The sequence below is a fragment of the Belonocnema kinseyi genome, chromosome 2 (genome assembly GCF_010883055.1).
Source record: "Belonocnema kinseyi isolate 2016_QV_RU_SX_M_011 chromosome 2, B_treatae_v1, whole genome shotgun sequence".
Taxonomy (NCBI): Eukaryota; Metazoa; Arthropoda; class Insecta; order Hymenoptera; family Cynipidae; genus Belonocnema; species Belonocnema kinseyi.
In genome coordinates this window covers 118172096-118244184 of record NC_046658.1, presented here as the reverse complement: position 1 = coordinate 118244184, position 72089 = coordinate 118172096, and the positions used below count along the sequence as shown (strand labels likewise).

At 29.2% G+C, this 72089-nt stretch overlaps 1 protein-coding gene across 5 annotated transcripts; it reads right to left on the bottom strand.

Moving 5' to 3' along the window:
* Positions 1-37135: 37135 nt before the first annotated feature.
* Positions 37136-45942, bottom strand: LOC117168411. Of its 5 annotated transcripts, none has more exons than XM_033354043.1 (5): positions 45885-45942; positions 45706-45795; positions 45474-45625; positions 38721-39750; positions 37136-38473 (listed from the first exon to the last, which is right to left on the bottom strand). In XM_033354043.1, the coding sequence occupies exons 3-5, from the start codon at positions 45500-45502 to the stop codon at positions 38441-38443; spliced, it is 1092 nt and encodes a 363-aa protein (XP_033209934.1). In that variant the 5' UTR covers positions 45503-45625; positions 45706-45795; positions 45885-45942; the 3' UTR covers positions 37136-38440. The 5 variants fall into 5 exon arrangements, with proteins under 5 accessions (XP_033209934.1, XP_033209936.1, XP_033209933.1 ...); XM_033354045.1 differs by having other exon boundaries at positions 45474-45622; XM_033354042.1 differs by having other exon boundaries at positions 45706-45936.
* Between the last annotated feature and the right edge of the window lie 26147 nt (positions 45943-72089).

Here is a 72089-nt window from a genome sequence, read left to right as displayed (position 1 = left end):
GTATATTTTATCTCGTACTTATTCCATATATTTTTCTTTGGGATTTTTTTAACGGTTAGGGTTGATATTTGGAAATAATTTGTGAGTTTTTTTGAAAGTCCAAACATAGTAACAATATCCACATATACTCACATTTAGACTGGGTCCGTAAGTTATTACAGGGGTAATTTTTCAGAAACAGGGGTTGTTATTTGAAAATTAATTCTGGCAGTTTTTGAGAGACTAAACAAGCCCAAAATTCTAAGGCTGTTGATTTTTTTAATTTTTCAAATTTTTTGTAGTTGTCTGTAGTTTTTTTTGTTGAGAAAAATAAAAGAGCCCAAAAATCGGTATTGTTGAACAAGAAGAGCCCAAAAAAGCCCAAAATTCTTATATGCTTTCATTTAGTTTGAGTGCATATTTTATTTTAAGGGTAGTTTTCAAGCGATACCGGTTGTTTTTTCAAAATATATTTTGCAGTTTTTGATAGCTCAAAAAGTGCCCAAAATTCTGACGCGGTTGACTTTTTTAATTCTTCAAATTTCGGTAGTAGAAATAGTGGCGGCCAGCACCTCTATCCGAAAGTCGGTTGTTCAGAAAACTAAAAGAGCCCAAAAATCGGCATCCGTGCCCAAAAAAGCCCAAAATTATGGCATAAAGAAAATTTTAAAGTTCCGTTGTGGATGTGTTAGCGGAACGCACTATCGGCTCGGTGCTGTCCGAGCGTTATTGAATACAGTGCATCCATGAATGGTTACTGACCTGCTGCAAACTCTTCCAAGATCCCATTAGAAATAGAACACTATAAACTTTGTTTCGCTTAGGATTCGTCGTCCTTGCCACCACTGCGACACGATTTTATAGATTTCCATTATTCACGCTAGAAAGTTTAGTAATTCATGCTTTGTATTCTTTTTTGAGAAAACAAAGTTTTAATGAAAGAACTTATAGTTTCATTTTTGCAAAGGATGATGTACTTAAATTGAAGATGATAACGTATGAAGCATGAACGCTTACTTGAAAGTATCAGAATTGAAGTCTGTATGCAGGAGAGATGAAAATTTGTAATGGTTAGTGTGCACTTTTCACATTCCTTGCTGAGTCTTCTGCATCTATTCCTGAAATTCTGCAATGATTAAACAATTCGTGAACTAAATATTCAACTTCTCAATTTCATTTCAGTAAATTTTACAAAAATGTCTGTAGGTAAATCTATACCTAGCATTACTAAAAACTTGGCAGCTTCTACGGAAAAATATATGTCCCCATTTTAAATTGTAGGATCCCTATAAAATTAGTTTGCAAATTTTTTCTCCATATACAATGTGTGTATGAAAAATTATTTAAAAATTATTGTCTTTTACAGAAACCAAAGTGAAACTCCTGCGTATTTAATCAGACATTAAATAAGGGTTATTAGGCTAGGAACAAGGACAAATATAATCCTGGAATGTTTTTTTTTCCTGAAATTAGGTCAATATGAAGGACAGTTTTACTTTTAATATGAACATTTTCCAACCTTTCTGTTAATATACAAAGGAGAGACAATTAATCCTGGAAGTCTAACTATTCGATTCAATTTAACCCTAGAAGACGACGTTATATTACGCACATGTTGCTTGCCTAATGAGAATCATAACGTTATGAGCTGGTCTAAGGTAGAATTTCTAAGGTATGTCACCTATCTACCTATATTGCATCTTAATTGCTGCGAAGTTGCGCTGTTGTTGCGATGGCTGATATAGTCAGACCAAGTCAGACAATTGTTTTACGCACAATTGAGATTATATCTGACATTATCCAACAGGTAACCTTGATCATAAAGATATAATGTATACGTGTGAAAGTAAAAAAATCAATTGGCACATGTTACTTTTGCCTTATAAAATTAATCACCCGAATTTATCAATATTATTTGTCTAGTGACGTGTATTAATTACGTGAGCATGATTTTTTGAATTGAAACTGCCTCCCTTCACAGAAAAAAACTAAGACTAAAATTTGATGCAGGAAATTTCTAAGAGCGATAAAGTTTTGTTTAACCAACTTCGCGTCTTTCAAAAAACTTGTGTTTGTCATGGAAAAACAAAAGAAAGTTTAACCGATATTTGTGTAAAGTTGATTTTTGTTGCAGAGAATCTTTCGTCGGAAATCGATGTAAAGTTTATCTTCTGGTTTTCTGTGCTTTATTGCAAAGATTCCTAAGAGTTTTGCGAGCCCTCCCTCCCTTGCCTTAACTTACGTAAGATTTTAAATTTTGTAATTAATATATCAACAATATATCAACAATATATCAATTATTTACGCTCTAAATACGACTGCTAAGATTTCAAGGGATTTAAAATATTTCCAGTGATTTAAAAGGAATTCATCAGATTTCAAGGGATTTTAAGGTCTTTCAAAGGACTACAAAGTATTTTAAAGAATTAAAAATTTTTTACGAAACTGACGAGATTTCCAAAGCTCTTCAGGCATTTCATGAGTTTTTAAAAGATTTTTAACAAATTTAAAGAATTACAAAAGCTTGAGGGTATTTTAAATGATTCCATAAGAATTTCGAGAAGTTTCACACATTTCAAATGATACAAAAAGATTTCAAGAGTAGAATTTATACGAGTTTTTAGTGATATAAATGTATTAAGAACGATTTCTGCATATTACAAAGAATTTTAAGAGATTTGATGTTATTTATTTCAAAGGATTTAAAATGAAATTCACGGGTTTTAAGAGATTGAAAGTAGTTTCGATGAGTTTACGGAAGTTTAAAGGTTTTTTAGGAGATTTTGAAAGATTTTAAAATAGATCCACGAATTTTAGAAGATTTCGTTAGATTTAAAAAATTTTTAAGGAATTTCAATATATTTCCGCATATCATAAATAATTTAAAGGAATTTCGAGGAATTTGAAAAGCATCTAAAGAACTTTGATGGATTTTAAAATATTTTAAAGGATTTCAAGAGATTTGGAAAGATTCCCACGTATTGTGAAGATTTCTAGAGTTTTTAAAGTATTTCAATGGATTGTTAATGATTATAAGGAATTTTTATAGTTTTTTGATCATTTGAAGCAATTCAAGGAATTTGAAAATATTTTAAGGAATTTCAAAGAATTTAAAGGAATTTCTACAGTTTTATATATTTATAATATATAATTTTTAAAATAATTTATACGATTTTAAAATCCATTGAAATAAATTTTTCGAAAATAGATACAGTTTTAGCGGAAGTCACATAATTTGACTCTTCCATAACTTTACATATTTACGGAAATAGAAATCGTCGAAGAACTTGAATAGAAAAAGAGGTCAAAATGTTTTGAGAATGATGTATTATCCATAAACCATATAGGCCGCACAAAAAATAATAAATTATTTTACGTTGAACTTCCACAAATCATTATTATATGTAGCATTAAATATGGGCCCTACAACTTTAAAAAAGATTGGGTTCATAATAAAAATTAAAAAGATAAGAGAAAAAGGAACTCGTTCGTCAAATTTGTATTTTTTGCCGATATTTTTCAATAAAAACAGATTTCAATATTATTGGTAATTTCGGTAAAAAATTCGATCATCTCCTGGAATTGAATGATAATAATTAAGCCACCGGGTGCAGGAAACACCCCGACGCCCCAACACAGAAGTATTGTTTGCGTGTGTCAAAAAAAGAAAATTTTCAAAATCGAAGAATCAATTTTTTGAAAATGTAGAACTGTATAGAATAAGAAAATAAAACTTTTTCCTATTAGAATTTTTTTTCCAACGTTTATTTTTAACAATAAAAGCGAAATATCAAATAAAAGTTTCTCTCTGATTTAATTAAGTTTTAAAACTTAAATCGTTCTAACTCTGCTAAATATCATCGATATGAGTTCATTTTTATAGGAATTATTCAAAATACTATAGCTGTGCCTAAGATTTCCTGGAAAAGATAAAAATAGCTTATTGTTTAATAATATTTAATTGCAAAACGAGGTAAGTCGATAATTTTTTTTTCTTGGTTTCACCGGTAAAACCGCTATTAGCTAATGCGTCGCGAGGACTGCTCCGTCAAGCAGCTTTCTCGCACGGGCCGCTGTCGAGTACTTTTTCAAAATATGAATATCTCAGTCAATTTCTAACGAATCGATATGAGATTTTCCAAAAAACTTCATTCAAAATTTTTGAACAAATCACTCACTGGACGTTGTTTGAAACTTAAAGTTACCTAGATACTTTTTACCGGCGAAACCAAGAAAACACAATTATCGACTTACCTCATTTTGCAATTAAATATTATTAAACAATAAGCGATTTTTCCACTTTTTCATGAATTCTTAGGCATATCTATAATATTTTGAATTCGTTCTATAAATATGAACTCATTTCAATCATATTTAGCCGAATTAAAACGATTTAAGTTTTAAAACTTAATTAAATCAGAGAAACTTTTATTTAATATGTAGCTTTCATTATTAAAAATAAACGTTTGACAAAATAATTCAAATAGAAAAAAATTTGATTTCCTTATTCTCTACAATTCTAAATTTTCAAAAAATAGATTTTTCGATTTTGCCAATTTTCTTTTCAGACTGGTTCTAGCACCCAAATATTAAACCATAACATATATTATGGGCTTAAAAAATTAACGTTGAATGCAAAACGTGACAAAATTTTTTTTTATAAGCTTTGAAGCTCCTATCTTCTCCTATGTTTCCGCCCACTTTTAATGGAGTAATAACAATAATAATACTAAGAGTTTTTATTTATCCACCTTTCAAATACAAAATTTTTAAATTTTAAACCATTAGAATTGAAAATTTAAAAATCGTAAGTCTTCGAAATGTGCAATCTTTAAATTGTAATCTTCAAAATCGAACAGTTACTCGAAAAGTAATTTTTATGATATGAATGATAAATTTCTTCAATTTGGAAGATTTAAAATTGAAAACTTGACTTTTGATATTAAAAGCATCCAAATTTAGGAGTTATTATTTTTAAATGTTTGAAAATGAACATTGAATTGTACATTTCTAAAATAAAAGAGTCTTTAATTTTTACAATTTACAATGTAATATTTTTGAAAGTTTTAAGTTTTACAATTAAAAATTCTTCAAATTTTATATTAAAAATGTCTTTAATTTGAAGGTTAAGAATTAAAAATTCGACTATTTATTTCCAAAATCATTAAAATTTTAGAATTATTATTTGTACCACTTTTAAATGATAGAGTTTTTAATTGTAAATCTTCAAAATTGATTTATTCCAAACAAGACATTACAAATTACATACCTTTAAAACTGAAATCGTAAAAATTTAATAATTGGTATTTGTATATTTAAAAATTCATGAATTTTCAATTGTAACTTTTCAAAATTTTAAATCTTTAAAATCGAAGAGGTTTTAATTTTGATAACTTACAATTAAAAATTTCTGTAATTGTTATGATTTACATTCGAATATATTCAGTATCGATTATTTAGATTGAAAATTTGATTTTTGATCTTCAAAGATGTATCAATTTAAAAACTTTCATTTATACATTTTTTCAATTAAAGAGTTTTTAATTATAAAAATTTACAATTTAAAATTATGAAAATTTGAAAATTTCCAATAGAACAAGGTCTAGATTTGAAAACTTGACTTTTGATGTTCACAATTATCAGTATTTATTATTTAGGCATTTTTATTGATACATTTTTTAAATTGAACAGTTTTTATTTGAAGGATCTTTAATTGTAAATCTTCAAGCTAGGCCTATTTCATAAAGTTGTTCAAAATTTTATGATTTTAAACAGTAGACATTCGTAACTAAACAAGTTGGCAAGTTAGCAGTAGCAAACATATTTTAAATGGATCAGTGACGAAAATGGAAGACATAAGTGAGACTTAGAAGTCCGGAATGTCTTTTAAGAATATCCTATTGCACGATATAAAATATCACATTAATTTAATCATTTTCTCCATGATTCTAATTCCTGCTGGGATAAAATCTTATTATTTGAATGAAAGTTACAGATTACTAAAAGCCGATGTAGCTATTTTAATATTTATTTAAATTAATGATTATTAATTATGTTTTATAGTACTTCAAATTGAAGCATATTTATTATAGTATTTAAACAATTTGTGAAACTTTTTACTATTCTTCTTAATTTAACAACTAAAAATATGTTATTCTTTTTCTTATTTTAATTTAAAGTTAGATCTTAAATCAGCGCCGGCAGAAAAAAATTCTGCTAAGGTTACAGGATTTTCAGTTAAAATAAGGACAGCATAGATTTTCTGTAAAGATTACCGAATTTTCTGCTGAGTTTACAAAATTTTCAGTTATTTGATAAATTTTTGATTAATTTATAAAATAACTGAAAATCTTGTAAACTCTACAGAAAATTCGGTAATCTTTACAGAAAATCTCTACTGTCCCGATTTTAACATAAAAGCTTAGCAGATTTTTTTTCTGCGTGAAGCTAAATTAAGCAAACATACGCCTTGAGCGAAAAAAATTCCCCTCTATTTCATCAGAACATAATGACATTTTCCAAATAAACTTTCCTGTTTCAATTCATTACGTCCATAGATAAAAATAAATCTTCCGCTTTTTCCTACATTCAAAATTGGATTTTTAATCATCGTTCAAAGCATTTAAAAAACTTGCGCCTCAAGAGGAAAGAACTTCACCTTCATTTTCTCAGAACCTAAAAATATTTTTCAATTTAAGTTTTCATACCTCAATTTATCACTGACGTATCTCGGGAGAAAGTTTTTTTTTTCTCAATTGAAAGTTCGACGCTTAGGAACGTTTTTTGCTTTCTGAACAACCGTCAAAATTGCGCTTGTACCCTTTCGTTACGCCATGCTGTGAATAAATATGACAAAAAGTCATTATGTTCTTAATAATTGACAAAAAACTATGATAGTAGAAAGTTTTTAAATGCAGTAGAATTGATAATAAGTTTAAAAACATGTTGTGTAGGTAGGGGAAACCACCATACAGCCTTCAAAAGCATTTAACTGCACCAGTCTCCTGAAATAAATAAAGATTTTATATTCAAATAAACCTCACATGTTAATTTTAATATTCTAATAAAAAAATATCACGAAATCAGTCCATTAGCTGAATTAGACTTTTTTATTTGGCCCGATCAAGGGTGCGATTTTAATATCTCTATCCATAATAGAAAATATGCCCGCTGCGCGGGCACATTCTCTTTACACGTTGCGCGCGAGCGCTTCGTGCCAAATTTGAGTGCGCTTAAGGCGTGTGGGTACGCTTTCCCGCTCGTTTCCGTACGTTTAGTGCGTACAGTTTATCTAGATTTTTTCAAAAAACATAAAAATTATAACTTAAATCGAAAACTGTGGTTTAAACTTCTGAGGAATTACAGCCATAAATTGTAACTCAATTTTGTTTTGATTTGTTTTCAAAGAAGGTTCTCAAAGCACCTACGGCTTTGACGATTACATTTTTATTACGAAACTCGCGCTATGCGTTAGATACTCTGTGTCTACTTGAACAACTTCATCAAGGTAATTTGTAAATCTTGTTCAAATCAACTAAAAACAACGCTTTAAACTTACAGACCTCTTATAAACTACAATTTCATATTTTTGAAAATGATCCAACTTTGTGAACTTTTGTCTAATTAAGAAATTTAATTAAAATTGTTTCGAAATACATATATTTTATATCTAGTAGAAATTTGGATTGATATTTCTTAACTAGAAATTATAACTTGGTTCTTAAGAGGCCCTCTGTCTAGATTTCCTATTTTCTATCGAGGCCCTAAAGTGGCAATCTATCGAGGGCGCAAACGAAAGCGTCACGCTCAGCTAGCGAGGTCATCAGTAGGCAACCCAATGAGGGCCTATTAATAGGGTCTTTATAGAATCTAGATAGTTCCTCACACACTATTATTCAAAAGCATATGCTATTGTGTTTTATTTTGTTCATTAAAATAAAATATTATTAAAATATTAACAAATTGATAATGCTTTAAATTCTGAAGTGTGATGCTATGGTTGCAGTAGTATTAAAGTTTAACCAGCACATTGCCATAATCTATTACCAGAAATTTTTTATTCAAAGAAGGAAAATGTAAATCCAATTGTAAAATACATTTTTCTTTATAAAAGTTTGATCTAAAGAGATTTTACACCTTTCTGTAGCATCTGACAAACACTCCTCGGGTTTCTCGTATTTTTATTGACATTCGATTATTAACTATACTCCGCACGTTATTGTAAAACTAAACATATTGTTAAATTTGACTAGAGAAGACTTCTTACAAGTAACTAACGACAAACGCAGTTTATTAAAATATTCGCAAGCGCCGAGAATCGAACGCACGTACCGCAGGCTTATAATAAGTCGAGCGCCTAATCCCCATAGCTACGATGCCATGCTGAGCGCGATATCATAAATGCTTGACGGCATTCATCCGATACTTTAGAAATGGGGAAAAAAAGGTTTTTGAAGCTCGATTTATTATATATGATTTTTAAACGTACTTATGTGATTTTAAATTAAATCGATCTGTAAGACAAACTCTTTTCCAATTTTTAAGAAACCAAATGTTTTTAATTTTTTCAGAAAAAAAGAATTAAATTTTTCAAAGTTTGCATCTCGGTAATTTTTTTAATGTGTTCTTTTTTAAATTAAAGTATCATTAAGCATAAGAACATTAATGTACGTTTTTGCACTCACAGCTGTATTACCCGTTTTATCTGTCGAGGGCTTTAAAAGGTACCCTCAAGAAAATAATTAATTGATAGAAATTATTTTTTAAATATATCTTTATGAATAAAATTTTTTATCTGGTTTAATAAAAAAAATATAGTTCTAAAAAGTGAGTATATAAATAATGTTAGAAAAGTAGCATACGACAATAATGTGTCGACGGCCAGCAGAGGGAAAAGCCTAGATTCTTCCAGCTAGGAAATCTGGCTGCGGCCTCGTGAGAGCCAATTTTTTTAGGCATTTAGTTTAGGCATAAAGCGGCAATTTCTACCCGGGACCTAATAAAAAAAAATGATTCCTTGTTTTTAAATCTTCAAATGATCGAAAAGCATAGCCTTTGCAAGCCTTTTTTCCGTGTACCAGAAAATTTTTCAAAAATTTCTAAAGCTCATAAGATTTTTTTTTCAAATTTCGAAAAAGCTCTAGCTTTTAAAAATTTTGTCTAACCGAAAAACTAAAATTTCTTTCTTCAAATTTTGAAAATGTTCTAAAATTTTAAATTTTGGTTGGAAATATCTGCTTAACGAACTTAACCTTTATTTTAGAAACTTGATTGGAGTTGATTGATTGGATTGATTTTGGACTTGATTGGACAAATTCTTCAAAAGTTAGCGTTGCTACAAATTTTTTTGAAATTTTTCGATTATCTACTCTTGGAAAATGTAATGTTAAAAAAAAGACCTGAAATATTGGTGAATAACAAAGAAAGATCGATTTGCATCAATAAATATTATTCATTAAACTTCAAACTTTTATTTTAATGTACAAACATCATACAAAAATTTTTTATTTAGGTAAAAAGTATCAATGATAAAGAAGCGAATTTTTTCAGGTTTAATAGTATATTATTCAGCAAGGGAGAGAAATGGGATTTACGATATTTTTCATAACGATACGATATTTTTCATAACACAAGCGAACTCTAATTTTGGTAATTTTGGAAGTTTCCGCTAAATTTTGAAATTTTGGAACTTCTTGACATTTTTTGGAAAGAACCTCGTAACACGCCTATGGGAAAAAAGGTTTTCGTTAATTTGACTGAATTTTTTATATGTTACGCGTCTTGGCGTCCTGAACAAATGTCTCAATAGGCACCAAGCACAAAACTCAAAAGGTCCCAAGATAAGGCCCCCTGAAGTCAGTATATTGGGGGTATAGGCTCTAGAAGTTCACTCGGTCATTTTCGTTACTCGGAAGAGTGGTTTCGGTTGTTTGACTGAATTTGTTACATGTTACGCTTCTTGGGGTCCTGAACAAATGTCTCAATGGGCACAAAGCCCAAAACTCAAAGGGTTCCAAGATAAGACCCCCGAAGTCAGTATAATGGAGGTATCTTAGGACCTTTGAGCTTTGGGCTTTGTGCCCATTGAGACATTTGTTCAGGACGCCGAGAAGCATAACATATCAAAAATTCAGTCAAATAACCGAAACCACTCTTCCGAGTAAGGAAACTGACCGAGTGAACTTGTAGAGCAAATACCCCCATTATACTGACCTCGGGGGGCTTTATCTTGGGACCTTTTGAGTTTTGGGCTTTGTGCCCATTGACACATTTGTTCAGGACGCCAAGACGCGTTACATATAAAAATTCAGCCAAATTAACGGAAACCACTTTTTCCATAGGCGTGTTACGGGGTTGTTTCTGATTTTAGAAATTTTGATAATTCAGGAAACGATAATTTTGGAATTTCCGGTAATTTTTGGAAATTTCACGTTTTTGTCTAAATTTTCGGTGATTTATCGAAATTTATCGGCCATATGTGATAAGTTCCAGTTAATTTTTTTATAAACATTGACCATTAAAATTTTGGTTAACTTCAATCAAATACACCCGTTTAATCAAGCTCACTAGTGCAGAGACAGCGAACTGCTCACGTGAATAATAATATTCCATTCCATTTGACACGTGTGACGTCAGACTTCTCTCCCTAGGGAGAGAAGTGGAAACTTCTCGCCCTCTGACGTCACATTAGTCTGAAAACTGCTACTTCTATCCCCGTTTACAGGGGTAGAAGAGACACATTATATACCTGTGTCATGAAAAATTAATTTTTTGCTCTGAAACATTAATTAATCATAATATTTCAATGTAACTTCGTTAGAAATTATAGTATCATTGCTGAAATGTTATACATATAAAAAAAATGAACATTTTTTGCCAGTTAATTAAGATTATCTACTGCAAATCATTATATACTGCAGGGTTGTTTCCCATATACATTAAATAATACATAATTATGTTATTTAGAAACATGCCAACTTTCAAATAAAAAGTCTTTGTTCCGCGTTTCTTTACGTTATTAAGTCAAATCTATTCTATTTGCAAGGTTCTCAGCAAATATGGTTAATGGAGCATCAGCTTGTTTCCTAAGTCTACATGGGCTGCATGTTATAGTTCTAGTATATTATTATGTGCCTATATTCGTCTTATCCAGTTCTCTGTGCCGAAAATAAGTGGATGGTCAATTTTTCTTTGTCTTAATATTAATATTACTCTCAGAGTTTGTGGTTCTATTATGAAATATCATGGTTCGAGTGAAATGGGAAATATAATTTTTCATCTCTGGTATAATATCGAGGGGGGATTCACTTGCGTTGTACAATTCAGTGTATAATAATCGTTTAATCATGCACAATAACGGGTAATAATGCGCAATAATGCGTAATGACGCATAACAATTTTCTTTTACGCTGTATTTTTGTGGTTTTTTGGCATAATCGATTCTCCGCATTAAGGATGTACACTAGAGTAGTCGATATTTAAATTTTTTTCTTCTTCGAATTTTCATGCATATCGCCCAGAAATTTTTTCGAATTCACCAAGAAATAAATCCATTTTGTTTTGTTTAAAAAAAATGATATTTAGTGATGGCGCAAGCCCCATGAAGTTTAACACGTTATATTTCTCATAAGAAAAAAATACGTTTTTGTACATTTTATTCACAATCGTCAATATTAGATGAACCGAGCTAAAACTCAACAATGCTCTTCCAAATTAGCCATAAAATGTAAATACAATATTACTTTTTAAATCTCCCCCCATAAGTTAATTTTATAGGTTCACAAAAAACCCCATTAGTAAAAAAATGGGTTTTGCGAGTTCTTGGTGCTATCTACGATTTTTTGCTGCTTTTTTAAAAATGAAAATTGTTTCTAATAAATAAAATACTACTTTATACTGATTATTAGATGTTTCTCTTGGAATACAGTTTAAAAGTCGCGGCTTTTTCAACAAATTTCCACTTTTTGTCCGATTTTCAATAAGAGCGAAGTAAATAATATTCGATTTGAATAATGTTATAGAAAGTTGCGGTTTTCCTGAAATTTTCAACTATTTGCCTATTTTTTAAAAAGAAGTGAGTTAGTAATTAATTCAATTTAGCAAAAATAATTATTTGAACAAATTATTATTGTTTATAACTATCTTGTTCTTAATTAATGCTAGATAGTTGCGGTTTCTTCTGAAAATTTTAACTTTTGACCCACTTTTCATTTCGTAAACTAATAAATAAAGAAAGTTAACGAACATTGTTTTTAAACCATTTTTTATTGTTTATAACTATCTTCTCTTAAATACGATCGAAAAAGTTGCAGTTTTTTTTAACTCTTACACTTCTTTAGTGTTACTTTGATTTTTTAGTTATGAACAAATAAGTGAACCTCAGCAAGATTCGGTTTATAAATAATGTTTTATTTTTTTAATTGAATTATTTTTACTCTTTTCCCAATGTTTAAAAAAAATTAAGTTGATCAAAAAAGTTATGCACAAGAGAAAAAACAAACAATAGAAATATTATTTCTAAATAAGAAGTAATTGATCTTTTTCTTAATCAAAATTTTTTGAATTGAATGGTTTAAAAATTTAATATTTTAGACTGAAATAATATTTTAAATTTAATAAAGGCCTTTAATTATGAATATATTATTTTGAAGTTATTTTTAATTATTAATTAATTACTTAATTTTAAATTAAAATTTTTTAAAAATTATTTAATTATTTTGATTATTAATTAATTTATGTTCATAATTAATCAACTAGAAACGTTTTCTTTTTAATAAAAAATCTTCTATTTAATACGCTTCTAATTTTTGATTTTTCAACTCTCTAAAACTGCAGTTTAAAATTACTTAAATTGAAATGTGAACATTTTTAAAGTGAACGATTTTCGAATTACGCATTCTAAACTGAATGATATAATTAAAAAAGATAAAAATGTAAATAATTTTGTGAAAAAACGGTTGAAAAACTGGTCTCATAAAATTTCCGGTGATATCCCGGTTTCCCGGTCCAGCGGTCTCCCTGAATATATTTTACTATTTCAATCAATGGAATCAAGAAATTTCACCCAACTCCAGGTAGTCGAAACGTAAACATCAAGGCCAAAATAAGGATTTTTCTTGGATTTGGTGATATGACGCAAACTGATGCAACTAACGCACCGAGTGCGACTCTTCTGTTGTTTGTCACGCTTGACTAAACACATCCTCTCCTCTGGGCCCCGTGGCTCCTCTCACTCAGAAACCGCCGGGCGGCATCAATTTTCGGAATGCATACATTTAATTTACAGTAACCAGGTTCCAGTGTAATTGATTTATGAGTTGAAACCTTCAACACTTATTTAATTAGTTGAATTTGTACTACTTTAGATTTAGAGAATTTTCTCAATCTTGAAATATTAAACGATTATTCGATTCACATAAAATATAGGACTCTATTAATGAGAACCTTTCAAAGAAAATTTCGAATACATAAATAATTACAAAGGATGACAAAGTAACTAAACAAGTGGAAAGTTTTAACTGGAAGAGCGGAATAATCTTTTAAAATATCCAAAGGTGTTGGGAGGCTAGAATTTAATTTTGCAGTTCAGTCAGCCACTTAATATTGTCAGATTTCAACTTTAAACGAAATGTTGGTCTCTTTTAATTCCGAGCAATTACGCAGTACATCTTTAATTAGGAAACTTGGAAACTACAGAAAAGTGGATGCTTGCTTCGAGAAGCAAGAAAAAGTTTTATACTTCCCTATTGCTTAGTGATTTTTATCTGGAAGACAGGCAGAAAATATATAGTAAAAAGAGCTTGTTTTATTCAAAAAATTTACTATATTCATCTGTATAGAAGATTCAAATTTAATTCCAGACTTGACAGCTAAAAATTTTCTCAAAACCTAGGAAATAGGGTGGTTTTCCACCAAAATAGGGGGATGATTGGGGAATAAGTTCCTTAAAACAAAATTAATGTAGGTTCCATATTTATAACAATAAGATTGAAAATCTAGATATATTGCATTTTCAACAAAATAGTTAAATTTTCAACCAAAAAAGATACATTTTCAACAAAATGGTTAAGTTTTCAACAAAAGAGTTGAATGCCTTATAAAAAATTTGATTTTGAATCACGAAAAGATGAATTTTTAATAAAACAGTTCATATTCATTCAAGGGAGCTGAATTTTAAACGCATACGGATGGTTTTTGTACCAAAACATTAATTTTCAATCAATTTTCAATCAATGAACTCACACATGGAAAGATAACGTTTCTACCAAAAAAATTGAGTTTCAAACAAAATTTTTTTTTTAACCGAAGTATGAATTTTCCAGCAAAAAATTCTTTTTTTTACGAAGTATTGGAATTTCCAACTACAGAAATGAATTTTCAAAAAAATAGAGACGTTTTTATGCTAAAAAGTAGAACGTTTTAGAAAATAATTGACCTTTTAACCCAAAATGATGAATTTTCATTAGAAAAGCTCATTTTCAACGAACAAAAATGAGTCTTCAAAAAAACATGATAAATTTTGAATCCAGAAGGGCAAATTTTCTATCCAAAAAGACAAATGTTAAACAAAACAGTTGAATTTTCGACCAAGAATATTACTTTACAACAATAATATAATAGTAGATTTTTCAATTAAAAAGATTCAATTTCCAACCAAAACTGATGATTTTTCTACCAAAAGATGAATTTCAAATTCAAAATAAAAATTTTTTTATCCAAAAACGTAAAAAAACCAAACATGCAATAAAACAAATGGAATTGTCAAACAAAAAAGAGGATTTTTTTAACAAAATAGTTGAATTTTCAGCCAAATAGTAGTATTTTTAGCGAGAAGATTAATTTTCAACAAAAAAATGAATTTTAAACTAAAAAATATTTTTTTTACAATGAACAATCAATTTTAAATCCAAAAAGGTAATCTTCAATAAAAAAAGCTTATTTTAAAACAAGAAAGATACCTTGTCATGCAGAAAACATGCATTTTTAATTGAAAGGGGCGAAATGCGTATTTAAAAAGACGAATGTTAATAAAGCAGTTCTATTTTTTAAACAAAAATTGAACATTTTAACAAAATAGTAAAATTTTCATAAAATTGATTAAAGTTTCAGTCAAATAGTTAAATTTGCAGAAAAAGGGACAAATCATTATTTGTCATGTAAATTATTATTTATTTAATTATAATTAAACAAAAATATAACAGGAGAATTTTCAATCCAAAATAGGTGGATTTTTTTTGGTTCTATTAATTCAGTTCGCATTTAATTGGAAATACTAACTCTGAAAAGTGAACACGAATAGAATAATATATTTTATAATTAGGCCGACTGAAACATCCCGCAAAACGAAATTTAGAATGCTATAAAATTCCCGAATAGTAAAATTTCCGAATAATAAAATTCCCGCATTTGTCAAGCTTCTGAAGAATAAAATTAACGACTGAAAATTGCCGAATTATAAAATATCCGAACTAGAATATTCCAGAATGATCAAATTTTCGAATATAAAGAATTAAAAATCCTTTTTACGAGTAAAGCAATTAATTTTAATATAATTTTAATTGTAATAATTTAATTAATTTCATAAAAAAAAATAATTGTTCAAATTTGGGAATTTTCCAATTCTATAATATTATAAACCGTTCGGAAATTTTTTTATTACAAGAATTTTATTATTCCAGAATTTTCCAAATCGGGAATTTTACAGTGTCGGGAATTTTATTTCTCAGGAATTCTCCAATTTTTTAATATCATACTGTCGGTAATTTCATTATTCGGGATTGATCTAATTCTCTAATATTATCAATTGTTTAGTAATGTTCTTATTTGGGAATTTTTCAATTCGGGAATTTTACTTTATCGGGAGCTTTATTCATCAAGAATGTTCAAATTCGGCAATATTATAAGCGGTCGGGAATTTTCCAATTCATTAATATTAGAAACTGTTCGGAAATTTTATTATTCGGCAATTTTTCAATTCGGGAATTTTATTATTCGGGAATTTTATTATTCGGGAATTTTATTATTCGGGAATTTTAGAGTTCGGGAATTATCTAATTCTGTAATATTATAAACTGCTCGGAAATTATGTTGTTCGGGAATTTTTCAATCCAGGAATGTTATTATTGGGAAATTTTACAGTATCGGAAATTTTATTCTTTGGGAATTTTTAAATTCGGTAATATTATAAACGACGATAAATTTCATTAATCGGGAATTTTCCAATTCGATAATAGTATAAACTGTACGGAAATGTTATTATTCGGGAATTTTTCAATTCAGGAATTTTAAAGGGTCGGAAATTTTATTTCTGTGGAATTTTATATTTAGGTAATATTATAAACTATCATGAATTTCATTATTTGAAAATTTTACAATATCGGTAATAATATAAACTCCACGGAAATTTTATTATATTGAAATTTATCAATTCGTTAATTTTATTATTTGGCAATTTTCCAATTCGGAAATATAACAGTGTCGGGCATTTTATTTCTCGATATTTTTCAGTCGTCCCTCATAATTCAAAGTATTGAATTTATGTAATATTATTTTGAAATTATAATAAATGGAAAATAGTACGAATGGAAAATGTCAAGTTTTTTTGGAAGAAAATGAACTGTCGGCCAAGTTGAAACGGATACATCAGTTTATTTGATTGTTTCCTATTTTCCAGTTTAACCGGAAGTAGAGTGTTTTTCTAGTTCAATACGGGACGTGACAGGCGTGACAATCACAGTAGCAGGTTTCGGCTTTAATCGAATGGTAAGCCGTAGGATCGTGTTTAGGCGGATGATTTATATGGCCCGACACTATCTTCATCCAATTTCGTTGAGTTTACCCCGATTTTTATCCAAGATTTCTATCCCAGATTTTTATTCCAGAATGCTTTTTCGAACCCATTACCCTCTCATTAATTACTTCTATTAAAAGGTCCACCCTAATTTTTTGCTGGCGCGGAACCATTCCGTGATATCTTCCTCAAGACTTGAGATCCCATTTTGCCAGGTTTTAGACATTTTTTATCAGAAAGTAGAAATTCTAAATTATTTTCATTTAAAAAATTGCAAATTTCAATTCAATTTAAAGTTTTTTAAAAATAAAAGCTTTTTAAATTTCTGAAAGATTTATGTGTTTAAATTTTTGATAACAAATTTGGTTAATTTTAAATTTAAGAACAAATATGACTTTTTTTATTTTTCAAAAGTACCATTTTTCAAAAGATTTTGAGATTGATTGAGAAAGGGTTTACATTTGTGTTAAAACTATCTAGAAATAATTTCGATTGGATGAGAATAATTAACAAAAATGTTGTATTACGTTGCAAACACATTAACGAACAAACGTAATTTTTCGTGATTGGCAATTTTTAGCTTATTCAAATCTAGAGTTTTATCCAGAGATTAATGTTTTATTAGGATTAATTAAAAATAGATGCTATTTTGCAATTGTTCAAACAATTTTGATTAAGAAATTCAGAATTTGACAATTTTCAAATAATACGCTAATTTTTTATGTGGAATCAACTAAGAATGTGTTTCCGATGACTCCTTGCTATGATTATTTCTAAATTGACAACAATGATTAGTTATTTAAACAAATTTTTATAAAAAACAAAATTATTATAGCAAAGAGTTATCGGAAAGTAATTATTAGTTGATTTTTGAATATTTTTCAAAAGGTGTGCACGATTTTTATTGCCAAAGTTTAAAAAAGCCTTAAACTTTTTTAGTCCTTTACAAATGAAAGTTCTTTAAGTATCAAAGTATTCCGATTAGAGCAGTAATACAATTGATTTTTTACCATGTTTAGGCTTTCCCATTATAAACGCTTTTTAAATTTCGTTGCTCTATGTTCTCCAATTTAAAACTTTACAATTTTGAGGTTTTAAGTTTTTATTTTTAAGGTTTGATTGAGGAAAATATTTAAAAAGATTTTAAAACATTTCGAATGGTTTCCTACAATTTCAGAAAAAAAATGCAGAAGATTGTAAAACCAAATCTTGCAAGATTACTTAAAAAAAAAAATTCAAATAATTTTAAGAGATATTTAGAAATTTTGAAATGTTTCTAGAGAATAAAAACATTTTACTCAGATTTCTGGGAAATTTTTAAATTATTTTTTATTTAAGAAATTTTTTAAAAAGTTGTAGAAAAATTCCAATAAACTAAAAAGGCATTTGGAAGTTTCTAAAAATTTCGAAAATAATTAAAAATGTAAAATAATTTCAAATAACTTAAAGAAAAATGTAGATTTTTAAAGATTTCTAAATGAAATTTTAAAGCTTTTTAAACATTTTAAAAGGTTTTAAGAGACGAACAAAATATCTCAATATTTAAAGTGATTCATTATTTCGCAAAATTAATTTAAAGAGAATATTTTTAAATATTTTTATATCTTACAAAAGATTTCCACATTGTCAAAATCGAATCCGGATGATTTGAAGATTTCGAAAAATTAATTTAAACAGAATATTTTTAAATATTTAAAAATCTGACAAAAGTTTTCCAAAATGTCAAAATCGAATCAGTGAGATTTTAAAACCAATAAAATATTTAAAAATGTGATATTTTATATTAACATGAAGCAAATAAACCTAGAAATTCAAAAAATAAGTAGGTATTAAAATTTTTTATTTTGTACAATTAGAAATTATTTTTCCCTTCAAATTATAATTTGCCAAATATTTTTGTCCGTTCTTGACTGCAATTTTTTTTTCGTTGAAAATTCGTCATTTTGGTTTGAAATTTCATCTCCTTTGCTAGAAATTTGATCTTTTTTAAATTAAAATTACAACTTATTGGTTCAAAATTAAAATCTTTTTTGGTTGAGTATTCAACTGCTTTGTTTAAAATTCGTTTTTTATTCATTGAACTGTTCTTGATTTAAAATAAAAATATTTTTGGATGAAAATATCATACTATATTTGTATTTTTTTTTGTTGGTTGAAAATTAATTTTCTTTGTTTAACAATTCAACTATTTGGTTGAAGATTACCATTTTGGTTGAAATGTTGATTTGGCAGATCTGATATTTTCAAAAATCTTTGTTAAATTTCTACAGATTTTTAGAAAAGTTATATTTATTTAACTTTGAACACAAACCGAGATACTAAATGCGCGTGTATCGTACGATTGATGATGCTAGTATCAACTCTAACTGTTTGTTGAAAATACGGTAAAATATAAACTGAATCTTTTTAGGTTTTTAAAAAAGAATGCAAATTTCTAACGTTTCGATTGAAAGAAAAAATTAAGAAAATGAATGAAAATTATTTTCAAAAAATGGTTGAATTTTCATAATAACAAAAGATTACAAATGTAATATACACTCATCTCATTATTATTATAAATCTATCAGATTTCATATTTTAAAAATTTTATTTAATGTTTTACAAATTAAAAACTTTGAAATTTCAATAGTAGTTAAGGCCTACATGTAATTATTGGTATGCATACAGAAATCATGCATATTGAATTTCAGAAATTAATAAGTATTTGATATAAGAAAAAGCTCGAAAGAAAACATCGATTAAAAATCATTCTTCAATTATAAAACTAACCTTTTTTTTCGTAACATCAATATTTTCTTAAATAATCAAGATTTAATGTTCAATATCAAATAAAAAATGAAAAAATCATATCGCTGTAAATATATAGGTTTTTTATCAACAAAATGAAATTAAATTTCAGCCCTATTAGAAACCTTTAGCGTTTTCGGTTTGTTTCATGCAAGGTTTCAGAAAAGGTTTAATTTTTTTCAAATCTGTTCTGAAAAACGCGAAAATATAGTACATTTTCGGCTTCAGGTTCGCATTTTTCGGATATTATCAATTCCATTCGATCTAACGTATCATGGATAAAGATAGTCTTTAATAAATATTTCATTCGCTATGTATGTCAAATTGAAAGAAATATAATGAACAATTTTCGCAACACTCTTATTTTTCTCTTATCTGAAAATCTAGCATGTTTTCGAAAAAGCTCGGGACAAAGCATAATTATTTTTTAGTGGTGTAGAAGCAGTTTTTATTATTCCTGAAATAGGCTCTGATAATAATGACTAGCACTAAAGCTCTTGATGAAACTAGTCTCTCGTAAAAGTACTACCTACATGCTTTAGCTTTACAAGGGCTTTAAAGGTGGAGAAAGAATCGAAGATGGAAAAGAGAGTATGTCACGCTATGTGACTCCGCAGTTCTAAAAACGAATTCTTTTTTGTTGAAACTTGATTTTTACCAGATGGAAATACGAAAGTTTGTATTTGGAAGTAGTCCAATATTTGGAGAGGAATAACATTTCAAACCATTGCCAAAAATAAATGCTTTTACACGCTTTAGTAATTATACCTTTTTTTGTTGAGATTATTTATAGAACTAACTTCTCTATTATTTAAAGATTTTTCAATTTTAAATCTTTAAAATTCTCACGAAGCCAGCTTAACGCTTTTTTAAATTGTAATATAAAATTAAATAGAAATGATTTTCATTTGGGTAGCTGCACATTGGTTGAAAATGAAGCTTTTTGCTTGAAAATTCAAAGGTTTAGTTAAAAAATTTATCCTCTCTTGACAGAAGAACCTTAGTTGAAAATTCTTCTTTTTAGTAGAATTAAACTGTTTTTGATTTAAAATAAGAATATTTTTGAGTTTGAGTTGAGCTTTCAAGAGGGATAAATTTTCAACCAAATAGTTGAATAATTTTCAATAAAGAAAAATTTTACTTTAAACTAAACAGTCGCATTTATAACCAAATAGTTGCGTTTTCAAGCAAACGAGAAATTTTCAACAAAATAGTTGTATATGTAATATAAAAATGGTTGAAATTTTAAGCTAAAAACACAAATTTTTTAGAAGACAGTGGAATTATTAATCCAAAAGAACGAATTTTATATTTGAAGTAGTTTAATTTTTATAAAAAAAAATTAAATCTCAATCAAAAATATAATAGTTCAAATTTAAACCGAAAAAGATTTTTATTTGATATAAAGATAGTCGACCTTAACTAAAAGTGATGAATTCTATAAAGAATAAAATCAAATCAAAAATAAAATTCTCAAAGAAAAATGTTGCAGTTGATATTTCAATCAAAAACGCTAATTTTAAATAAAAAACAGTTGAATTCAAACAAAAATGGCGAATTTTCATTAAAGAAAGATTATTCATTCTAAAGTGAAAAATGTCAAGCTTATTTGTTGAAAATGCAAGCCAATAAGATGAATTCTCTACAAAACAATTGAATTTTCTACAAGAAAATATGTAATTTTTAACTAAATAGTGAAATTTTCTAACAAAATAATAGAAATTCCGACAAAAAAGACGATGTTTCATCAAAAACAGTTGAATTAAAAAAAAAGAATTATCGATGCAAATTTTAACATTTGAATTTTCATCTAAAAACGGCGTTAAATTTTTAATCAGAAAGATTAGTTTTCTACCAAGTAGAGACGAATTTACAACAAAATATACCAATTTTCAAACAAATTCTAGAATTTTCAACTAAAAACTATACATTTTTAAACAATAATGGAATAGTAGAATTCGCACTTAAAAAATAAATATTTAACCAATAAAGGATCAATTTTTAACAAAATAATTACATTTTTTAACCTACAAACTGAATATTTAACAAAGTAGCACAAGTTTGAACCAACCAGCTCAGTTGTTTTTAATGAAAAAAGATGAATTCTCAGTGAAAAATATAATAGTGGAATTTTTAGCTAAAAAATACATTAAATTTTTTATCAAAAAGACTTATTATCAGAAAAGCAAAAAACGAAATTTCCGAAAATTCTATGAATCCTTAACTAATAAAATAGATGTTTAACAGAGTTGTTCAACTTTCACCCAAATAGTTGAATTTTCAACCAAAAAGGATGAATTTTCAATACAAAATTAAATAGTTGAATTTTTAACGTTAAATTTTTAGACAAAAAGATCAGTTTTTCGACAAAAAAGACTATTTAAGAAAAAGTATATCAATTTATGGTTAAAATTATTAGATTTTTAACTAAAAACGATCAATTTTTAACCAAATATAGAATAGTTAAATTTTTATGTAAGAAGATTAATTTCCAATTAAAAGAGAAAACTAATTTTCGAAAAAACACTTAAATCTTCAACCAAAGAGTAGAATTTCTTAACAAAAGCGAATATTTCTGAACCAAAAATATAATAATAGATGTTTCAATTAAAAAGAATTAAGCTTCACCGAAAAATAGTTGCATTTACTGATTGGGTTAAATTAATTCAGTTCGCATTCAAGCAAAGAAACGAGAAAAAGATAAAGTTTCTTGAAAACAGTGAGGAAAATAGGAATTCTTTAAAAAATGAGTAAAGAGGGGAATAGGGAGTGAGTGTGAAGTCTGTATCTAGAAGCTTTACTTGTAAAATACATCGGGAAACCCATTTAAGTCCTTCCGAGAATTGATGCCCCGGCGGTTTCTTGATAAGAAGAGCCGCGGGGCCTAAAGGGATGATGTACTCAGTCAAGCGTCACACACAGCAAGAGGGCCGCACTCTCAGCGCATTAGTTGCATCAGGTTGCGTCATGCCTCGAAATCCAACAAAAATAGTTCACGCAGGCCTGACTGTTTACGTTCTATGTGTGATTTTACATTCTACGTTTATCCCCACCCTCTGGTAGTGACAGTGTGACGTAATTTTTTAACGGCTCTTTATACGATAAAAATATTGTTGAAGTTAGTTAAATTAAATTTTCAAATTGAAATTAAAACGAGTTTTGTATGAAATGAGAGAATAAAATTAAATAATTGAATGTGTTAAATGTCGATACTATCGTAGAATATATATTGCGTACAATACATCTGCAGTAATTGTTCTGATTGCTTTATTCAGTTTCAATGGTGTGGCATGATTTTTTGCTGGAATTAATCGATTCGCATGAATGGTCACATACGACTATATCGACATAATATTCTCTAGATTGGAAGAAAAAGGTGGCAAGGAAGAGGGAATTAAGCCACTGCAAGGGGAGAATATTTTATATCCGGAACAGATCCATTGATGCTATAAAACATTCTGAGCAAAAAATGCAAAATGTGAATTATGACTTGAAATGGAACTTATTAAGTTTTCTCATTAATTTTGTCACTATCAGATTCTTTATGAAGTACTTTGCGTTATACTATTAGGAAAAACAGGTAATTAATACCATATATATATATATAAGTGTAATAGTAATCCAAATGAAAATATCATTTTAAGAAGATTGATATTTCAATATTTTACCTGCTACAATAAAATTCTACGTGATTGAAATAGCAATTGATTAAAGTTCGATGATTCCAAACCGATAAACTGCATTCATCTAAAATATATTTCCCTGTATTTAAATATTCTAAAATAATACAAATAAAATGTTTATTTGGGTAAGTTATTCTGCTTTGATTGTAGCAGCGACAAAGCAAAATATACAGAGCTTTGAAATTCAGCAGAAGCGATTATTATATTAGAGTGCTTTGTAAATTTACCTTCGGTAGCTGCCATTCAAAAGCATAACATAGATTCAAAATTAAATAAAACAACATTTTGATTGATAAAGGACAATTTGATATTTATTATAAATTAAAAAAGTTCGCAAAGTTTTCTTATTTCACTGTGGAAAAACAATACGCCTTCATATTCAAAAAACGGTTTTAAAATTTGGAATTGTTTAACTTTGTTTGGCCCTTTATGCATAAATCAGGTATCTGTTCCTTTCACTACTAAGTAATAGAGTTTTTTTACGGTATCACTTTTTTCGTGTCCTGTTTCTGAATAGGATAACTTCGAGCTGCTATTTTCAATGTAAAACATCCTTAAAATAATAATTTGTTTTTACAGTTCTAGATACTAAAAAGTAATTTCTTTCTTTAAATATTAGGTTTCCAGCCACAGTTTAAAATATTGTAAGGGTTTTATTTTGCGATAACTTATAATTTATTTGTTTGTAATTAAACGAATAGAAGTTCCTCTTAAATTTAAGTTTGAAAGGATTTTCATTTGTCACAAAAAAATTTTTTTGTAGGAAATAAGGGATCGTCCATATATTACGTAAGAATTTTTTCTTTTGTTTATATCGCTGTGTCCTTTTCAACTTGATAAAAATATTATTTTCGTCTTTTTTCAAACAACAGAAAAACGTCTTACGTAATATATGGACAATCCCTAATATCCTTTTGCGACAAAGTTTACGTAATCTAGGACACAAATAATTCCGTTTGTATAAAACCATTTTCACGTCGTTCGTAACAAAACATGCAAGAGGATGATGCTTCTGTTTCAAGACAACTTTTTCTCTGAGTGTTTATGTAGAAAAAGAGTACAGTAACAAAAAATAACAAATTTAGGCTTAACCGTATGAAAGAGTAAAAAATGTCGGAAATTTAAAATTTTCAAAACGTTTGCGAGGCTGAAAGAGATTATCGATTGTTATATCTTAAGCTCCACTATCTGCCAGACTGTTATAGAAATGTTTCGGAATCTTTTAGAATCATCTAAAACGGATGCAAATATTTGAATAGTATCAATTCTTGGACATTAGGCATCTTCAAAAAGTTCTAGAATATTTTATATTTCGTCTTGTTAGTTCTTTTGTTTTGATAATAATAAAAATATTTGAGAAGGTGTATTGGAGCGTGATCTAATTTCTGGAAAAAATGTCGATTTTATTTGTCTCTATATATTTCAGTTAGTTCAACTTTTTGTCCTTTGCACATTTTATATTTTTATTGAATCATAAAATTGAGAGATTTCCTATAACAAAAATCTCTCTTAGCCATTTTTTTAAATAACATTTCCTCATAATAATATATAGTCACCGTTTTTTTCTTCTTCTGAATTTGACTTGGCTACATTTTCAAGCACCGACTAATCTGAATTTTGTTGTTGCCAAAACTGGCATACTACAAAAAAACTTTTCTTTCAGATATTTTTTCCTATAATCCCTTTATTTGAGAATTTTTTGATTTCTCTATTTTTTGTTATAAACTATGATTCTAAAAAAAGGCAAAGGAAAATTGTCAACGATTTGCGCAACAATGTCGCGAAAGAGAAATATAAAGATATCTTAAACTTAATGAGATACTTTTGTTCTTATAACTTTGAATTCATAAACAAAAAATTCATTTTCCTACCTAAAAAACCTAAAAATTGGTGTAACGGTGTATTGTTGAAAACCTGATTTACTTTTCTGTAAACTGAAGTTTATATTTAAAATTTTTAATTTTGAAAATCAAATCTAGAATTTAAGAAAAATCATTAAAAACTTTATGTAAATTGAGGAACACTCTCGTCCTTTTAAAAAACTTTTTCTCGGTTAAAATAAAAATTTCAAATTATCTAATAAATTATTGAAATTATAATACATGTTGTATGTTAGTACTTCTCGCTGGAAACTAGTGTTTTCTTATAACAATTTTAATGTCAAATCATGAAATTTCAAAAAAGAATTAAAATGTCTAAATTGTGAGATTGTGTTATTTTTTCACCAGAAATTAGCATTTTTAAACGAAAATGGTAAAGATATGTTTTACACAAAAAATTAGTCTTTTTACGTTCTCATCATTTATGATTGAGAAAGTATTATAATTGTCGGAAAATTGACATCATACTTTTTCAACGGATCTCCACGTTTCGAGACCCCCTGAATCCGAAAATCAGGTTTTCACGATGGCGTCTGTCTGTCCGTCCGTCCGTAAACACGATAACTTTCGAAAAAATGAACGAATCAAATTCATCTTTAGCACACTTTTTTAGGTCCTAAAAGAAAGGACGAGTTCGTGAACCAGCCATTTTTGATAAAAATTCAAAAAGTGAGCGCATTTAACAAATTTTCGAGACAACTTTTTTCTGAATTTGAAAATTCTATGTACGGATATTTATAGTATTAAAAAAAAAAAAACAATTTATCCTTATGACTTTTTTCGATAAAAAGAAAATTCTCAGAGTTATAGCGTTTTCAAAATTTTTTTAATCAACCGAAAATCAAAATTTCAGCCGAAAAGCGCACGGTATGAAGAAAAGTCAAGAAAAGAAAAACATTTCTTTTTGTAAGCCCTACAAGATTATGATAACCAATTTTTGGATTTTCTTCAAAAATCGAAAATTCAAATTTTGATTGCACAAAAAATAATGGAAAATAAAAAAATCCATTTTGTGGACAAACTATATAGGATACGAAAAAAGATAAATTAACAAAAATGGTTATCCCAAAAAATATCTAGAATTTCGTTGAGAATCACTTCTTGATAGGACGCGTACTTTTTGTTTTATTCGTGAAAAATAACGTTGAAAAAAAATAAAATAAAAAAAATGTGTGGAAAAACGACGAAAGTTACGAGGAAAAAAATCCAACAAAAACCTGTTTACAAGTGTGTCAGAAATCGAGCGCGCAGCGCGAGTGTCACGATGAGGATCTGTACATCAAAGCCTACAGAGCTTTGAGAAACTTAATCTTTGACTATAACTTAATTAGGTAGACAGTTAAGAATATGAAGAGGCATATAAATACTGCCATCTAAAAGAGATCTTTTTGATAAAGTTTTTCTCAAGCATTCCAAATGCAAAGAATAAATATCCGAGCGCGAAGTGCGAGATTCAACCGTCGCGCGCCCTAGGCGCGCTCAAACTAGCGAGCGAAGCCAGCCAGCCCGCGCGCGTAGCGCGCGATGAGAATGTGCCCGCGACGCGGGCAGATTTTTTATATAACTTTTAAGATTTCAAAGATTGAAAAATGTTCAAAAATGTTTGTTTTTCGGTTTTGATAGATTTATTTAACGCAAATAAAAATTTTTTCAACATTTTTGTATAATTTCTGTTTTTGGTTGATGTTTTATCGTGGAAATTGGTACATTATTGGTGTAATAATTATTGGTGTAATAATTTTTGTTGTTGGGTGTTCTGAAATTCTAACAAAAAAGAAAAAAAAACATGTTATACACTTTTTTGTGCCTTTTTTTAATTTAACTTTTTGTTGCTTTTTTAGTCCTTGTTCTTTTTTCTTATTATTTTAGATAACATAAAATACAAAAATTTTGTAATAATATCGCAAGCATAACGCCAGCGTTTATTTTCTAGTTTAATAAAATGTATGGTTCCTCATAAAATACTACTGTCAATCAGATGTAAACAGTCGAAGTGTTGAAACTCGATGATAACAGCAATTTGTTTTGCTGAAAACATCCAAATAAACGTACTAGTGAAGCCCAGAAACCCTCAAGCAAATTAAAACAGAGCTACTTTTGTTATTAACAAATAACTGAAAATTGCAAACAATTTTTCGGACGATTGCGTGAAATATTCGTTTCGGGTATAAGATTCAATGGAGCCACAATCGAACCTTTCAAGACTAATAGTTTATGAAATATGATTTTTTAAATTAAGAGTTCCCCTTCGCTAAGGACACTTTTAATGAATTTTCATTAAAACAATATATCCATTTTCTCTTTATAGATGCATGAAGTAGAAAAAACAAATTGTTATAAACAATAATCTTTTCCATAATAATCAGAACAAAAATCAGAAAAAATATAGAATTTCAAAGGGCCAAAAAGGATGTCGATTATTGTTTCACAAATTTCCAATCTGCAATAGTTTTGCTGTAAAAATATTATTTAAAAAAAAACTCATAAACAATATAGCATAATTAAAAACCAAAATACAGTAACTGACAAGTGCAAAATTAAAGGCTGAAATATCAGTCACAAAACGGAACCAAATAAAATGAAAAAATCTTGATTGGTTTCCGAGTTAGCTTAATTTATCGACACGGACGATTTTCGGAACACTAATTGCTGGGTTCCCGTGAGTCAAGCAAACATCTCGCCCAGGGCAGCACAGCAACTTGCTCACTGATCGACAATTTGCCGTACAGGGTTAAACAAATTAAGTACTAATTCTAAAACCAATAAAGATATTTCATTTTTCTTGGTTTTATTTTGGAACTGACATGTCAGATTTTATTGTTGTCGAATTAATTTTTTTTGTATGTTAATATTAAATAAACTGCGCACTTACAAAAAAGGGTTTTATAGCCTATTAAGATGTTAATTAAATCTTTCAAACCTCCCCCTACCATGAATTTCCTCCTCTATTCCTCACCTTAAACTTTAACTTTCGCTATCCCTCCCTTCCTTAAATTCTTTCTCCTCTACCTCCCACTTTCGTCACTTCCTCAGCTAACACTCAAATTCCCCCACTTCCCTTCGCTATCGATCACTCCCCCCCATACTCATCCGTACTACCCTACCAGCCCTCTTGTGACTTCCCGTACTTCCCCACACCTATTTTCCCCATACCCCCCATAATTTCTACTACTTACCCACCTCACATTTCTCCTTAGTTCTCCTATTCAGCTTCCCTTCAATTCCCATAATTTTTCCTGATTCACCTCTCCTTACTTATCCTACCTTCCCTCTGCAATTTCCCCTACTCCCTACCGTCTTTTCTTTAAGTCCCCTACTCTCATTTCCTCTTAATTCGCATCACGCTAGATTCTCTACTTCGCCGGTCCCACTTTACCATTCGCTGACACTGCCTCACCCCACCCCCTTATTCCACTACTTCCTCCTATCTTATTTTCCAGAGCTAACATTCCCTTTCCACAATTCTGACTTCACCTTATCTTCGCACCCTCATATCTAATATTTTCCCCTACTTTCCCTCACTTCCCTAACCCTAATTTCCCGAGCTCTCGTTTCTCCTTGCTTCCCCGACTTCCCATTCATTTCCCTTATTTCCTCCTCATTTTATCTACTTCCTCTTCCATCATTTCCCCTCACTTCCCCTTCCTTAAAAAAAGCACGACAAACGGACGGACTGAAACGCGACCAAACCTATAAGGATTTCTGCCCAGGGTTATGAAACCCTAAAAATTGCTGTTATCTTCGAGTTACAGCATGAATGTTAATTTAAATGGGCAAACATTTTTTCTTGATTAATTGTTGTTTTTTACGCTATTATTTTTGTTATTTCCCCCTTTTTTAAATAAAAATTTCCAAGTTTTCCCGACAATTGGACTACTGAATTACTGTTATCCCTGCATGCCATATTGGATGAAACAACCCCTTGTTTATATAGTCATTCTGAGTTAAGACAACATAAATCGTAGGAAAACTGTGGATGGAAATTTAAAGGGCTACTGTTATATTTATGATACATTCTTTTGGCGAAGAGAGTCATATCTTCGATAAAAAGGGGTTTTAATTTGAGTAGAAATTTGATAGAGAGGGCATTTTCAAGTGTCAGATGATAAGGGATAGTTTAGTTTGTTGGCGCGCGCCGTCGCGTGCTGACATACAGAATACCCTGATTCACATTTGAACCAAGTGGATGCTTCCCTTCAGTATGTTCCGCGCGGCCGGACCGCGAGGTTCTCTCATTTTCCGGGTATATTTTTATCTACACCGAATTTTGAATGTTTCGTATGTTCTTGAATAAAAAATTGATGCAATAAACACAGAAAAAAATTTAAAATAATTAATCAAAAGTGTCACACTGATCAAAGACTTATTTTCGATTTTCTGAAAAAGGCACCCAAGAAAGATCCTCTTGGACTAATTTGTTCTATTTATGTTTTTTAAATATATTTTTTACCCGCTCAAATTTGAAAACTTGAATGATAAAAGTAGGATATTTTTACAGCAAAAAAGAATTTTATTATGTGTAGTTTTAAAACACAGTATGGTGTGATCATAAAAAAATATGAGAATTTTCGAAAAGTTTATGAAGAAATTAAATAGATATGATTTCAAAACGTCGAGTTTGTTTGAAATTGGCATATTGGATTAACTAATGTTTAATCATCATGCCTTTATAAAGGAAATCTAAGTTTAAAATTTTTTAGTAGTGATTGAGCTTTAGGGCAAAGATTTGTTTCACCTTTCTCCATAAAAAACAAAACTCTTGGGTTTTAATACGCGAAAAAGCCCACAAAATATTTGCTTCTAGTTTTACGCCTTTATTTCAGACAAGACCCGTGAAATTAGTGACAGAAACTCTGAATATCAAATTGCTATAAAGTGCATGTTCGATTTATTAATCAGATGAAAAGGACTAATAGTGATTCGTGCCAGTTTTAAGTGTGAATATTCCTAACACTCCATGCATAGTCAATAATTATCAAGGATCTGAAAAAAATTTATGGGTCACCAGACTGGTATGTTCAAACATATACTTCGAAATTTTCTGAATAGTTTTTAGGAAGAATTAATGCTGATAGGGGATATTTATACTCGTTAGGTTGACAAAAAAAAATTATTTTCGAATCTGAATACGCACTGTAGCCGAAGTTGTCTCTTTTCGGTCAACGACTTAAAACAAATTTTTTTGCCTTTTTTGACTGATTCTCTTGTTTTTTTTTCAAACAGCTTGAACATAGATATCTTATTTTTAAAATATTTTTTTGATGGAAAATAATAATTTTTCATACTTAAAGGGTAGCAGTACGTTACAAAAGTTTTATAAAAGAAACAATATATAAAAAATTTTTTGAAATAATATTGACTCAAAATATTTTCAATCAATAAAAAAAGTATGTTTACTTAATTTTTTCCTATTTTCAGCAGCATACCCGTATCTGAGGAGTAAGTCTTGTTATTTTTGTGAAAAATTGAAAATTTGATCTTCAATCGATTTTGAAAAAGCATGCAATTTTAATCCTTAAATTCTCTATCGATTTTATCAGAACTGACTTCTTTTTTTATACATAAACTTTACTTCCACATGCATTTTCTCGAACCTGGATACTTTTTTTTAATCAAACTTTTTTGTCCTCAATTCAGCAATACTTCAGCTTGAAAATCGACTTTTGTTTTACCTTTAAATAGTGATTTAAACTTTACAGAATGCTTTTCCACTCTTCGGAAAATTCCCATTTTGTTTGTTATCTAGTTCTTTACTGCCACACTTCACTTGTTTAATATTTTTCTATCAAAAAAATAACTTTGTTCAATTAACCTAATGTATTGTATAACGAACAAGCCATATGTCAAATTCTTATAAAAAATTGTGAAACGAGGAAGATAAAATAAGTATTTTTCTTTCAAAGAAGTTTTTTTAAAAATTCATTAAGGTCATCTGAGAGTGTGTCACGGGGCCAATTACATGGTTTATATTCGGCGGCTTTGTAATTTGAAAAATATAAACTTTTATGGAAATTTCGAGAAATGCTTCGAAATGTATAAAGACACGTATCTCTGACGCATTTTAGTTTTTATTTTGTTTAAATACTGGAATTTAATTAATTTTTAATTTGATCTGTAACTGAGAACAGGGTTTTACAGGCCTACATCCCTACTTTAAATTCCTATATAGGTTCCTATATAGGAACCTACATCGGATCCTATATAGGATCCCACATAGGAACCTATGTGTTTTAACTATAGGGGCCACCTATAGGAAATGACATAGGATCCTATAAAGGATCCTATATAGGATCCTGTATATGTTTCTGCATGGGACCATATCCAGATGCGCAGTACTATTTTATAATACTTACGGCTGTGCAGAAGTTTTTTTGGTTCTTCATGAGCACCTAGAGACATAAGTACCATTAGGTACCATGAGGTATCATTATTTAGGTACCATCAGTTAGGCACTATTAGGTACCTTATTAGGGAGTGCTCTATACAGGCACCTATATAGGATCCTATATAGGATTTGAAGTTTTATTGTTTTATCCCTAATGAAAATTCCTATATAGGATCTTATATAGGAACCTATATAGGATCCTATATAGGATTTGAAGTTTTATTGTTTTATCCCTAATGAAAATTCCTATATAGGTTCCTATATAGGATCTTATATAGGAACCTATATAGAAATTTTCATTATGGATAAAACAATAAAACTTCAAATCGGACACACAGCCGTTCACTTATATATTTCGAACCACTTAGCACAATTTATTAATTTTTATAATTACAAAGCCACCGAATATAATAACATGAAATAATTGGTCACGTGACAGACTGACACATGCCCTCACATGATGTATAATGATCTTTATATAAAACGAGATAATTTTATATGCACAAAAATTTAATACATGCATTTTTAAGATATTGAGAAAATTAAAACAACAATAAAATAGAAAAAACTGAAATATCTTAATCATATCCAATTTTTTCCCTATAATTTAGGCTAATGCGCATGTTCACAATAACCCCAATACTCATATTAAACATTTTTAGGAAAGTTAATTATATTTATAAATTAATCAAAATAATGATTTAAAAATGATTAAGAAATTTATTGGAATACATTTTGTTTAATGAATAGATATAGAAGCACTGAGATATGTAAAAGAATTGCAAAAAATTGTTAGAAATGTAATTCCTTTATGAATTTAAGTACTAACCCCAAAGTTAAAAGAATTATGAAGTGAGTTTAAAAATGTAAAGTTTTTTGCAAATGCAATTTCAAGTGAACATTATTGTGGTTTTACGACTATGCCCGCGCTGGCTGTAAAATAATATAACAAATACCATGTCATGAAAAATGCCATAAAGTCGACACAATGAAGCACGTAATTCAGATGGCCGGCATATTTTTATTATTAAAAGATTCTCATTCAATATATTCAGCATCCGCAAAACAATTATCCTAAAAAAAATACATTCCTTGAAAATTGTATGGTTCCAAATTGTACTCCGGACTTGTATTTTTAATGCAATTCTTTTAATATTGCAGCTTTCTTAAATAAATAGTGACAAAATCAAAATATATAAATGTGAGTAAAAAGAAATGTATAAATATTTGTATAAGTATATAAAAAAGTCGCATTAAATTACAAAGAAAGTCCAATGGAATTTCAATTAAAATTAATTCTTTTCACAATGATGTTAAACTTTAAAGTGAAAACAATTGTTTAACAATAGTCATTCAGCTGGAGGGAATCTCAATGTGGGTTTAAAAAATTTCTTTCTAAACTGTTAAACTTGTCAACTTTGATTCTTTGCAAATGAAAGATGTTCATAATTTATATTAATTTTTATCGTCCATTTTTTATCATTTCAAACAAGCGGATACATTCTTTTGAATAAAATTAATATAACTACAATATTGAATTCAATATTTAAATTTCTAAGATTTTAAGTAGAAATATATTACATTTTCAACAAAGTAGTTGAATACTCATCCAAAATGACGAATTTTTAACAAATAATTGTGTTTTAAAGTTAAAAAGTCGAGTCTTTTAGAAAACAATTAATTTCTATACTCGAAAGATTAATTTCCAATCAAATAGTTGAATTAATACAAATAATCATTTTTAACCAAACAGTTGTATTTCCAGTCACATACTTGAGAACTTTCAAGCAAAAAAAGACCAATTTTTAACATATTTTTAGATGATTATTTAATCATTTCTAAAATTCAAGAATTAAAAAAAAAATTGATGTACTTATATCATTCTCACAATCAACAATATTTTCTCTTTTAGAAATACCACAATTAATAATTAAATTATGATACTTATTTTTAATTTCAAAAATATCTAATTTGTTGATCGGGTTTAATGAAAAAATATTGTATAGATTTACAGTTTTATTTGAATCCAAAATAGTGGAGTTTTTAGTCGGTCCAATAAACATTTTTTAATAAACAAAATAATTATATTTGTAACAAAAAAATAAAATGTTCACTTAAAGAATAAAATTTTCAAGCAACCAATTGAAGTTTCTACTAAAATTGTTGAAGTTTCATCCTCATAATACGAATTTTCAACCAAAAAGAATGACTTTTTATAAAAGTGTTGAGTTTTCAACTAAATAATTAAATCAACGGAATAATTAAATTTGTAACAAAATATTCAAATTTTCAACTACAAAATAAATATTTTCAACCAAAAAGATGAATTTTCCACCAAGCATTAAAATTTTAATTTAAAAAACATCAATTTTGAACAATATAGTTCAAACTACCACCAAGTAATTGAATTTTCAACCAAGAAAGATTTTCCAGCTAACACAGAAAGAAATTCAACCAAATTGTTGAATTTCGATGTGAAAGGACGAATTTTCTACAAAACTGTTGATTTTTTAACCCGAAAATATGAATTTTCAACAAAATAGTTCAGTTTCAAACAAGCAGAAGAACTTTATAGCAAAATGGTTAATTTTTTAACCTTTAAATAGGAATTTAAATTTAAATAGTTAAATTTTAAACTTTAAAACATACATTTTCGAGAAAACAGTTCAAACATCAACAAAGTAGTTAAAATTTCAACAAATAAGGAATTTTTAGATAACCCAAAACGAATTTTCAACAAAATTGTTTAATGTTCAAGCTAAAAAGATAAATTTTCAACAAATCAGTTGACTTTTCAACAAATTGTTCGTGGCTTTTTGCGACCCTGAGTAAAATATTAATTTTTTTTGGTTTTGTGGCTTTGCGCTCCATAAGTGATGAAGATTCATCTGCCCCCGGAGCGGCAGTAAAACAGAACTTTATTGTACTGCGACGTGCGGCGCGTAAAGTGAGGGCAAAGAGGAAAAAGTGAGTTAGAAGTGAAAGAAAAGAGTTAGAAGAATTCATTTTAATCCTAAGTTTAACTAAGAAGTGGATTTTGGATTTCTAACGTCACCCCACGCGCGTTTGTATGTGGTACAATCAAGCGCCGTTTTCCAAAAAAAGAGCTCTTATTCTCCCTATTTCAAATAAAGTATCGTATGCACCACGGCAGTAAAGTTGGTTTATACTCGGATGCCGTTTTACCGTCTTCGCCACTGGCTCAAACGTTAAATTCTGCATTCTCGTATAAAGTTCAACTTTACTGCCTAGGTACATAATCTACTATTTTGGTACATTTCACATTTCTACCTAAGACACATTTTTGTGCGTCGACTTTTTGTATATAACATTAATTATTTTCTAGTTTGCTAAGTTATAATAACAATATTTATACATTTTTATTCAATGTACGATTCTTAGAAACTGATTTAAAATATCAGGTATTGAATCGTATCGATTATAGGTATCGATAATAGGTTGCCTCGCACTCGGATATTTATTCTTTGCATTTGGAATGCTTGAAAAAAACTTAATCAAAAAGATCTCTTTTAGATGGCAGTATTTATATGCCTCTTCATATTCTGAATTGTCTACTTCATTTAAGTTTCTCAAAGCTCTGTAGGCTTTGAGGTACACATTCTCATCGTGACACTCGCCCTGCGCGCTCGATTTAAGACAGACATTTGCAAACAGGTTTTGTTGGATTTTTTTTCTCGTAACTTTCGTCGTTTTTCCACACATTTATTTTTTATTTTTTTCAGCGTTATTTTTCACGAATCAAACAAAAAGTGCGCATCCTATCAAGAAGTGATTCTTAACGAAATTGTAGATCTTTTTTGGGATAACAATTTTTGTTAATTCATCTTTTTTCGTATTCTACATAGTTTGTCCACAAAATGGAATTTTATATTTTCCATTATTTCTTGTGCAATCAAAATTTGAATTTTCCATTTTTGAAGAAAATCCAAAAATTGGTTACGATAATCTTGTAGGGCTTTCAAAAAGAAATGTTTTTCTTCTCTTGACTTTTTTTCATGTCGTGCGTTTTTCGGCTTCAAATTTTGATTTTCGGTTGATTAAAAAAATTTTGAAAACGCTATAACTCTGAGAATTTTCTTTTTATCGAAAAAAGTCATAAGGATAAATTGTTTTTTTAATATTATAAATATCAGTACATAGAATTTTCAAATTCAGAAAAAAGTTGTCTCAAAAATTTTCAAAATGCGCTCACTTTTTGAATTTTCATCAAAAATGGCTGGTTCACGAACTCGGCCTTTCTTTTAGGACCTAAAAAAGTGTGTCAAAGATGAATTTGATTCGTTCATTTTTTCGAAAGTTATCGTGTTTACGGACGGATGGACGGACGGACAGACAGACGCCATCGTGAAAACCTGATTTTCGGATTCAGGGGGTCTCGAAACGTGGAGATCCGTTGAAAAAGTATGATGTCAATTTTCCGACAATTCTAATACTTTCTCAATCATAAATGATGAGAACGTAAAAAGACTAATTTTTTGTGTAAAACACATGTAAAAAACATCAGACAGTTTCGTTTAAAAATACTAATTTCTGGTGAAAAAATAACACAATCTCACAATTTAGAAATTTTAGTTCTTTTTTGAAATTTCATGCTTTGATATTAAAATTGTTATAAGAAGACACTAGTTTCCAGCGAGAAGTATTAACATACAACATGTATTATAATTTCAATAATTTATTAGATAATTTGAAATTTTTAATTCAACCGAGGAAAAGTTGACATACAAAAAACGTCTGATGAAAATATAAATCTTCTTCATCATCTACGGACCCCAAAGCCACAAAACCACACAAAATTTATAATTTCAACAAAAGTTAATTTTCATGCAAGTAGTTGAATTTTCATCCTTGAGACAAAATTCTAACCAAAAAGAATGTCATTTAAAAAAATGGTTAAATTTTCAACAAAATAATCTAATTTTCAACTAAAGAATAAAATTTTATACCACAAAGACGAACATTCTACTAGACAGTTGAATTTGTAACAAAAGTTAATTTTCAACCAGAGATAATAGTTTTTAACAAAACTGTTAAATATTTAACAAAATAATTAAATTTTTAACAGAATAATTATATTTCTAACACAATAGTTGAATGTTTATCCCAATGGTACAATTTCAAACAAAAAACGAATTAACTTTCAAATAACAAAATTCGAGTTTCTGATTGGAAACTATCAATTCAATTTTCAATTGAGTGCAGAAATAACAAAAGGGAAAACGAAAGAAATGCAGGAAAGGAAACAGGAATTTTGATAATTTAGAGACTAATGAATAATAGTTCAAATAAACATTTTTAATATTTAAAAAATGTATGTACAAGAATTGGAAATTTTGCTTAAAAATCTATTTCATGAAAGTCAATTTTAAGCTAAAAAAATAATTTTCCACTTCATTTTTTGATTTCACAATAAACACTTTTAAATCCGGACTATACAATGTGTGTCGGACAAAGCGAAATTTCAGACCCTGAGTAGCTCATTTTTAAAATGAAAAGGAGGGAAATGGGGAATGACTGTGATCCTTATGTTATATAAAAAAGTGATCTCTCAATAAATTTAGAAATTCAAACAGTTAACTACATTTAAGGTTAATAAAACAAAACTATTTATAAATGATCTCTTTTTATGTAACTTTTTCTACAAAATCTTTACAAAAGTCGTTGTGGTAAAATGTCTCTTCGCTTTGGTTAAAAAATACGTGAACACTTGTAAATTATTGTAGAAAAATAGTATGTACTAATCGTTTTCTTTACAAACGATATAATTTTTAAGTAAGCTTAATAAATTAGTGAAATAAGTCAAATGCGTAGAAAGAAGAGAAGACTTCTTATTTAGCATTTAAATGCCAGTTTAACTTTAAGTTTAGAATTGCCAAAGGTGACTCTGCCAAAGTTGCTTGTAAAAGCTTTATTCGATTAGGGCAGTTTTTAAATTTATAGCGATTGAAAGCAGTTAAATCTATACAATAAAATGATTAAATTAAGGGGCATTTTCTGATATATGCCAATTATTTCTGTATATCCAATATAATTTACCTAAAAATTATGCGAAGTATGGAACATTTTCGAAAAATAATGCAGCTACGGAGGAACAATATAAAAATTTGGGTTTTTCAAAGTTTTATGTCGAAAGAAACAAAAATGAACGAAACTTTCTTTTCGATGTAAAATATAATTATCACATAATTTTCAGATTATGTCTTCTTTTCATACTTTTTCAGACTGAGCTCAGCTTTTAGCCAAATTATTTTTATTGCTCGAAATAATTGGCAAATATCCAAAAATGCCCCTTAATTCCATTCGAATCCCTGATATTATTCCATTTATCAGAACAAATCCGCAAAGTATTTTCTGATACCATTTGTATTCCATGAATAGAAATAAACAAACAGTATCTTTACGTTTAACAAAAAAACTCTCCGGGAGTTCAGAATCAACACTGTCTTTCTTATTTTAAGAATATTAATATTAGGAAATAAAGCTTCTGAAACGTTAACAGTTCTTAGGTTTTCGGAACCTCGAAGTTTTAAATATAGCCAACATTTTGTATACGATGGCATCCTTCTAAGATTGTAAGATAACTATCTATATAATTTATACATACCATAACTTTTAAATATGGACTATGATTTTGTAAATTATTCTATGTAATCAGTCTGTGTATAAAAAGGTACTCGATTTGTAATTAATAAGTTTTTGTATAACAGAGCGCTCGTTATGCTACTGACAAAAACGCTCCTTCGTTCAATACATTTGTCTGGAGAATACTTACGAATTATTGTCTTCATAGGACTTTAATGCTCCACTCTATTTGTTCTGATCTTCTTATATTATTGAGGAAGCTGATGCTTTTTCTGGTATCTACTCAATTTTCTTGATTAAGAAAACTCCTTATTTTCGTCCCCTTTGATTTCTTTCAAATCCTTTCCAGTAGATTACTGGGAGTTTCCTGGAATATTCAAGTTGTGAGCCTGCATTTTAGTTTCCAGATGAGAAATTTCTGTTCAGTTTAGCCATTTGAGTGGAAAATTTGGCAGGAAATACTTTTGAAAATGATTATAAAAGAAATTTTTACAGAAACACAGTAAGTTAAACTATATTTTAACTTTAGTATTCAATCTATTTAAAGAGCTTTATTATTATTTGCATAAATGAAAGAATATCTGCAAGATTTAAAAATATTGAATTATTATTACTTTGGATGATAAAGATCGTCTCCTCTTGATTTCTTGAAGCGGAAAAAATTTTGCCGAGACTCTTTCCTTGGCGATGATCGACGATTGAATTCTTTTTGATCTTCTTAATTTAGTAGCAGGAAATGGATAAACTGTAGATATTCTTGCCGACCTTCTGACTCGATTTCTAATTGTTTCGCTTGAATCCTCGTCAAGTGACATTTCACAACTACAAGTTTCTGAAGAATCATTGATGTCAAAAGAGCAGTCAGTCTCAGTCTCTTCAGTCTCTGCATCTTCAGTCTCTGAAGCAAATGGGTTGGATTTCAAAATCCTGTAATCAATATTTTCTTTACGATTTTCCAAGGATTCTCCCTGTATTCTTTTCTTGCAAGATTCATTCTGGGAAAAAATCGGTTCTTGTTTCTGAGAAACAAAAGCCATTTCACAGTTTTCAATGAGTGGATTATGAAGAATCATTTTTTCATAATCCCAATCAGAGTCACTTTTATTTAAAACTGAATCAGTGCTTTTACTCGTGTTTAAGGAATAACTTTCCATTGTACAATTTGAATTCGAAGTGTTGAAACTGTTTATAATATCCTCAGTTACAGATAATAAAACATCGACAGAGTTCTGATCTTTGTGATTAAAGTAAAAAGATGGGTTTCTCATCTCAACGTTTTGTTTTAAAGGTTCAGAATCCAAATTTTTTGGTGGATTATGAGAAAATAGAATTTCATTTTCTTCCTCTGGATTGAAAGTTTTTAGAGCTTCGAAATTGATCCTCGATTTATCAATGCTTACAATAATTTTCATAGGCTTTCGAATGCTCTTATTTAGTTCGATTCTTTTTCGATTCGCCAAGTAGTATATTTTTTCGTTGATATCTTTAACGTATTTATCAACTAGTTCTTGATTGTAGACTCTCATATTCTCGATAATCGAAACAAGATTGTAAACTTCTCTCCAATCTTTTGCCGAGAGCGGATCATGTTTATTGATTGTGTAGTCTTTTTCAGACATTTTAAAGCAGATCAGAGTTCTGCAGCTGAAAATTACAATTTTGTAAATATTTTCAATGTAAAATATCCATTTTTAACAGAGGAGTGCTTCCACTGTAGTGCTCAATGCAAAAAATTTGTCACGAGAGTTGAAAACGGCCGTGCGGCGGTGCTAGTAGTAACTTTGTTCTACAAAACCATGCAGTACCATAGAAAAAATGCATAAAAACAACAAAATAAATATGAAAAACCCTTTAAAAATTTTTTTTTCATAGCGTAGAGTCAGCTAGTGAATGAGACTTACGTACTTACGTATTATTTACTTAAATATAGGAAAAAACATGAATATTCAGAACTTATAAAAAATAATTAAAACATAAATAACGAATACTCAAATGAAAGAAAAAAATTCCGAAAATATATACTTTTATCAAATTATAGAATTTTCCAAATTTCAAAAAACGACATGATTTTTAATTGACAAAAAAGAAAATCCAGAATTTAAAAATACCCGAAACTAATATTAACCGACGTTGATTATTAATTTATGAGCTATTAATATAATTATAAGTAAGGAAAGCAATTTAATTAATCATTAATTAATAATTTATTCATTATTTTCGGCAAATTTTAAATTTCGTTAAACTTAAATTTCAACAATAGAAATATTTATAGGAATTTAACAATTAATTTATTTTATAATTCTGCAATTTTTTTTCTTCCTAATTTATGATTTTGTTATTCATTTTTTCGTTATTTTGAGTTAGTTTCGGATATTCAAACACTTTTAAATATGGTGATGAAGAACTTTTTTTTTATATTGCCGTTTTAAAATATAATGCTGCTATATAATAAACATAATTATTATTTTTTATAGATGACCAACAAGGAATATGATAAATCTGAAAATATTGTTTTCTGTTACAATGAAATAATGAACTCTTAAATGTGATATATTTTTTTAATTAATCAGACTTTGTAAAGAAGCTAAAATGTTTTAACATTTGAATGTCACTCTTAAATTTTTTATCTTTGAAAACACTTAAATTAATCGCAAATTATTTTTTGAAAGGCTATAATAAATCCAATAAATCCATGTTGAAATTAAATTCTGAGAATTGAGGACAAGAAAATAAGTCTTATCACCTTGTTTTTTAAATTATGTAAATATAATTTTCATAAGACTCTTGAGAAATTTGAAAGATTTTGTAAATATTTCAGGTTTGCCAAAAAAGAATCTAGAAGATCGTAAAGAAATATTTTTATAATATAGGATTTTACAAAATATTATGAATAATTCGAGTCCTTTCAAAAGATGTTTAGAAATTTTCGAAGTTGGGAAGGAATCAAGCAATATTTGATTCTCAAAATTTGCATATGTCATTCCAAATAAAAAAAAATTACTTTACATTCTTCTAAATTTCCCCAGCAATTTTAAGAAAATTTGTTCATTCTCTTGAAAACTTTCGAAATTCTTTTAAAGTCTACTAAATATTTCTTGAATTTACCCGATTTTTGTTCGCTTTTATTTTGCAATCATAGCAAATTGAAACATTTTGCTTTAAGATCTTCTAAACTATTTTCAAACATTTTAGGAAATCGTTTGTTATGTTTAAAAACCTTGTTCAATTTTCTCTTAAACCTCATTTTTCAAAATAAAACATTATTTAAAATTTTTACACGAATATTAGAAAAATTCTTTTTTTTTTTAAATATTATCAGACCTTTTAAACCTTACAATTTCTAAAACTTATACAAAATTTTTCTGCTTTTCTTTTATTTATTCTGAAAATTTTTTAAATTGCCTTAAATTCTTTCCGATTCTTCTTTGACTATTTTGGAAATCTTTTAAAATCTTTTTAAAGAATCTCTTCTAATTAATTTTTCGAAATAAAAAATTATTTTCATTTTTCTTAGGAACCTGAAAAAATGTCTTTCATTTTCGTGAAACTTTACAAAATTCTTATAAAATCTTTACAAATTTTAATTATTTTTGAATCGTTTTAAAACTTTTGAATTCTCTTAAACTTATTAAATTTTTTTCTAAAATTATGCAATATGGCAAAAATGCAAAATTTTGCTTTAAAATCTTTCACTTTACAATCTTTTTTCGATTGTCTCTTGAAATTCATTACAAAACAATCATTACAAATTTCTCATGAATTTTAAGAACTTTTTTCACACCTTGACAAAATTCAGTATACCTAATTTGTAAATCTTGAAAAATTAAAAAAACAAGGTCACAAATCTTCCATATTTTTTTAACCCGCATTTTAAAATCTTTAAAACTTTTAATTATTCTCTTAAAATAAAACCAAAACATTTCTCCTCATATCTTTCATAATTATTAAAAAGCCTCTCTTTTATTCGGGGTCTTCGGGTATTCTCTGAGTTAAGTTTTATAACTTGATTTTCGCACCGGAGCGATGAAGATCGGCATAATTAATGGAAATGATTCGGTTACAAAAAAAAAGAAAGAAAAACACTTTTAGAAAAATCCACTGTGTCATTTTCACAATAATTATATAAATAAACCATTTTCTTGATATATTTTTAAGAGTTTGAAACGGCTTAACATGAAAATAGACATATAGAAGTCAAAACAACTAGAACAAAACTAGCTCCGCCACATGGCCGTTTTCAACTCTCGGTGACAGGAGGTTGATTTTTAAAAGTTCAATGAATTCTAACCTCAAAATGCTGCGAATTTGGAAAAGGGGCTATTCAAAAAGTACTTTACGCTACTTTAAAAACTTTTTCCACCTCTACCCTATTTCGTCAAAGATCATCACATCATCAAACATACAAATATGAATACCCTCCCCCCTTTAAGTAAAAAAAGATGAATTTTCAGCTAAAGAGTTTTTTTAGTTTTAAAGCTTAAAAGTCGATTGATTTCGAGAAAGGTTGAATTTAAAACCCGAAAAGATGAATTTTAAACAAAGAAAGATGATTTTTGAATCGTATAGTTACATTTTTTAACGAACAATAAAATTAATCTAAGACCAAACAGTTGCATTTTCAACAAAATAGTTAAAGTTTTTTAAAATCAATAGTTGAATCTTTAAGCCAAAAACATGAATTTTTCAGAACAGAGTTGAATTTTAAATCGATAATTTTCTACATGTAAAGATGAATTTTCGTTCAAGAGGGGAAAATTTTCTATCCCAGAAGACGCAATTTAAATAAAAGATCAATTTTGAACCAAACAGTTGCAGGTACAAGCTAAGTGGGCGACTTTTTTTAGAAGAAAGTTAAATTTTATCAAAAAATTTTCATTATCAACAAAAAAGGTGATTTTTCTACAAAAAGGATGAATCCTTAACAAAAAATATAATAGTTGATATTCCAACCAAAGAATATTTTGATTAAAATTTTTTTTAATATTATAATTTAACCAAGAAATATGAATTCTGTACGAAAAATGTAATAGTCGATATTTCAACCAACAAAAATGTTTTCTGAAATAAAAAAAAATCAGTTGAATTAAAAAAAAAGTTTTCAACAAAACAGTTAAATTTTAAACCAATCAAATAAATTTGTTTAAAAAGTAGTTTATATTTGAACCAAGTAGTTGAATTTTTTACGAATAATTTAGTAGTTTAATTTTAAGCTGGAAACAATCAGTTTTTACCTAAAAATACATTAAGATTTTAGTTTAAAAATTAATATTTAATAAAGAAACAACGAAATTTCCATAAAATATTGCAATCTTCAAATAATAAAATGAATTTTTAACAGAGTATAGATTTTTAACTAATTCGCTAATTTCTCGAAAAAGATGTTCAGTATAAAAAAAATTAAGTTTTCAACAAAATAGATGAATTTTTAAGCAAATAGTGTAATTTTCAATATACAAAGGCGATTTTTTAATCAAACGGTCGAATTTTCAAACAAAATTTTTTAAAATTTTAACTTAAAATCATTATATTTTCAACCAAATAGTGGAGTTTGGAGCAAAAAAAAAGTTTTTTTAGATGACAGTTGTATTTTCAAGAAAATAATCAAATTCTTAACCAAATAATGAAATTTAACAACAAAAAATGAATTTTATTCTAAAATAGATAAATTTTCAAACAATCAATCTTCAACTAAAAAGTTGAATTTTCGAAAAAAGATTAATTTTCCCAGGAAAATCATTGCATTATCGACATACACAAGTTTTCAGTCAAATAGTTGAAGCTTAAACCAATAAAATGAATTTTTAACCAAGTAGTTCTACTTTCAACCAAATTGTTAAATTTGTAATAAAAAAATACAAATTTTCAACAATTGAGATAATTTTTAATCAAATAGGTTAATTCTCGAACTATAAAGATGATTTTTGAACAAAATGGTGGAATTTTCACACAAAAATGACAAAACTCCAACCAATAACAGTTGTACTTTCATAAAAACAGTTAAATTTTGAAGCAAAAAAAAAAAGAAATTTTTAACACAGTTGAATTTTCATAAAAAGGTAACTTTTTAAACAAATAGTTTATTTTTAAAAGAAAAAGAAACATCACTTTTCAACTAAAATAATGAATTTTCGTCCATGAAGATTAATTTCCCAACGAAAATGGGCGCATTTTCAACAAAAAAATTAATTTCCAATTAGATAAACTTACAGTTAAAAAATTAATTTTCAAGAAAAAAATGCATTTTGAACAAATTAGTTAAATCCTTACCATAAAATGCATTTCTAACAAAGTAACTTAACTTTTCATCAAGTAATTGCATTATAAACCAAAAAAGATGAATTCTCAATGAAAAATTTAAAAGCAGAATTTTCCTGTTATAAAAACGATCTACTTCCGACCAAAAATTGAATTGAATTTTCAGCGAAAAAAGATTAACTTTCAATAAAAAATTGAATAGTTGAATTTTAAATTAAAAATGATCTAGTTTTAGGCATAAATGGACTAGTTAAATTTTCAGTAAAGCAATTTAATTTTCGAATTAAAATAAACGAAATTTCAACAAAATAGTTAAATCTTAAAGCAAATAGAAGAATTTTTAACCAAAAGAATAGTTGGATTTTCTTATTGGTTTCTACATATTAACAATGAAATTATCGACAGTTTAAAATAATATTGGATTTGAAAATTTCCTAATTATAAAATATCGCAACTAGCCAATTCCAGAATATTATAATTTTCAAATTTTCCCAATGGAGTGAAGATTGAGTAGGATCTTTTTTTCAAGAAATAATTTTAATTTTAATTTAAGAATATTATAAATTACAATTTTTTAATAAATTATTTATTTGTGACACAATTTTTAATTGTTTCTATTCGGGAATTTTATAATTCGGCAATTTTAAAATTCGGTAATATTATACACTGTCGCGAATTTTTGAACTCGAGAATTTTCAAATTCATGAATTTCATTATTCTGGAATTTTTCAATTCGGGAATTTTATTCTTTGGGATTTTTCAGTCGTCCCAGTTTGAATTTCAGCGAAAAATGAGAAAAGGCACAGGTTTCTTGAAAAAAGGGAGAAAAAAAGATGAATTCTTTAAAAAGGAAAATATGACAAAGAGTGTGAAGCCTGTATTCAGATGCTTCACTTGTAACATAAAATCACGAATTTTCGTTTCTTCAAGCATTTCAAAAAATTGCGATTCACATTAATATTTTGCACGTGTGATGTCACATTCTGTGCCAACACATACCCCCCTAAAAGTCACAAAAATTTGTTACGAACCGCCCCTGGCAGTGCGCGACGCAGTTTTTGAACGGCTCCAGAAACCACTTCGCGCGGATGTTTTTCATTCTTTATACAAACCTGTATGGTGGTTTACGGTTTTCAATCATTATTTAGCAACGCAAAACACTTGCTTCTCATATATGTTTTCCTATTTCTAGCCTGCAATCTCAGCAGTTTGACTTAGGTTGATTCTCAAAGAGTCAGTCTAATTAGTTCTGTTAAATTTCCTGCTAATTAAACAAAAACGGTGAAAATATGTATATTAATACGTGAAAAAAATGAAGATTAATTTATAAACAAATGCACTTACATGATAAGTTATGATATGTTTGTATCCGTTCCAAAAAGTTGAGTTTGTTACACATAACCAAACTTTCGAACCACGTTTCAAACAATGTAACTGAACATTAAAATCAAGGAATATCCAATTAATAATTGTTTTTATTCAAAATAACCAATAATAATGGGAATATGAATTAAGATATTTACATGGACTCTCAAATTATAAAAAAATATAAATAAAATTCTACCGGTGTTCAACCGGTCAAGCACGATTTTTTTGAGGTTATGGATGAAAGTATTTGTTTATAGGTGGCAGCACAAGGCGAGTCCAAAATAGAGAAGCGGGAATTATATATTTTTTAAATACTAATAACATTTTTTTCAGTAAATTTTTTAAAATAATATTTCTCTACCTTAATTCGAATTGTTTGCAATAGAACATGGCATGAGATAATGAAATTCAAAAGTCAAATTTTCAAACTAATTAATTATTTCTGGATGGATAACATTGGTGATTGTCTAATAATATAGAAAACCTAATAATTTATTAATTGTGAGAAAAAATGAAATTTAAAATTTCAATGTGTTTTCAACAAATTTACATTCTTTAAAAATAAAAAATATAATCTTAACAAGTTCGAATTTGAATATTTTTGATTCTTTGATATAGTTCAGTAGTTTTGTAAATTTTTATAATTTAGTTATAGCTCACAGAAAGTATATTGGCACATGAGCATAAAGGGAAATTTAATTTTAAAATTAAAATGTGAAAATGAATACGATAACACCATGGCAAAAAAAATGGGATCGATAAAAGCTTGTTCAGATATTAAAATTTTGAAGTTAAAATGATTGATGTGAAACATATAAAATTTATTAAAATTTGTATATTCATGCGTTACATAAACAATATGCACTAAAAATTGCAAACTCAGATTTAATGTTTGAATATAAAATTATGGTTATGTAGCTTCAGCTGGATTTTAATACTTAAAATGCACATATAAAAAAATTGTTTTGCCAATCTTTCTTATATGGTAATTTTTAATAAAAAAATTATTCATAAATAAGGTAATATAATTATTTTGGAGGGTTGCTGTACAGAAGTAGGTAACGAACAAAATCTAAATTTGCCACAAGAGAGAAAAAAAATTATGTGAATTTGTTATCGCAATTTAAAGGTGAAATGAAGTCCTCTTCCGAGTTAAAGTATCGCTAAATTTGGTGCAAAAAAGTTTGTTATACAAAATTTATCTCGTTTCGAGGAAATAGATGTGGAAATTCACAATCTCAAAGTAACACAAAAATGGTTGCCGGCTCCCTTGCGTATTTCGATAAAAATTACATCTTTAGTTTAATTACAAATTAAACACTTTCATCCGAGATGTTGAGTTTTTTAATGCTGATCAAAAGATGTTTCATCTAAACCAGTTAGGTAATTCGTAGTAAATAGTCCAAAAATTTCGGGGTTAAAATTTCTGATGATTTGAAAATTGGCTTTCGGTATCAATAAAAGAATAACAATTTTTAATTTTTACAAAAAGAAAAACTCCCTCTGGAGGTATGGGGATACTTAATGAGAGTAAATCACGTTTGTTCTAAAAAAAATATTCTATTCTGAGAAAATCAAGATTTCGTGTGACGTTACCGTAATATGACCCATTCTTCGCTGAAAAGCCAAGAACAAAAAGAAAATTTTTTTTACTTTACGATAATAATTTCAACAAATATTGACGATGAGAGAAAGTAAAAAGCTATAACTATACGGTTAATTTTTTAAATTAAATTCACAGAAAATTGTAAAGAATTGTTTTTAATTATTGTGTTAAAAATAGGATTTCAAAAAAATGCTTTTAACACAACGTGTATTTGATTTTTCAAAAACTTTATATGTAATAAATACATTTTTATAAAGATATTAGTAAACTATATTTCTATACTGCCACCCTTCTTCGTAATTTCTAAGTTGTAACCTCGTAGTTACAAAAATTAGAGGCTTTTCTTTTTAAATTTTGGAAATTATAAATCGTTTTTAAATGGAAAATTTATCGCGTTCAGGTCACTTTAGTGTAATTATTATACATACCTAGAAAATTAGGTCTCTTGCTGCATGTCATATGTCAGAATAGACAAGTTGCAAAACTTGATAGTTTATATCTTTGAGAATAAGCTATCGGGAAAGTTAAGTGACGTTTCCTTGAGCTGAAAATAAACGTTTACTTTTGATTGAATATTCTTCCCTCTTGGAAGCAACATTTCTTTGATCTATATTTGGAATCTATTGCAATTACGATAGTTAACATCATTTGTAATTCTTAAGAATTACAACATTTTGATCAAATTTATGTATAATCATTAGCAAACCAGTATTTAAGTTTATTAAACTATTAATATTAAGTTATTAGCTTATTGTATATTTAACAATTAGTATTTATTAATATACAAATATTTATTCAATATAATATTTAATTCTTGCAACTATTATTTTTCTTCTCAAATCATTTCACCGATGTCTTACGATTATTTTGAGACTAAAAATAAAAAAAATAGATAGCGGGATTGTTGAATATTTTAAATTAAATTTGATTATTTTCAGGTTATTATGTAGATTTTCGTCAAATTTACTACAACTCGGTTCCTTCGTCATTGAAACTCTGTAGTTTGAAATAAAAAAAAAAGTATTTAGATGTTAAATATCTTTGGACACCCGGGGTCAATTATAGTTCTCCACAATACAATGGCATTTTCTGTACCAGAAAATATGAATTGTGAAACAAAAAGATGAATGTTCTACTAAAGAGTCGAATTTTCAACCAAAAATGATTTTTCAGTCGAGAAAGAAAAAAAATATCAAATAGATAGTTCAATTCTTAAGCCAAAAATACAGTTTTTCCGCAAAACAGTTAAATTTTGAACCCTAAAGTGTGAAACTAAGATGGATTTTTCATTTAAGAAAGCGAAAAAAGTCAAGCAAACTGTTGAATATCTAAGCCAAAAAGGCGAATTCTCCACAAATCCGTTGCATTTTCTAACCGAAAATATAATTTTTCAACCAAAATAATATAATTTTCGACTCGAAAAGACGACTTTTCTACAAAATAGTTACATTTTAAGCTCGAAAGTTTCAGTTTTTAGAAAAAAATGTAACAATTAAATTTAGAATTTACCAAATTGATTTTTAACGAAAGAAAAACGAATTTTCAACAGAATAATTTATATTTTCATGTATGATATCACATTCTGCGTTAGCCGCTCCCCTCAGCAATGCTGATTATTGATAAATGATGCCGAATATTGAACGCATTTCCATTTCAGAAAATATATTTTTAATACAATTTTTTATAAGCTCTTTCAATAGAAATGTCAATTGAAGTATTTTTTTATATAAAAAATAAAAATATATAATAAAAAAATAATAATCGGAATATTTTAGATGGCTGCATAATCTTTTATCACAGATGACGGATTATGAAAAATGAGAATGATAATGTCATCTCCTAACACATGCATATAACATGCTTAATTATTCGAAAAGCCTTTATATTATCCGGCTACTTTGATGATATATTAGGCTATGGCGCTTCATTTTAATTAAATTAAAACGCACTGCAAATGAAAGCACTTTAAATTTATAAGTGAATTAACACCTTCACACTGAAGGCATGCTGCTTTTCTTACAACCAGAGACAGTATGATCCAGGTGTCAAAGTCATGAGTCTACATTATATAGTTTCCCCTAAGCATTCTTCATAGAGCAATTACACGAAAAGCAAGTGTCCTTCCAAAAATCGTCAAATTGAACATATAAAAGGTTTTATACTATATAAAAAAGACCACACTATTAAAGCAGAAATAAATGTCTTTTTTCTCTGACCTTTCTTGAAAATTCACTCGATAGCGACCCTCACGGGAATAATGGTATGAGAAGATATATCGATACCCATTATCCGAAAACACCATTTTTTGGATATTCGGAACGATTTAAATTTTCTCGAATCAATGATCACTGATAACGTTATTATTCACGAGTTACATTTGGGAGGGCTAATATCAAATTTTTTTTATTATTGTATATGAATTATTGAAACCGATTTTTTATTGAGTAACTAACTTTGAATGTGTTTCTCCAATTAGTATTGTTAGTTTTTTAACGAAATTGATATTTCTCAAGAAATTATAAAAAAAATCAAAATTACTTTTAAAATTTTAATTTTAAACTTTAGAATATTTTATGGAACTCTTTTTGCCATTTTTTTCGCTCTAATGAATTGAAAAGTCTACTACGAAAACTTTGATTCAGAATCAATCTCTTTTTGTTAAAAATTCGAATGCTTAATTTTAGAGCTAATTATTTTGTTAAAATTTCATTTTTCAGTTGAAAAATAAGTTAATTAATTGAAAATTTGACTGATCTATTCTTGGCAAAATAGAGATAGTTTTTAATTAAAAATTCAAACTATTAAATTTTTCATTAAAAAATAATCTTTTTTTTTTTGAAAATTCAAACACTTTGTTAAACATTGTTTTTCTTAGTTAATGAAGGAGCTATTTTATTGAAATTTCGTGTTTATTTTAGTTGAAAATGATTTTATTAACTTAAAACTTAACTATTCTATTTTGAGTTAAAAATCTACCTTCTTAACGTTGTAAATTTATACATTTTCTTGAAAATTTATCTATTTTGTTGAAAATTCTTTTTTAACTATTCTAAATTAATTTTTTGCAACTGAAAATGTAACTATTTCATTTTTCTTAAAATTTATACTTTTTAATTAAAAATTAATTTATTTGGTTTAAAACTCCTCTTTTTTACTTGAAAAATAAATGATTTTAGTAGAAAATTCGTTTTTTTTGGCTTTCAAATAAACTCTTCTGTCTAACATTTCTCTTTTTTTTTAAATTAATCTGTTTTAGTTTCGGATTCAACTAGTTTGTTAAAAATTACAATTTTGTGTTTGAATTTGGTTGAATAATATTTTTCCCTGGAAATATCAACTATCACACTGCTGGTTGAAAATTCATTTTTTGTCGGTTGAAGATTTTTCTCTGTGGATGAAAATTCAACTGTTTTGTTGAAAATTAATTTATTTTGGTCAAAAAGTGATTTTTCTTAATGAAAATTGAATTGTTCTCTTTTTGGTTGTAAATTTACCTTTTTGAGTTCAACATTTAAATATTTTCAAATTCATTTTTTCATTAAAAATTCATCTTTTATTGGTAGAAAATTAATTCTATTAAATAAAACTTCATCTTTACCAATCCAAATTTAAATATTTTCCTCAAAATGCATTTTTTCCCTTGAAAATAATGTCTAAAATAAAATTTGATCTTTTTTAGTTGAAAATGTATGTATTTTGTTGAAAATTCGTCTTTGCTGGTATAAAAATAATCTTCTTCTTTGAAAAATCATCTCTTTTGTTGAAAAATCAATTACCTGAGTAAGAATTTATCTGCTTTATAGATAATGCAGTAAACATTGGATCTTTGAAAGGATTTTAGCGGATTTGATCACATTCCCTAGGATTTCTATGGTTTTCAGAAGTTTTAAGTTTTCGTTGCTCTCAAGCTATTTTAATCAACTTTTCAGAATTTCAGAAAATATTATTAGATTTTATGAAATTTCATGGGTCTCATTTATGCTAATAATTCTTATTTTCATTATAATTTGACACTGGAAGTTGCTTGTATGGATTAATTTTATAAAGCATCAATTAGTTTAATATTTATTTGTTTCGTAAAAATGTTTTTATCTCATTTATTAAGATTTCATGTTCATACTTCATTTTTATGTTCCAAATCATGAGAGAGATATAAAAAATTGCTTGAAGTTGATTTAAAATCCTTTTTTTTTTAATACTGGAAATATCGATTATTTTTGGTTTTAAACTAACTTCATTTGTTGCATATAATTTCTTTGTTACCGAATAATGCAAGGTTACCTTAAGAATATATGGTTCTTCTGTAAAAATAAAACCGTGTTAACGGATGGCACACTTGAAGTGTGATTAAATTGTCACTTCTTGAAGTATATTCAATAATCTTCAATTATTAATCAATTTCAATGAGGAATTTAAACTTCTAAATCATAAAATTATTGAAAAATTGTTTTTTTTACCCGATGACATATAAAACTTGAGGACATTTTCAAATTGATTATAACTGTGAAACAACATTATGTAATGAGAAATAAACTTTATTTATCATTCTACAATTAATTTTGAAAAATACGTGTATATTCACATTTTATTCACATTTAATCAATTTTCTTTTGATAACAAATAAATTAAAAATAACTGCCAGATGGGATATTATCGGAGAATAAAAAAAAAATTACAATTTTAAAAAGCTTAATAAAATTCTGGAATTAAGAAAATTATTCCTGCAGCACAAGCGATATTCGAGGTATATTTTATTTTCATCGATGTAGGGCACCTGTCTCCGAACACGTACGAGTGGTCGGACGAATATTTATTTTTACTTAAATAAATTGTTATAATGTAATAAGAGGTCAGTCATATGAAAAAGGTTGACATTAATTTATAATCTATTTTTGGCAATTTAGAAACTGTAATACTTTTTTATTTTTGGTTTCCCAAAAGAGGTGTCCGGTGCAAGAATCGTTGTCTCTCTGTTGTTGCCAGGGTAATTTTTTTGAAAGCCTGGCGGCGCGGCACCGAGTCGCTTTCTTATCACACGGAAAATTGTTTCAGTCATGAGCCATCCATAAGCTATGTTAGCAATCTTGGGCTGTTTTGGCCTACCCCCTCTCCCAAAAATAACGTAGCCATTGGCTAAATACGCACTTTACGTTTATAAATCCTTTTAAATAAAATTAATGTAGATGACCCTGGCTGACCGAAGGAACCAAATGGAGCCTCTACAAAGTACCCGTAAAGACCCCATTGGGTCCCCATTCGGTTCCTTTTTAAAAAACTAAAAAAAAAAACAGCAAAGTCAACTTTTAAATGGTTGAAATTCGGATTCTACTTAAAAATTCCCTATAGAAGGTCACGGAATAATCGCAATAGTTTTTTTTTGCAACGGTAAAAAGTTAAAAAAAATATAAGACGTATAACGCCTGTTGACTGCTACTAGTGCTAGTACTACTAGCAGTCAACAGGCGTTATACGTCTTATATTTTTTTAAACTTTTTACCGTTGCAAAAAAAAACTATTGCGAATATTCCGTAAATTAAAAAATTAATTTTATTAAGGAATTCTTCTTGCATACTTAAGTAAAGGACAATTTAGAGGTTATGCTTCACATGATTTACTCTGGTATTAGTGAACTGATTAGTGAATAAGTTCGAAATCTCTGATTAATAAGTGAAATGTCTGACTACTATTTCAGTCACTGAATTTTTCACTGATTCATATATAGAGACCATATTTTCTACGAAAATAGTTGAATTTTTAACCCAACAGTTGAATTTTTTTCCAAGAACGGTACAATTTCTACTAAAATAGATGAACTTTTTAATTTTTCTATAATTAAATTGCATAAATTGATTTGATTGAGATTTGTTTTTAAAAAACAATGTCAATATACAAGTTATCAACCCTCATAAACGTTTTTTCAACTAAAAAGTTTAATTTGCAATCAAAAAATATGACTTTTTAACAAAATTGTTGAATTGTCAAACAAATAATAAAATTTATAACTAAAAGGATAATCTTCAAGAGAAAGCAATTGCGAAAAAAGATATAAACATACAATGACAATAAATTAGTATTAAGAATAATATAATAATTGATTTCAAATCGTAGATTTCAATTTATTTATGTCTTACGGTCCAATCGTAAATCGAAAAAATAAATATGAGTGAAAAAAACATGTTCTTCGAAACTCGGATATTTATTTAATAGAAAAAACTCCTTTTGAAACTTCCTGACGTTTCGGTACACATGCGCACCTTTTTCAAAGGTTCTTAACCTGAGTTGATGATAGTTTAAAATAGTCAAACAGATCAATTTTCAGTCAAAAAAAGTAACATTTCAGTCAATTGTTTAAAAAAAATTAATTAAAATTTAGTCATTTTTAGAAGTCTCAAAAAATTTTTTCGGGACTTCAATCGATTAGAACTACATTTTTTAAATTTTGTACGAGAAAACAAAATTGGCGTAGGTTAGGACGGACGAATTTCTGTTAGGACGGTCAATTTCTGTTCGTCCGTCCTAACCTACGCCAATTTTGTTTTCTCGTACAAAATTTAAAAAATGTAGTTCTAATCGATGGAAGTCTCGAAAATTTTTTTTGAGACTTCTAAAAATGACTAAATTTTAATTAATTTTTTTTTAAACAATTGACTGAAATGTTACTTTTTTTGACTGAAAATTGATCTGTTTGACTATTTTAAATTATCATCAACTCAGGTTAAGAACCTTTGAAAAAGGTGCGCATGTGTACCGAAACGTCAGGAAGTTTCAAAAGGAGTTTTTTCTATTAAATAAATATCCGAGTTTCGAAGAACATGTTTTTTTGACTCATATTTATTTTTTCGATTTACGATTGGACCGTAAGACATAAATAATTTGAAATCTACGATTTGAAATCAATAAATATCAACGGTCGAAGAAAGGATTGATTTGTTTCATCCAATCATTTTATAATATAATAATTCATATTTAACTACCAGAATGTTAAACTTGTTGCATTTTTAACGTAGAATGTTTCATAAAAGGAATAAAACAATTTCATATTTATTCTTTTTACAAGTTATTTAGAGTTATAGAAATTATCTGACTTTTACAAGATTTTTGTTGTTGACTCTCTGACTTTCTAGTTACCATTAAAATTCCCTAACTTTTTTAAATTGTTGTTAGCTAAGTTCGATTTTTACATACCAGATTTCTTTCGTCCGTACAGTTAAATTCATATTAAATTTGTGTGCAATTAGTGCGAGTTATTTGTTTCATTAGCGAAGGAAAGGGGCGTTGAATTACGGAAGGGGGTTCTTTTATTCATGTATACATGAATAAAAGGACCGCCCTTCCGTAATGAGTTAAATGTACCACCAGGCCTTTTTTAGGAATATACCACTGCAAATACGTAATCATTTGTGAACGCAGAATTATTATTATTTATTATATATATAATACCTTTGCATCCATATTCATATAAAATATCACTTCCATATAGTAAGGCAGACGCGTGTAGTGTGAAATGATTGATGGGAAACGATAGCGGAAAAAGTGGCGAAGTGTAAGGAAAGCCTTATCATTTATCATTATTTCTTATATAGTAATTCATGAGACGTTGGAGTTTGAAAAAAATATTGTTTTATAATCATGATAAACGAGAGATCGTTTCCAAATACATGTAAATTTACACTTTTCGATTTTTAAACTATACTAGAACATTGTGTGCATTGTGCGCTTACTACTTACGCTTCCTTCAGAAAAAAATTCGGTTCATTTTCTAATACTTTTTTTAGATATTACAGAAAATCTTATATGATGTGAAAACGTTGCATGTATATTCTAAGATTAATTATTTTAGTCGAAAATAAATTTCTTTACTTAAAAATTTAATTGTTTTGTTGAAAATTCGTTTGTTAAATGAATTAAAAAAATTTTTAATTTAACTATTCGATGTTTGGCTATTTGGTTTGTAATTTTTGGCATTATGTTAAAACTTTGTCTTTTGTCTTCTTGGTGACTAATTCACCTTTTTGGTTATAATTAATTTCTTGTTGGTAAAAAAATAATCTTTTTGGTTAAAAATTCATCTCTATGATTAAAACTTTTTTGATTGAAAATTAATTTTTTTAACTAAACATTTATTTATACAGTACTTTGTTTGAAATTCATTTGTTTGCTGGTGAATTTAACTATTTGTTGAAAATTTCTCTTTTTTGGGTTAAAATTACAACTATTGGTTTAAAAATTAATTTTTTGTTTGAATATTTATTTTATTTATATGTATATATTTATGTATTTTATTGAAACTTTGTCTTTTGTGGCAGAATATTATTCTTTTCGGTTAAAAATATATCTTTTTGGTTAAAAAATCATTTTTTGGGTTCAAATTAGTTTTTTGATTAAAAATTTATTTTTTTCAAACTAAAAATCTAACTGTTCGTTTTTCTTGTCAAAAATGTATCTTTTTTGTTCAAGGTTAATTATTTTAGTTAAAAATTAATTCTTTGCTAAACAAATTTAATATTTTGTTCAAAATTAATTCCTTTTTTTAAAAATAATTTTCTAAACTTACTTGCTTACACTTCCTTTTTTTTACAAAATTTTCTTACAACTACTTCTCACAAAGTACCATCCATCCACACCTTATAGCTAATCCGCTCGTTCCTATAGCCTAACCCGCATTACCAGCCTCTGTCTCCGCGGCTGACACCTATTACTTAACTACTATTTACAATAATTACATTTTTCTTACATCTACTTCCTCTCCTACTTACAATCTTTCCTTCTCCATTCCTCTTCCTCCTTCCTCCTTCCTTCTCTTTTTCTCCATCTTACCCAACAGCTCCTTCACCCATGCTACTGCCCTTTTGCCCCTCCCCCTTTCATGCAACAATACCTCCCTGCTCATCTAAATCCTTTCCATCTTTTCACACTCCTCCAACCAGGGCTCAACTTTTGCATCCCCTTTCCCGCCCAGTTCACACATTCTCTTCTCTCTAAAAAGCCAGAACCTATTATAACCTTCTATGCAACCGCATCTTATTCTCGCTATAAGTGTCTGACTACCTTGCTGTCCTTTCTCACACAAATGTTGCACTCTCTCCCTTGGCATAATCCACACATAGTTCCCGTTAAACTTCGACTCTCTTATCCTCTCCTCTCCTTCTGCCTTCTCTTTCTCCATGCCATTTTTTTGAACCAACTCATATACCTTCCTTCCTTCCTCGTGTCTCCTGCTAACTTCATCCATCTGCAATCCATTCGTTCTAAAATACATTTCCCTTTCCACCTCCATCTTTGCACCACTACGTCTGTTCTCCTTCTCCCACCAACACTCCCTAACCTCCCCCCTCTTCCAAAAATTTCTCCTGATATTTACACGCTTGACTCCCTGTTATAATTCCTACACTCGTTCTTCCTGTCTCACTCCTGACAATATAGTACGGGGTATTCCTTGCTAATACCAGTGTCCACTTTATAGACCTCTCCTGTATCCTATTTACCTCCTCACTTACCTTCTAACCCCACACCTCCACTCTGTAAAATAAGACACTCATCACTAGCGAATCAAACAATTTCATTCTCCTTAAAAAATCATCTGCGAACAACCTCTTCCCCAGCCCCCACACCTGCCTCATCACCACATTCGCCCTTCTCACCCTCTTTTTTATATGACCATCCACTCCCCCATTCCTTCGAAACAGGAAGCCCAAGTACACAAACTCTTTCACCTCCCATACCGCGTTTCCCTTCCACTTCCAGTCTCCTCCCCTATCTCTCCCACCTCCCTTCTTGAACACCATAACCTTCGACTTGTCCGCATTTAACTCTAGCCTATTTTTGTCCAAGTATTTGAGACCCTTGCCTCAACCACCTATCCATCCAGAATCCCTCAGAGATTCCCTCCGCTCCTCTCACCCTATCTTTCGTCACCTCATAAACCTCCCTTATCTTCTTGATCAGGCCCCTCTTCACTCCCCTCTCTTCCATTGCCTACCACAACCTCCCTCTATCTACCGAAGGGAACGCGCTCTTTAGATCTATAAAAAACGCGTACACTTTGGCACCCTTTTTGGTTAATTCTCTATCCACCACGTGTTACAAGACGTAAATATTATCAATAGTACTCCTTATTATTTTCCTTTCTTATTTTCTGATTTATTTCAACTTTTCTTGAGTGAAAATTAAAATTATTTTTAGTAGAAATATCGACTATTGAAGTTATTTTTGAGGATTCATTCCTTTGGTCGAAAATTCATCACTTTTGTTAAAATTTCACTAGCCTCTTGCAAATTCCCTTTTGCTTGGCTGAAAATGAATTATTTCTACTGAAAATGTAATTCTTTCGTTTTTGGTTTAAAATGTATATTTTTGCATATGTTTTGGTTTTCAAAAATAATTATTTCTATTTAAATAAGACAATGAAAATGTTTTCAAAATGGTAATTTTTCACCTGTTGCAAAAATACAACTTTTGATTGATCTTTGACAATAAAGTTACTTTTGTTAATTACAAATAAAAATTTTTATTCTGCTGAATATGTTTGGCTTTGCTTATATAATAAAATTTTACGTTAGTACATTTGACATTTTTTTCAGTTTTATTATTCACCGCAAATATGACATTATGTGTCACTGCCCTTTAGCTGAAACTGAAATTCTTCATTATCTGTGTGAATATGGCAACATTTTTTCCTTTGAGTTTTTCAAATTACTCAATCGGCATTGAGGAAAAGCGATAACAATACATACTTTTGAGATTTTTGTGAGACATCTATTTTTTAGAGAATGATTTTTTTTCAATTCCTGAAAAAGCTACGACTTTACCAGAAAGGACGATATTGTTTGATTACTCGATAATCGATTTCGTGTATTCGTATATTACACATAGCTTTTCCTTGCGTTGACATATACTGGCTCTATTTCATCGAAAACAATATTTATTACAGGCAATATTTCCTTATATATTCTTTAACATGGCCAAATACTGAACGCTCTCATTTCCGCAAGAAATAAATTTACTTTACTTAATAATGCTGGACTCGTTAAGTAGCACTGTGCCAAAACTTCGTTCCAACTATTCTAAATTGAAAAAAACTCGAACAAATTGCCTTATCCATAAAAAAGTAGGTTTGTCGTTACTTGCATTTCAGCAGAAAAGTATGTTTTCATTCTCGTGAATATGTTAGAAAACATTATAGTTTATTTTTGTCTTTATAAGAAGAATATCAATTGCATTTTATTTGTGTTGAGTTAGAAATTCGGGTATACTTTTTTGCTTACAAATATCTAAATTTGAATCATCTGAAACATTTACTAATTTCAAACAGTACCTGAGTCGAAATATATGCCCTACTTTGACGCTCCAAGTGGAAGTATTGTCCCTATTTTGCGGCTGTTAATTCTTCTAGCTCCTACGTAGCCACTCCAAAAGATATTTTCATTCTATTTTGCTTCTGAATAAGCTCCAGCCCCTACATTGAATGGCTTGCCTCAATATTTTTGAGCTTTACTTTTGTCTCTTTTAAAGCTCCATATTCTCCGTAGAATTTTTAAATTCTCTTTTAACGCTCTTAAATTTTAACGCACAAAATATGTGGCGTCGTTGCCTCGACTTCTGCGCCGTCGAGACAGATACTTGGTTGTTTTCTCTAAAATTCCATCACCATAGTTTGTGAAAGCAACAGTTTAATTGGTTTTAAATAATAAATATTCAAGTGATAACATCGAAATGGATTCAAGAGAAAAGAAGCTTTCCCCAATCTGGTGGCTGCAAGCAAAAGGAAAAATGCAAATCAGCGCTAAGATTTTAAAGATAGTTATAAAGAACCCAGATCCGAAATCCCCCCAAAAGGGTATCAAACACACGAGATGAAACGTCAAAATAAAAAGGTAAGAAAGAAAAAAATCTTTTGCATTGAGTTTTTTCTGTACCACAAAAAATAACTCCAAATTAGTTACCACCGATTCTGAAGAAATAGATTTTCCTTTCACGCAATTTTCTTTTGAATTGAAGAATCGCGAAATTGCATGATTACAGATTAAAAATTTGGAAAATAGGGCAATGTCAAAACCTTACGAATTGAATATTTTAAGATTGTATCATTGAAAATTCTTTATTTTTAAAATCGATCAAAATTAAATAATTAAAAATTGAAAACTTTTGAATTTGAACAATTATAAATTCAAAGCGATCAAGATTTGACAATTTAATATTGAAAACTAAATTGAATCTTTCAAAGTTGAAGCTTCTGAAATTCTATAATTTAAAATTGTTATTGCAGAACGAAATTATAATTTGAACTTCAAGCTAATCAACCGATTTTGATCAAATCAACGAATGAAGTGAATTATACTGAACAAACTTTCAAACTAAAAACTAATTTGTAATGGAAACATTAAAAATGAAAAAAAACCTACTGCAGAACTTCGAAACTTAAAAAATTCGAACTTCATTTTTAACTGACAAAATTTATATTCACCAAAATTTGTGATATTAAAACTTTTTTTAATCAAAGCCTTTAAAATTTCAATTATTTGTGTTACATTGAAATCACATGAAAACTAATAATTTTTAAATTCCTAATTAAACTGTTCCTAACTCAACCAATTTTCTTCAAATTTTGTAAACATAAAAAAAGTATAATTTCCTTTAAAAAACAACATATTTCGCTCTCGAGAAATTCTGCGATTTCAAGTATAGGTCTCTACTGATTTCAAATGGATTCGGTCAACGATGATTGTCATTTGTACGTTATTCTCCAAAAACCCGGATCTGTTACAAAAAGCCCAAACGACAAAGCGCCCGCCCAATGAGAGTCGCGTTCCGTGAATAAGGACCGCAAATCAGAGAGCGACTCGCTTTATCGCGATGGATGTATGTATGAGCACTACTACCTTAGTCGCTCTCTGATTCGCGGGCCTTTTTCACGGAGCGTGACTCGCATTGGGCGGCGCTTTGTCATTTGTGCTTTTTGTCACGGATCCAAAAAACCGACGTTGATTATAGTTTACTGGTAACCACTCTATTCTTTATAATCTCGATATTCTTTATAATCTCAAATATTTTCGATATTCCAAAATATTCCAAAATATCCCGAAATAATCAAAAATATTCTGACATTCCTCAATTCCCCCTTGCGCTCTACAAATTTTTAAAGATTCCAAATTATTTCAAATAATTTTTAAAAATGTCGAGAAATTTAAATAAGGTATATGCATCATTATGTAATTACAAAATATGCTCATGTCTTTGAAAGGATTTTAATGAATTTCAAAATAATTCAACGTGATGTAGAACTTCTTTTAAATTAAAGAAGATGTAAATAAAAGGACCCTCGTGTATTGGAGTACCTTTATCAATCTGTTGTCATATTCCAATTTGGCCGATAATTTTACATGCGAAAATGTAAAATTCATTATGTGAAAGAATAAAATAAAATAAAATTTGTCAGGGCGACAGGTTTCGAACACTCGAAAGCTCAAATTCCGTACAACTTCATGGAGATTAAAAAAAACACAAGCCGGACACGTTACCGCTTAACTAAAACATATAAGATACTATGGCTATTTTTTTGATGTTTGAATATTCCGTAAAAAAAAGTGAAATATACGTTTTGAATAGCTGCATTTTTTCCATTCCAATAGCAGACAATGTAAAAGGCAAAATAGGAATTGCTCGGATTCGGTCTACTTTGTGTGAAAGCTGTCAAAAAAGTTGAACATAGCTGTCAATTTCCTTACATTAAAAATAAAAATGCTCCAAAATTGAAGGATGAAGGCATCGATAAACAACGAACACGAGAGACGCTTTCGTATTCACATATTATTTGATTAATTATTCTAAATTTCAAATTAATTATAAATAAAAAATTTTACAGTTTCCGCTAGGGTAAAATTAAAGATCTTTGATAAAATTAAAAATCTCGATGTAATTTTCAATCAGAGGAAAGTGATTTTACCGACGCATGGTATTTTTACACGCTGTGACTGAATTTTCCCTTATGAATGTAAAGTTCGTACGAGGGAATGTGTAATTTTATTTTTATCGAGTGTGTAATATTACACTGTTGTTCGAGGGTCCTTTTATTTACATCATTAAAGGATGTAATTTCACATACTTTTTTAAATTCACACAGTGGAGTGTGTGAAATTTACAATGATACAATATTTAATTTTCTGAAACTTTGTAATTTTACACAAATCTTTTTTTACAGTGTAATTTTAAAGAATTTAAAAAGATTTTAGAAGAATTCCAAAAAGTACAAGAATTTTCAGGAGGTTTTAAAGACTTTAAAAATTTTTTCATGAGTTCAAGAGATTTTGAGTGATTTTAAGGGATTTTGTGGCAATTCAATCGATTTAATATATTTTAAAAAGTCTGTAAAGAAATTAAAAATGTTACAAAGCATTTTAAATAATTTTAAAAAAATTCAAAAGAGTTTAAGGATCTTCATGTAATTTAAGAATATTTTTATGTATTCAAAGAGATTTTTAGGAGTTACAAGGAATTTATGGAGAGTTATTTGATTGAAAGATATTTTAAGTTTATAATCGAATTTCAAAAGATTTCGAATTATTTAAAAGAGTTCAAGATATTTTTGATGAATTTAAGGGATTTTAAGTAATTTTAAAGAATTTTAAAGGTATTATTGTAGAATTAAAATGAGTTTCAAGATTTTAAAGTAATTTTAAAATATAAATAATGTTCTTGAATTCTTTAGAGTCTGTTAAATCTGTTGAAATCTTCGGAAATTTGTGGAAATCCTTTATAATCGATTAAATTTCTAAAAATATGTATTTAATTTTTTTAAACCTTTAAAATATCTTGAAATATTTTCGAAGTTAGTTTAAATCTTGTTTAAGCACATAAAATATACCAGAATAATTTGTAATATTTCTAAAATCTAAAATCTTTGTACATATATTATTATAAGCGTAGCAGTATTTTTTACAGAATGAGTCACAAAAATTTGCATTTGTGATTGTGTAATAGTAAATAATTGTGTGCTCAAACACGGGAAAAAATATTATCATATAATAGTAATAATATAATAATACAAAATATTAATTTTTTTTTGTGGCGAAAAATCGTTTATAATTTTATAGAACTGTTTTCTCTATAGTTTCGGGACTAGTTTAACGCAATGTAAAACAAAGACGATTTTAACTTTGATTTAACTACCCAGCGTATTCACTAATATAGCATTAGTGCTATAAAATTTAATGGATATTTTTTTCTGTGTGCAAAATAACTTGAAACATTACGCAAATGCCACTATGTCTTCTTCTTGCTCTACTTTTGTTAATTTTTCGTTAAATAATTTTATTCTGTACATGAAAATTGAGTGTGGAGTTTTACATTAGAAACAAAAACTAAGCCTGTATTTTGATGTCCCAAATGAACGATTTGGAAATTTTTGACCATAAGAGCGCTAAAGTAGGGGCAAAAATCGTATAGAAATACTTTACAACCTTAGGCTCTACAAATATTAGCGTGCAGAGTGTCAAAGTAGGGCCTATATTTCCACTCTGGTGCCTGATTCCCAGCTATGAATAGACGTTTTTCTGAAATTTTCGATTCCCCATCCCTCTATTGGAAATATCGTAAGAATTGTATTGAACCACCCGCTAATTTATAAACTTATAAAATAAACATAAATGTAAATTCTGTTTATTACATAAAAGAGGAACATTAATTAAATTAGATTTAGAAAAGAAAAATTATTTTTAAAAAGTAAGTCTTGAAAACGTATAATTTCATAATTTGCTTTGTTTAAGAATTCATTTTGTGGTTAAAATTTTTATTATTTCGTAGAAAATTCAACAATTTTGTTAAAAACCCATTTAAAAAAAAAATGAAAGTTCGTCTTTCAAGGTTAAAAATGAATAAATGCTTACAAAATGAACTGTTTGTTTAAAAATGAACTGTTTTGCTAAAATATCATATTTTTTGTTTGAAAATTCAACTCTGTTGTTGCAAGTTCGTCTTATTTGGGTTAAAAATAAATTAAAACCTTTTCGCCTAAAACTGCGGCAGTTTCGTTTTAAATTGTTCTGTCATGTTTGAGGACTTAACTATTTTGTTGGAAAATCGTATGTTTTTGTTAAAAATTGCACTATTTGTTTAAAAATGTATGCATTTTGTTGAAAATCTGTATTTTTTAGTTGCAACTTTAACTATTCTATTTTTGGTAGAAAATTTATGTATTTTGTTGAAAATTTGTCGTATTAGGTAGGACGTTGATCTCATTGGTTGAAAATTCAAGTATTATATTCATGACGGCATTGCTATGCAAAAAAACATGACGCTTTAGGTCTTTTGGTTAAAATATTCTCGAAATTGACTTAAATTTCACTCAAAACCAGCAGACAGGATCGAAAATTTTATGAGAAAGAGAAATAATTTCTTTATAATCTTCTAGGGTCAACGTTAACAAAAATTATTCACAAATTCAATTCAAAATCAACATAGGAAATTGAAAATTTTCAAACAAGAATAAGAAATCTAAAACTTATCCGTTTCTACGAAACCCTTAAGTAAGGGTGGATGCCGCCCGCTTCTCGAACTGATTTTTTTGTTTAAAGACTAATAATTTCATTGATTCAAAAAATTTAATTATTTTGTTTAATTTTTTGTTTTTTGTTAATAAAATGTTTATTTTTTATTAAAAATGTTTCTATTGCATTTTTGCTTAAAAGTTTATTTGTGTTGATAGAAAATCCATTTTTCGGCTTCAAAATTCAACAATTCTGTTTGAAATTACCTTCTTTAAAAAAATGTCATATTTTCATTTTGAAAATCCAACTGTTTTGTAGAAAATTCTTCTTTTTAGTTTGAAAAATTCCCTTTTTTTCTTTTTTATTCATAATGTGCGAGCGATCGAAGCGAGAGAGCGAGCGAGTGAGAACGAGCGCATCTTAATCTACTATACTACTACATGATAATAACTACTGACAAATCTTTACGTTTCTAATGTAGGCGACTTCCGTTTCCTTTTACCTTCACTTTCACTTCTCTTCTATCTCACGATCATTTTGCCATATTTCCACTTTAATTCTTTCGCATTCGCTCCGCTAGCCCCCTTCAACTCCTTCATCCACTTCTCACCTATTCCATCCTACCCTAGAATCTTTATCACACTGTCTTGCCAGCTTCCCTTATCTTCCATTCCTCTCCTACATCCCTTCCCTATATGCTCCTATGCATCCTCCTCCCTTTCATCTAGATTTTGCTATTCTGGTCAATCTTTTTTCACCTCATCCCTCTTCTAAATACAAGAAACTCTCGCTTTCAGTCAAGAGTCGGAGGTTGTCTTCAAATGGTCTTGGACTGATTTCGGAGGGACAGAAACGTAAACAGTGAGAGCCGCCTGATTCGTTTCCAATTGGAATATATATTTATATATAGAATGTCGTAACCACTCTCCCCCTATTCCCCTGAGAAACTGCGTGAGTCAGCATTTCTAGGAAGGCCGAGGACGGGGTGACTAAAAGCGAGAGTTTGGTGTACTTTGGTACTCCTTCCTTTTTAATCACTTTTCTCTCTCCTTTTTTCTAACTCCTTCAAACACCTTTTCACTAACTCCCCTCTCTTCTTCTTCCTTAGCTTCGTCATAAATTACCACTTCCTCTAACCCACTCTAGTACTTAATTTATCTCTTTCCTTTTTTTCCATCCCCAGGTCTCTGCTCCACAACATAATATTGGCAAAACCAGCGTATCAAATAAACGACATTCTCCTTTTCCAATCTTTCTTGAATCGTCTTTCCCCTATTCCCCATACCTGTTTCATTATCCCTGCTGCTTTTTTATCCTTTCTCTTATATGAACTCTATGATCTCTATTTGTTTGCAAGGTATATCTTAAATATACAGGGTGGACACGTTGGGGTTTACCAAAATATATGCAACCCGCATACACTCCCATAAGAATAACATTAGCGTGTAAGACGGGTTGCATACTTTTTGGTAAGCCCCAGCGTGTCCACCCTGTATAAATTTCTTTACTTTTTCTAATTTCATCCCTTCTTCATTCTCGGCCATCAATGCTATGTCATCCACGTATTCCAGTGTATCTTTTCCGCTCCCACCCTAAGTCCACTCATCCCTTTCTCTTTATTTCTTCTTCTATGTCTGAGATTTATATATTAAATAAAAGTGGGCTCAGGGGACAACCTTGCTTGACTCCTCTCGTTAACCAGAAACTATCTCCTCGTTGCTCTTCTACCTTTAACCTGCTTTTTGTCTTCCTCAAAATTTCCGATACTCTTTTTATTAATCCTTTTCGTATCCACTTTTTCACCATAACTTCTTTTATCTCGACTCTGTCCAAGGATTTAAACGCCACTTTTAAGTCCACGCATATTGCTATCATTGCCCCTTTCTCCCTTATCACATAATTTAGCACGTGTATGTTGTCCATCACCTCCATCCTTTACTCAACTCTGTCGGATTCGGTGACTTTATCTTTTCCTCACCTTCTTTCTTTAATCTCTCAGACAAATCAGTAACATATACTTTATACAATGTTAGCACTAGCGCCACTCTCCTATAATCTTTAACCTCCTCCGCTTTGCCTTTTTCACTATGGGTAACACTACTTCTTCTTTCCATAATTCTGGCCAACCCTCTTCTCTCCATACCCTATTACACATTATTCATGTTCATTCCTTTAGTTCCGTCCCCCCATATTTCCAGACTTCAGTTGGAATCTCATCTATACCAGGTGCCATTCCATCTTTCATTATTCCTGATACCTTGACTATTTCTTCTCCTATTATGTCCTCTTCATATCTTTTTCTACCATATTTTCCTTCTTTCCTAACTTTTCTCTAAACTCCTCCTAGCAAATCCAAAACATTTTTTGTCCATTCTATCATTTCAATATCCTGGTTTACCCTTTTTCTCTTTCTATTTACTACCGGGTCCATATTATGTCACATGCGGCAAGTCTCTCTGCGGCATGTCCCACCTACAGCATGTCACATCTGCGATATGTCTCTTCTGCAGCATGTCACATCTGCGGCATGTCACATTTGCGGAATGTCTCATCTGCGGTATGTCACAACTGCGGCATCTCTACCCAGCGGCTTCTCTTCTTCGCGGCATTTCTCACTGTAAAATTGACATTTTTGCGGCATCTCTCACCAGTAAATATTCTCCCAGTGGCATCTCTCTCTTCCAAAAAATGTTTAATGTCTAATTGAAAATGACTGAACTACGGCCAGCCTCCCGGGACTAATTGTCACATCTGCGGTATCTCCTACCAGCGAAAAGTCTCCCCAGTGGAAAAATGTTCAAGTCCACATCAAAATGACAAAAGTGGGGCAAGTCTCCCAGGATTAAATGTCATATTAGCGGCATCTCTCATCAGCGGCAAGCCTCCCCAGTGGAATTTCTCCACCAAGCAAATTTTTCAAGGGCTTCTAAAAATGGCAAAAGTGCGGCAAGTCTCCCCAGCAGCTACTCTTTTTCAAAAAAATTGGTTAAGTACTTCCAAAGATGGCAAAAGTGAGGAAAGTCTCCCCAGCGGAATCTCTTCCCCAAGAAAATTTGGTAAGGTCTTCGAAAAATGGCAAAAGTGAAGCAAGTGTCCCCAGTGGCATCTCTCCCCCAAGAAAATGTTGTAAGGACTTCTGCAAATGGCAAAAGTGTGGCAAGTCTCCCCAGAGGCATCTCCCCCCCAACAGATTTTCTAAGTCGTTTTAAAGATGGCAAAAATGCGGATGGGGAGACTAGCTGCAGTTTTACCATCCTTAGAACTAATTAGAAAATTTTCGTGGGGGGAAAGATGCCGCTGGAGAGACTTGCCGCGGTTTTGCCATCTTTGAAACTACTTAGAAAATTTGTTGGGGCAGAGATGCCGTCGGAGAGACTTGCTGCACTCTTGCCATTTTTAGAAGCGCTTACAAAATTTTCTTTGAGGAGAGATGCCGCTGGGGACACTTGCCGCACTTTTGCCATTTTTAAAAGTCCTTACAAACTTTTCTTGGGGGAGAGATGCCGCTGGGGAGACTTGTCGCACTTTTGTTATTTTTAGAAGTTCTTACAAAATTTGTTGGAGGAGAGATGCTGTTGGGCAGACTTGCCACAGTTTTGCCCTCTTTGAAACTACTTAGAAAATTTTGTTGGGGCAGAGATGCCGTCGGGGAGATTTGTCGCACTTTTGCCATTTTTAGAAGTCCTTATAACATTTTTTGGGGGAGAGATGCCGCTGGGGAGAGTTGCCGCAGTGTTGCCATTTTTAAAAGTCCTTACAAACTTTTCTTGGGGGAGACATGCCGCTGGGGAGACTTGTCGCACTTTTGTTATTTTTAGAAGTTCTTACAAAATTTGTTGGAGGAGAGATGCTGTTGGGCAGACTTGCCACAGTTTTGCCCTCTTTGAAACTACTTAGAAAATTTTGTTGGGGCAGAGAGGCCGCCGGGGAGACTTGCCGCACTTTTGCCATTTTTAGAAGCCCTTGCAACATTTTCTTGAGGGAGAGATGCCGATGGGAAGACTTACCGCAGATTTGCCATCTTTAAAACTACTTAGAAAATTTGTTTGGGGAGAGATGCCGCTGGGGAGACTTGCCGCAATTTTGCCATTTTTAGAAGTTCTTACTAAATTTTATTCGGATAGAGATGCTGCTAGGGATACTTGCTGCAGTTGCTCCACCTTTGGAAGTACTTAATAAGTTTTTTTCGGGAGAGAGATGCCACTGGGGAGGCTTGCCGCACTTACGTCATCATTTGAAGTGCTTAAACATATTTATTGGTGGAGAGATGCCGCTGGGGAGACTTGTCGCTGTTGAGAGATGCCGCGAATGTGACAATTAATCCTGGAAGACTTGCCGCACTTTTGCCAGTTTGATGTTGATTCCAAAATTGTTCGCGAATGGGAGATGCCGCTGGGGTGTCTTGCCACGGACGAGAGATGCCGCAGGTGTGACAATCAGTCGTGAGAGACTTGCCACACTTTTGCCACTTTGATGTGGACTTGAAAATTTTTCCACGGATGAGAGACGCCACTGGTGAGACTTTTCGTTGGTAGGAAATGCCGCAGATGTGACAATTAGTCCTCGGAGGCATGCCATAGTTCAGTCATTTTTAATTGGACATTAAACATTTTTTGGAAGAGAGAGATTTCACTGGGAGAATATCCACTGGGTAGATGTCGCAGTTGTGACATGCCGCAGAGGTGAAATGCCCAGATGTGACATGTCGCAGTTGTGATACACCGCAGATGAGATATTCCGCAGATGTGACAAGCTGCGGATGTGCATATAGGGGAAAGTATCATTTGGAGACTGAATTTTGGCTCATGCAGAGTTGTGGAGTTCTGAACTGCGCTGTCAGCCACCTGAATACCTGTCAAAGCAACTATTTGCTTTGCGATATTAGCCTAAATAATTGTTAATAAGGAAACCAATTGAAACAATATTTACCTAATTTTCAAATTTCTTTCATTTAATAGGGCGACATTTAAACTAAAGCCGGGATGTATAGAAAAAGTCATGACCGTCTACATATACAATAAGGTATTTTTACTCCAATCACTAGCTCACTTCACTTCGTTGAATACTGAGGGGATAACAATTGGCCAAATGCATGGGAATCGGTGAATTTTTGCTCTATTTTTCTAATATCTTCGTAGAAAGTAATTTTTCTGCATAAGTGCAATTAAAAAATAATTTTTCTTTTTTAGGGACTATTTAATGCAATAATGGAATGATAATAATTTTCATTCATTCGTGCGTTAGGGCTGAGCGCTGGTTGTCTACCCTTTGAAGCGCGATTCAAAATTACATTAAAAAACAATTCTTGTAATTTAAATAAATAATTATTAAAATATACACAATAATGTATACAAATTGTGTAACTTTTGATTTCAGGCAAGAAAAATATAACACATATATTATATGAATAACAGTTTATTTTCATTGAATTCCATAGACCAACTTATATTTTACAAAACATTTAATTCCAAAAGAAATTTCTTGGAAAAGTGATTGAAAATAATTAATTATAAGTTTTTAATCGAAAAGAACAATATTCTCAGCTGAAATTATTTTTAGAAAAATTCAAATATTATCATTATTAAATTCTTCAATTAACTTCTATATATCAAGCTGCAGAAACGTTATATGGTATTTCAACAAATGTATCTATTACAAAATGTTTTGTGAACTATAAGTCAGTTTTTGGAGTTCAATGAAAATAAACTATTATTTATAAAATATGTGTTATACACTTTTTTCTTGTCTGAAATCAAAATTCACACAATTTGAATACATTCTTGTGCATATTTTAGTAATTATTTATTTAAATTACAAGAATTTTGTTTTTCAATTTAATTTTGAATCGCGCGCCAAGTGTTGCCAACCAGCGTTCAGCCCTAACGCAAGCGTAGCATGGAACAAAACTGTAATATATTATTACATATTATTACTGTAATATATTTGTAATTAATAATCATTATTATTATTTTATTATTTCATTAAATACTAATTAAAAAATAAAAACTATTTTTTAACTACACTTATGTAGAAAAAATTATCTTTTACGAAGATATTAGCAAAATAGGGCAACAATGAACTTAATCCCATACATTTGGTCCCTTATTTTCCCCTCAGCAATCTACGAAGTGAAGTTAGCTGTTTATTGAAGTGAAAATACCTAATAGGCTTTTATTTTATCAGTTTGAATATTCCCGCCGCTATATTTGAAACGCTGCTATGTTTCACGAAACTCCCAATGTCTCATGAAACTTTTCATCAGGCTAAAGTTTCATGCAAATTTACATCCCCACTCATCACGAAAAACAAATTTCTGTTTTTATTATACAATTGTATTTACCTTATCTTTCATGTATGACACTAGCCACTGCAAGATTAGATATCTAAGATACCTTTAAACTTCCGCAGAAAATCTAGTGGAAATTTGTTCGAACGACCAGGCATCAATTTCGATGCAGACGGTCACGACTTAGTTTGTACATCCCGGCTTTGGTGGTTTGAATGTCATATAGTAGGTTTTGATTCACCTAACATTTGGCTATTATATCACGCCAAGTACTATTTTTATTCCAAGACTATTTAGTCGCTGGTAAATAGGAGGAAATAAAAAGTTAGGTAATTGTTATTATAACTTACCTACTTATTAACATCTGTTTCACTCAAATAACGACCGACAAAATGATCTTGACAGGTGACTTACAGTTTGTAAACGACACTTCACGATGCACTGGATGAGAAAAAACAGTGTCTAAATGATGCTTTTCCCCTAGATTCTCCGAATAAACCTGTGTGGCTCAAATTTGTTGCAACTTTATTGAACACCGATTTCGGTGTACATTGGAGGATCGGTGATTTTCTGTGTTTACTATCTTCCAGACCTCTTCTTCCGTCCTTGCCATCTCCGCCTCTTCCTCAAACTATTTCTTCTCTTCCTCTTTCTTTTGATCACACAACTCAGTATATCCCTTCTTTTTTCTCATATATTCTTCTCCGCTACTTTATTCTTTTCTCCATTTTCTTAATTTCTTCCTGACTTCCTTCTTTTTTTCTTTACAATCCTTACCCCATCCACCTCTATTCCCTTCTTTACTAACTTCGTGGTGGCTTGTGCACTTCAGTCCTATATTTGTTTCTTCTATCATTTTTCCATCACTTCGTCTAAATTTTTCTCTCCCATTTTGATATTTCTGACCTTTTCTCTAAACTATTCTTTTCTTTCCATTGATTAATCCCCTTTTCCTGATTATTTATTGACTGCAAAATATTTGTTGGTAACTTCTTTGTTGAAAATTCGTCATACTTCGTTTAAAAAGAAATTTAATCTTTTTTTTTGTAAAAACTTCTATGTTTTGGTTGGAATTGATCTGTTTTTAATTGAAACTTATATTATTTTTTGGTGGAAATATAAAATTTTACACTTTACATCCAATATTAATCTTTGTATTTGCAGATACATCTCTTTTGGTTGAAGATTTCACTATTTTTTTGAAAATTGAACTAAGTCTTGGTTTAAGAATTATGTATTTTGTTGAAAATTCGTCCTTTTTTGTTAGAAAATTAATCTTCTCAATAGAAAATCCTTTTTTTTAGTTGAAAATTTGGCTAATAAGCTGAAAATTCTTTTTGTCTTTTAAAAATAATTTGTTAACTAAAAGCTTATCTTTTTAGTTGAAACTTTGTGTATTTTGTTGAAAACTTGTCTTTCTTCGTAGAAAATTCATCTTCTGGATTGAAAATTCTTTTTGGTTTACAAATCAACTATTTTGTTAGAAATTGATCCCCTCCCTTCCTCTCCATGCTCATAAGGAACAGGGGAAATTTATCAAACTCCTCCCTCCAAGTCGTGTTGCGTGAATTGTGAATGACCCGTTATAAAATTCTGTATAACATTTGTCACTAAAAGTCTTCAAAATAAATTTAGAAACAAATCATCTTTTTGCATTAACATTATTGATTTCCTATGTGTAAGTTCGTTTTTCTAGCTGAATGATGAATCTATAACGGTCAAGAAAAATAAAACAATTGATCCGGGAAAAATCAGGGAAAGTCAGAGAATTTCGAAATCGGGATTTTGTAGCAACCTTGAATTAATAAACAATTTGACTGGTTCAAATATAGAGGGAATTGAACAAGCTTATCCTATAGTTGAAAGTTGGTCGTAGCTTCCCATAGAGTGATAGAAACAGAGAAACGGAAGTATTATACGAGGGTAGTTCAATAAGTCCTTAGAATGAAGTATAAAAACAATTTTTTTTGGGTAAATTTTTTTTTAT

Excerpts from the sequence above, each read along its gene's own strand:
- LOC117168411 (XM_033354041.1), bottom strand. The coding sequence starts at position 45,460 with ATGAAAAACATCCGCGCGAAGTGGTTTCTGGAGCCGTTCAAAAACTGC. Across the intron at positions 39,751-45,392 it reads GTCGCGCACTGCCAGGGGCG|CTGCAGAACTCTGATCTGCT; the intron begins GTTCGTAACAAA and ends TGTAATTTTCAG. Across the intron at positions 38,474-38,720 it reads GACGATCTTTATCATCCAAA|GAAACTCCCAGTAATCTACT; the intron begins GTAATAATAATT and ends TGAATATTCCAG.